This window comes from Dreissena polymorpha, chromosome 7 (assembly GCF_020536995.1).
Source record: "Dreissena polymorpha isolate Duluth1 chromosome 7, UMN_Dpol_1.0, whole genome shotgun sequence".
Lineage (NCBI taxonomy): Eukaryota > Metazoa > Mollusca > Bivalvia > Myida > Dreissenidae > Dreissena > Dreissena polymorpha.
This window is the reverse complement of record NC_068361.1, coordinates 109,184,613-109,252,878: the sequence shown is the minus strand read 5'-3', so window position 1 is coordinate 109,252,878 and position 68,266 is coordinate 109,184,613. Positions and strand designations below refer to the sequence as shown.

The 68,266-nt window shown below is 33.9% G+C and overlaps 2 protein-coding genes across 2 annotated transcripts; one reads left to right on the top strand and one right to left on the bottom strand.

The window, feature by feature from the left end:
* Window positions 1-13,179: 13,179 nt before the first annotated feature.
* Window positions 13,180-39,820, bottom strand: LOC127837445 (long-chain fatty acid transport protein 1-like). Its single transcript, XM_052364566.1, has 12 exons — window positions 39,475-39,820; window positions 29,078-29,225; window positions 27,338-27,578; window positions 26,677-26,829; window positions 25,515-25,584; window positions 25,104-25,305; window positions 24,134-24,326; window positions 22,651-22,791; window positions 21,885-22,022; window positions 20,489-20,653; window positions 17,053-17,202; window positions 13,180-16,618 (listed from the first exon to the last, which is right to left on the bottom strand). Exons 1-12 carry the CDS (start codon window positions 39,699-39,701, stop codon window positions 16,461-16,463), a joined length of 1,986 nt encoding a protein of 661 aa, XP_052220526.1. The 5' UTR covers window positions 39,702-39,820; the 3' UTR covers window positions 13,180-16,460.
* Window positions 39,821-43,398: 3,578 nt separating this feature from the next.
* Window positions 43,399-48,971, top strand: LOC127840023 (5-hydroxytryptamine receptor 1F-like). The gene is made up of 2 exons (XM_052368411.1): window positions 43,399-43,636; window positions 47,218-48,971. The coding sequence occupies exon 2, from the start codon at window positions 47,661-47,663 to the stop codon at window positions 48,969-48,971; it is 1,311 nt and encodes a 436-aa protein (XP_052224371.1). The 5' UTR covers window positions 43,399-43,636; window positions 47,218-47,660.
* The last annotated feature ends 19,295 nt before the right edge of the window (window positions 48,972-68,266 follow it).

Sequence of the window (68,266 nt, the reverse complement as noted above, 5' to 3'; positions counted from 1 at the left end):
AACTCTTTTTTTTACTTGCAAAAAATTGCGAGCAGCTTTAATACCAACTCGCAAAATCAAAAACATTCTCGCACATTTTGATGGAAACATAAAAAACCTTGGACATTAGTTTAGTACTATTTAAACAAAATAAAAGTACTTAACATGTATACACATTTTTATTTCTGCAACCATACAATTGAAAGATATCAGTTCCTTGGACCATAAGGACCCACATCAGGTTGATTGATCATCTTCATCTACAACAAGTTTTAGTCTTATTTTAAGTTATTTTTCCCACTAATTCACTGTTTTCTTAGAAGGATTTAAAATCCGTTTATTCTAACTAACTTTTCTTTATCTTTTGTATTATGTATATTTTGTGTTATTTCCATCTGTGGGAATAAAGTGACAAGTTATTTTTCGCTTCAATTAACATGTGTGAATAGTCGACTGTTTCACTTCCTTTGTACCAATACCATCCGCGTATCTGTATATACCAGTCTAAATACAAGGTGCGCGCTTACGCATAAGATTACTTGGGCGTTTTATAAATTGACCTAAGATTTAGCGATCATGACGTCGAGCAGCATTATACCTACTCATTTCTTTTCACTATTTATTTACTCGCAAAAAAATACTCGTGGCTTAAAACTTAACTTGCAATCGGTATTTTTTACTCGCATTTTGCGAGTGTGCGAATGTTAATTTCGAGCCCTGGTTTTGGTAGTTTCTATTCCGTATGATTTTAATCATACTATTTTTACAACTGTTCTTTTCACAAATAGAACCGTACATAAAATTGTCTTGTTCGTCCGTTTTATCGACAAACCTTAGCCACGAGTACATGGTGAGCCATTAAGGAAAAATTATTTCTCTATGACGTGTGGTTTTATATGTTATAAGGTATAAACTCACGGTTTTCTCTACTGTAGGTCACAAATCACAAAGGAGCATTTATACTTTAAAAGCCTATTTTTTGGCATAACGAACATATTTATTTATACATAAACAAGTTGACTAGAAATTCTGAATAAGTTTCAACTTTTTAACAATGTATAAACAAATATGATTTTGATGGCATTGTTTTGATCTCCCGAAAAGAAACCAAGAACTGCTTCTACCCAAGAAACAGACTCAAGAGCATTTCAATAAGCCTTAAACTTTCAACGCAATTTAGCTAAAATAAACTGGATTAAACTAAATACTCATTACCTGGCGCCATCTCCTCTGAGAAGACCACACATTGCGCCTGGGCGGCCTGTACACAGTGCAGCAGAGATTCCTACCTCCGGTTGAAGTTCGGACAAATACCACTTTTTTTTTAATGCGTCCTTTAGGACGCTCGTACTTCGGACCGAAGCGTTTTTACGATTTTAATGCGTCGAAGACGCAGGACGCGCACCTAGATTTAATACCACAAATTCCCCATTTGATGATTTAGCCATATTAATTCAATATTCGCGGAGTTCTCTAAAATGTGGAACATTGACTACTATACACAAAATGGTACGGATAAACTTCTGCTTGGTAACGTTAGAGGGATCGTAGTCTCGGACATTTGTGCAAACATCCTTTAAATCATTTTGAAGATAATGGTAGACAACATCTTTGAACCTCAGCAAAACTAAATGCAGCGGGGATTCACGGCAAAAAGTTCTTCGATGAATGCGGCCTGTATAGTTTCTGAGGTTATTTAACACCACAATGAGACACACAAACCACTTATCTTAGCAACTCTAGACGCCAAAAAGGCCTATGATCGGGTGAACCATAGTATCCTTTTCAACAAGCTATACCATCTGGGGGTAAAAGGTCCACTGTGGATACTTCTACGTAACCTATACCGAGAATAAACGGTAAGAGTCAGTTGGGATGGTGATTTGTCAGATGCCTTCATTTTGAAACAAGGTACCAAACAAGGGGCACAACTGTCTACGACTCTCTACAAGGTGTACCACAATCATCTACTGAACACAAATGGAGATAGTGGCTTGTGAGCCTTCATAGGTGCTATACGCGTACCGACACCAACATGTGCTGACGATACGGCTACCCTTGCAAACACCCAGGAAGAACTCCAGGCCGTGCTAGATATTGTTGAGTACAACACCAAGCGAAAACCTGTTAAGATAAACCCTGATAAGTCAGAGCTTCTCACACTGGAATGCAAGCAACCAAAAGAAGTAACTCTAGCTTGTGCACCTATAGCTACAGTTACATCTGTCAAGCACCTCGGAATTGACCGCACTGCTAAGAACACAGTTGACTCGGATGTAAGACTTTAGATAGCACAGCGAACAGTATATGCTGCACTAGGGCCAGGACTACATGCCAGAAAAGGACTATCACCAGAGGTATCTTTTCACGTCTGGAAAATATACGTCATCCTGCGGTTCCTATATGGTATAGAAGTACAGGTGCTTTCATCCACAAATCTCCGTAAACTACAGGCCTTTCAAAGAAAGGTACTTCGACATCTACAGGGCTCGCCAGAGAGATCATCGAATGCAGCTGTCTATACCCTGGTAGGGACCGAACCCGTTGAGCTGGTCATTGAGACCAGGATCAGTTGAACAACAAGTCTTGCACTGCCAACTGGCAATGTCAAATCCAGATCGTAACTCATTTCCAACAAGCATTTGTGAGATCCTGCACAAATACAATCTCCCTCCACCAGAAGACTTACTAAAGAATCCCCCGTCAAACATTAATGGATGACCACGTTAAGAAATTCAACAACATACTACTGGGAGAGCACCTGGAATGAGGAACTATCAACACAATCTATTGCAAAGTACATACAAGTACAATCTGCACCTATTTGACAGCCACACAATCTTTGGGCATCGACCGATCCAAGACCACATGAGGTCCGTAGAGCTGAACTCAAAGCTCGTCTCCTTACATGAACCGGTTTAATCGGAACGAGGTATCTGCTACCTGCAAGCTGTGATTCATGTGTGACGAAACCAGGGAGCATCTTCTACTGACGTGCAAGGCTCATACATAGGTACGAAGCGAGGGAGTGATCATGCTGCAACAGATTATTGGGAGACAGGAGTTTGCTGCCATTTGTAGTGATGGGGACCTACTCATACAGACCATATTAGACTGCATTCATGTATCACTACAGCAACACATCCGCCTATCGAGAAAGCAGAAGACTGATGTCGAGAGATGGTCACAGATCTACTGCGAGCTAATCATTTTATTTCTAACAGGCCATTTTCTGTAGCAATATAGTGGGTATCTAAATTATGTATCTCCCCTCATAAATGGTTCTCATTATACTTTTGGGGGTATGACCAAGTAAGCCAAAAATTACATGAACTGACACTAAATTATGATAAAAGGGCAAACTAATCGATGTGCATAAAAACAGTATATAAGTTGTGTTCTGGAACAGTACATATGTGCATTGTGAATAATATTGATTAAAGCTATCCTCAAGAAGACTTCTACTTAGAGGATTGATCCGAAGCGAACGGATACAGCCCCCAGACAACATCAACATCCACGCGAATGTTTCGAATGTTTTTGGAGCTTATTTTTCCCAACTGGACCAGTACCAGTGCTTTTCCTTATACAGTTGTAGTTGCAACTGATAACGTTTTTTTTCGGCGTAGCTGTTTAATGTCACTTTTGACCTTAGGTGACCTTTAGGTTACATTCATAAAAATGCCCGCTGCTACCCACGAATTAATACACTTCATTTAGTCCATTGGCTGATTTGAGAATACCACCAGAACATTGGAAATATGGCCGCGTCTTTCTAACACTGTTTTACTTCGTGTTCAGCATGAAACAATTTTATCTTTTATGAAAAGGCATGATAGATAGAACAGTTTTACACTCAACACTTCACAACAATACAATTTGTGCGTAGATTCTACACCTTCGTCAGTTCGCGGTTAGTGTGTGTGAATGTCAGAATTTATATACAGGTCATCGCTGCGGCTTCACGACTACCTTATGTGCTGACCGGAGTTCGCGGCCAGTAAAATAATCGTTATAAAATAAAAACGCTATAGCGTGAACTAGGCGAACTGGAATGTTCTTTTGACCAGAAAGATGTTAAATGAAGATATCCAGCGATGAAAGTATGGTATGTCAATAATAGATTCTATAATGTGTTTTCAACAATACCATGATAAATATTTTTTTTAATTAATTTAACAAGAATTATTCCACCATATTGACTAATGTATTAAGCATGAGCGCGATGATTCTCGAAACTGTTAATACTTGAATCAAATAGCAATGCCCGACAAACCACTAAAACAGGTTTGTTCGAAGAACGCGCGTATAAATATTTAAAATATGTACAGATACTTCGCGTGTGGCCGGTTGACTCATGTGTTTTAATTTCACTTCCATAATTCTTTTGGTTTTCTGTTTTGTATCTATAGGTTTATGACCAGCAAAATAAGCCGCACAACTCCGCATAACATCCCGTACTGATTGTGATGCAGCTAAGAACTGCACAGAAAAGACAATCGCTATCCTTGATCTCATTCATTGAACTCTTTACCTTTCATAAACTCCATCCACAATCAACGCCGTATATATTTTTTTAAGGATATTTCTTGTTTCATGAAAACGTGTCCCTAGAATCTAGGTGACACTTTAATCATTAACATTAACAACTTAAACTATTTTCACGCATAAATAAACATAAACATATGAGATCGAAAATATATCAATATCACTGACGCAAATTAAAGCAACTGATGTGAAATGGTTTGCTCACTTATTTTAAAAATGATATTGGGTGGATTTAACTCGATTTTATAGACATAAGTGAGACATTTAATAACATAAAAAATTATCTGGAAGATTGTTGAGCTGTTCGTATGTACTCATAAAAGCTCAAAGCATTCAATTAGAATTACCGTAATTACTCTAAGTTTTCGGACACTCTTAATTTTGCAGACACCCTCCAAATACACTATCATCATTTGAACATTTGCGAATTGAAAAAGGTCTTTAATTAAAGGATATACATTTAATAATTATTTAACGGAGATGTAAAATTTTATTATAAAACATTGATCAACGGTAAAATGGTCATACATCAAATGTAAATCGGTTAATTGTTGACCATCGTCTTTTTTTTAAACATTCCCTGGTTTACAGTAATTTGCTAGAGATAAGACGCCTTTGGATTATGGATAGCTTTAAATACCCCACGAATTAAACAGTAGACACACGATATTAACCTTTATATTTGAGAAAGGCTGTTTAACTTTAAAGTAAGTGCTTATTATATAAGTATCGAAGTTAAAAATTGTACAGTATCCATCCAGAGCCATATACTTGTATTTGCTAGAGTAAGATGGAATATAGCACATTTAAGCCTATAACTCCACAGACAGTCGAAGATCCGAAACGTTCATCATATTGTGTGACGATCGTGAGTGATCAGACGATGGTAAGGCACCTGCCTAACACATATAGATCTAAGTCGATTTGTACTCCGTTTTTAAAATGGATATCAAAAGGTATACGATAATTTTTAAGTGGTACAGAAAGTTTTATTATTAAACATCGAATTAAGCGTAATAAATAGATACTGTGATGAGTTTGTCAGCATTTATAATCAGTCATATCATTCATTTTATTAATTATATACTTCATCTGGAAATATATTGATAGCATACCTATTATTATAAATTGTATTAAGTGACACAAACGCGTTTTGGAAATCAGTCATATCCGGGTTATGCAACTTTCATGTTTACATACAATCCTAATGTGCAGTATAACATAAACATTAACTAAATACACATTTTGGTATTTTCGGTCGAGATCTACAGAACGCTCTCACGGTACTGGTAGTGATCGGACCCGTAACCTTTCCTTATATCCACTAACCGCAGCCATTTTTCTTCATTTTCCCATGGCGCAGAGATGCCATAGCAAAACTCATCCAAGGCTCTCACTATGGACAAACACATATCAATATACATTGATAGGTCTTTGCTATGGACCCAAACGACTTTTTATTGCATCAACCACCCTTTACGTAGACTCCGGAGATGGACGAAGTGTTACGATTGCAAAGGCTCTGGAAGTACGTTTATATGGACTATAGTTATTGTTCTTCGGCACGAATACGTATGTCAAAATATGATAGGCTAGAAACCACCAAAACACATTAGTGACAAAAACAATCATTCTGCTTTTTACTTACATACAAAATTATAATGTTATACCAAAATATATATTTTTAAATTGTATTCAACCAAGAATGACCAGAATGCTCCCAACGTTCGCCGTTTATAATGAAACCTTTCTATCAAGACTTCCGGTTGGCGAATGCGTTACATTAGATCAAATAAAAACAAATAATTGTGCATTCTCACGGATTACAGTTACTAATTTAAAAACATTAACAATATTTGTGATATTAAAAGAGTTGATTAGAGTTAATTATGCTTTGTCTTTTTATTCATATTGTTGAATTCTGAATCAATTAATGTAACCAGACACTGTTGATTCCACAGAAGATTATCATCATTATATTCGTTTGCTTACACGTATTTTTGACCCAGCATATGTTCACCACATTTAAGTTGACTATTTTATCTAGTGAATTGAGTAAGCTCTTGGAATATAACTATATGTGTAACTTTGAGCATCTGGTATTGTAAATTCATATGTATCGAATAATCTCAATCATTATTGTATGTTAAGATTTCTCGGGAATGTTGGAAACCACTTCAATTTGAACGTCGTTATACAAGTATTTTCGCATCATGTATCATGTTGGAAATGAATTTTTATTGATAACATTTGCGTTCGATTATCAAAGCCAAAGTCTATACAAAACCTTCTCACCACGTGAATAATTTCACCATTGTTTTATCACATCGTTTTGTGTCTGCTATAAGAATTTTGCAAGCATTTAATGATTTCCGGTATAAGTTAAATGGAGCAGATTTAAAACCTGTGCTATTTGTTAATTTGTAGTTTTGTTTTATTATTACCAAAATACAATAACATCATGTTTGTTTCCTGTGCAATATTAGGAGAATGCAATGTTTTGTAGTATACGGTTACCAAACACTTTTCACTGTGTCTGTGTATAAATTATTATTCTGCTTGCTTTTTTTCATTCTGTGTAGTATCACCGTGTTTATTTGCACTATTTGTGGCATGCAATTTTCTGTAATATTTCCTTAACACTCTCGACAGTGATTTTGCATATGTCTTTCTCTTGGCTCATTATGAGTTGTTAACCAATAACATTAACACCTGATTGGTTTGATTATTGGTCTATAAGGAAATCACTCATAACACTCAATATGATTGTTTTCCAGTGCATGACTCTACTCTGTTACAGCATATTTATTTTATATGTCACATTAAAAACATTATTATTTGTTATGTAAAATGACTTAACTCTTCAAACTGAGTTTTTCCGTATGTGTTTGCTATGACACTTATTGCGTGTTAACCAATAACACAACACGTTGTTTGTTTGATCATTTTGGTTACTTAGCATTTGTTTACAACACAGAGGCTGTGCATATTAGTTGCAAGCAAGAACCCCCATCCAACAGGAAGCTTTTAAGAGTCGTCATCCACACTTACAAGCCGTGGGTCCGAAAGTGCAAACAAACGCTTACAAATGTATGCATCTTTCGTTTATCAAGTTTGCATTAATTGATCAATATTCGATGGCTACATACATTTCAGTTATTATAGACACTTGTTTACCACACTGACAGTTTAGAGCATCGGTTTGTGTTATCCACATTAAAAACTATTGCTGCTAGAGAGGTGAAAAAATATTATCAGCATGTGACCTTGTTCAACTCCATATTTCATTCACAAGATTTGAACGGAACTGGACTTATGGCTCTTTTTATATTTGAAAAAAAAAATTATGCGTGAAAATAACAAAGTACTGCTTATTGATGGTCGTAACTAAAGGAACATAATAAAGAGCTTGATAATTTGCTCATATATTTATTTTGCATAGTCGCATCTATTTTGATAACCGGAGTTTTGGCCCCATTGTGTAAACATACATTTATGTTATCGCCCGTAGCTCATTAAAGGTTGCTGTTAGAGAGCTGAACGTTACACACATATTAAGCAGTATATGAAGCTAGAGCTATGGCCCCTTTTGAAGAAATAATAACGCTTTCCAAAGCAGGGCAGTCACTTTAACACACACTGTGCATTTGCGCACCTTTACATGACAGTTCAATATTTTCCGACATAACTTAAAGTTTCAGAAAAAACTGAATGTGGTGTCGTCGTATGAACACATGCGTATTAGTGTTACCTTTATTATTTATGAATTACCAAAATTCAACAAGTCAATCGCAAGACTTACAAACACGTTCGCAAGAATGAGTTGTTAATTTCCGATTCAAAGATGGCTTGCTAGTAGGGACGAGCAAGTTAGTACGTCGGGGTAACGAGTAAGAAAGATATTGTAACGAAATAGTTACTCGTTGGGTAAGACACATCGAAATACTTATTTACTCGTGGAATACTTTTTACTCGTGAAAACAGACACTTATTTTAGTAAATATATAACCAACCAATTTAAAAAAAAAATTTAATGCGTGTTTAAAATGTATGATACAAATGATTCGGACGACATTAATCAGACATTGTTTTCAAAAATTGTTTGAATTGAATAGTTTATTATGATTAATCAATTTACTTTTTCCAAAGTTTCAAGCTTTTCCAAAAAGAAAGTAATGTCGTTTCTGCGAATTACTAAGTTATCTTTGTCTTTGTCGTTATCACGACATACTAAGTCGTTTCAAAGAGTGCGTTTTCTCGTTCTCATTATTTACCAATTCTTTTGAACGCGTTAACGATATAAATAATAGCAGGCACATTTATTATGAATGCTTCCGTCCAAACGTCTGTGCAGTAGATTTATAACGAGTGCACACGGATTATCACATAAGGCAATCGATCTACAAGACCTTTAAGTAAGATAACGAGGAATATTCCCGGATACCAGATACGCTCGGCTCCAGAGACGATAGGACCCTGTGTATTTTTAATTCCAGGCTTAAAACTTCTCAAATATTAAATCTCGGGTTAATGTCTCAGTGACCATTGAAGAACGAGTACATTGTTAATGTACGGCCTACGATTTCCATAGAATCCTAGATTTGGCCTTAATATATATATATATTGTAAGGACTAATAGTTTTCTCGAATTTATTATGTTACACTAAAGAGAACCCACAGAGTCACATGCACACAAAATAATAACATCAACATGAAATCACTTACTCATCTCAGGCAGCCTAAGTCATACATTAATTAAACACATCCAAGAACATGCTTATCACTAACTTAGTCTCCGTCAAAGCTTATATTTCAACGTAAGTGCCGTAAACTAATTCTAGTGTGCGTACTTCATTTCTACCTGCAGCACATACTTTAGAGATAACAGTTAAACGATTTGCATGAAGCATGAAGCGGCTTGTTAAGAAAATTGACGATAAAGCAAATTTAACATGCAAATTACAGCTTAAATGAGAAATATCTATTAACGAATCAACAATACTAAAACATATTTCATAACAATACTAAAACATATTTCATATCCAAATCAGCACTATATGAATATAAATAACAGTATATAACATGCTGAATAATGGAACAAACGCTGAAGCTTACACCGCCTTATACTTTTAATCTGATTATTATGCGTAATATGTCAGCTAACTCAAGTTTATATACCAGCTTGAGATATTGAATGACTTACTACACGAAGTACACATATCTGGCAACAATAAAACGGATTAAATGATTGGCTTTGAGAAAATAAATAAACATTTATTCAAACGTTCATATTACCTTGTTACTAGTGTTTGTTATTAATTATCATAAATACAATGACTATATGCTTGTGTAATACTTGCAGTTACATATCAAACATAAATAAGCACACAACTCGATACAAATACTAGTATGTTGATGGCCGTTTGTAGAATAGTTCATTACTTTAACAAAACATCTCGCAAACAATATGTACAGGCAAAGGATTGAAAATATCAAAATTACATTTTTTTAGCTAAAATTCATTAACCATTCACTAAGTCTACATAACAGAATTTCATACTAGTGCAAAACCTCGAAATTTAATATTATTCACATAAATCAAATCCATAAACTTATTCCAATACATTAAAATGCACATTCCAAAACACGTAAAAGTTATAAGCTACATGCGTTTTATGCGTTCGATCGTGGGTTCTGATTACCCTTTGCATTTACATTATTTGAATGTTTATTGTAGGTATAAGTAATAAAATTGATCAAGTAAATTTATAAACTCGCAGATATGGATTGAGAGATACATGTCCACCACTCACAGCAATTTTATCAAACGTGTTATTGAAACATATACCAAACGGAAGTTCTGTTTCTGTTCCTAAAGGGAGAGACCTGATATATTGTCCACTAGGACTGATTTGATGTATTCTTAGAAGACAGGTTGGCGCATACACATTACCACAAGGATCAAATGCAATTTTATGTACGCCAAGTAGATCTTGGTGCTTATATTCAAATACTTTCTCTCCATTTAAGTTCAATGCCATTAATGTTTTCTTTACAAAATTTGATATAATTATCACAAGATTATGCAAATTAAAATTACAAAAACTGAACGACGATAGTGCACACTCTTTTATTTCTGAGCTTAAACTGATTTCACGAAGCAACGTTCCGTTATTATTAAGAATGTCGATCTGCCTCTTGGTATTTGACATACATATGTACTGGTTTAGTGTGGCATTTCTAGTAACATCGTAATAAGGGATTCTTGTTCTCAGTTCTGTTATAACGTGCACATTTCCATAACGTAATTGTGCAAAAGAAATTTTGCTTGCAAGTGGTAAAGAAATCACCATGTCCGTCGGACCTGTCTTAGAAACTGACCAAGGCGTAACGTCACAATTGAATTTTGATAATACAAAATCACTATCTTCCTCAATCACTAGTAACGCATTTACTTTGTGTAAAGCTATCACGATGTACTTATCTATCCATATACATGAACCCGGGTCGGGACGTGTTTCCTTGTCAAAAAACAAGGGTATAGTACTTAAATCTTTAGTACATTGACGCTGTAAAATTCGCTCCGTATATGGCTTATATTGACTATTATCAGTATCGGAGCCTGTCTCGCTTACATCACAGGTTAAGTTTTCAATTCGCAAGGAATTCTTCACTTCTATTAATAAACTATCGAAAGAGGTATCCTCAACACATTTAAAGCAAGATTTGCTTCTACTTTTCTCCAATTCACATACGGCTGATTTCATACGGCATACCGAATCCTTTTCAAGGCGGCGCTGCAGAAGAACAACGTGTTCATTCATTCCAAATTTCTCAACCAGTTCAATATAAGTCGACTGCTGTTTAATGTCACTCAAAAATTGACATGCCTTTTCGTTGTTTGTTTTTATTTTGTCTCCTATCACTTTCTTCTTATCAGCAATAGCTGATAGCACTTCATTCTCAAGTTGCGCGTATATGTCTAAGAGTTTCTGCTTAATGGTTTGGAGTGAACACAACGCTTGATTTTCTATTTCAAAAACCAATTCTTCGTGATTGCGTTCATGTTCTAAAAGACGCTCACCTTGCTGTTGAAAGTCATGCAACACTGTCTTCAATCCGGAACAATCCACTTTTATATCATTCAAAATATCAGAAAGTACCTTTACTTCCTCGCACTTTCTGTGATCAGCCATAGCACACTTATTACAGCAGGTCATATCGTGGTCTTTACACAGATATACCACTTCTTCCTTTTCGTGATTCGGGCATGCAAGCAAGCTCTTCAGAAGTTCCTTTATCTCCTGGGGAGGTACATCCGCAATGTCACACAACGTGTGGTGCTTGGAAACCTTTATCTTTAAATGATCCTGTTTACACTGACCACAAAGTGGTTCATCACATTCTTTGCAATACACAACGCCCTCTATTTCGGCTTTCTCCTCCAAACAGGGGCCGCATAAGTATTGTTTGGAAGACATGTTTGTGCAAATTCAAACAAATTCACCTCCGTATATTTATATTGTAAATCGAAAGTAGGGGCAAAAACCTGGCATGTGCATACTCATCCGTATATTGATCGTCTGTGCCACTTACTGTGATACAGAACAAAGATAACAACCTTTTGAATCAAGTATAGCTTTTAGTTCATCTGATATAATAAGAACATACCATGTTATGCGCACGTTTGCACATCACAATCCACAGTCGATTACAGGTATATGTTGTGTTCTTATTATTCTTGAGCATAACACCAATCTTTTCACACAGTGGTTATTCACAGTCTCTGCAATACACATATCCCTATATTGCGGTTTTCTCCTCCAAAAATGAGCAATATAAATATTTTTTACAGACAAGTTCACACGCAGTTTGACAAAATCGCCTATGCGTATTTATATTCTAAATCGAAAGAAGGGAAAATACCAAGCGTGTACACACTTGCATGAGTACCACTTGGTATGCTTTGTCAAACAGTTGTGATCCACTTTAGTGTCAATACAGAGTGCAATCGATAAACCCGTTAAGAATACGAAGGTATTCAATGGCGCTAATCACTCTGTTGTGGAGTGCCTATTTACTTATTCCTGAACTTGGACGAACAATGTATTTAGCGTGGTGGCATATAACTTACTACAACATGTCACATGTAGTCTTTGCACATGTATAATACTTCTTCATTTTCATGATTCGTACAGGCTGTCAATATATTCAGAAGGTCTTGTATCTCCTAGGGAGGTACATCCGCAAACCCACATTAGGTGTGGGCCTTTAAAACCTTTGTCCGCACATGATCATGTTTACATTTATTACAAAGTGGTTCCTCACAATCACTGCAGTACACAACTCCATTTTTCTCTATGTTTTCAAAAAAAAAACATGGCCCACATAAATGTTTGGTGGCAGACATTTTCGCGATTTATCAACTACGTGTTTTGATACTCTAAATCGAAAGTAGGGAAAATACAACTACCAGGCATGTTTAAACCCGTTTCAGTATCGGAACAAAACTGATAACAAATTCGCACGTTCGCCAAAGCTTTAAACCTTGAATCTCCATGTAAAGTTGTCGTTCCATGTTGTAATGTAACTGTCGTGCAAGATTGATAAACTTGAACAATGTCAATAAAGAATAATACTAAACTCGATACATAAATGATTATTTTTTAATCAACAGCATAATCATACTGATAAGAATCTTAATTTACATCATTATTGTCATTATCATCATAATCTTAATCAGCTATATAAGATCATTTCTATCATTAACGTCGATTTAAGTGCATTATTAACTAAGTTTAATTATGTATATACCATTTACACAAAACAAAATACATGAATATCCAATAAATGTGTGATATGTAAACATAGCTTGCTATTGTTCACAATAAACACCAATCAAACAAGACGTGTTTGTGAAACACTATGTCCCCCCTTATATTTGAACTTTTACCTTGAAGGATGACCTTGACCTTTCACCACTTAAAATGTGCAGCTCCATGCATATGAGAAGTTGTTAGAAGTTATAGTGTATATTAAATGATCGATTTTGACCCATATATTTGACCTTTGACCTTGAAGGATGACCTTGACCTTTCACAACTCAAAATGTGTAGCTCCACGAGATACACATGCATGCCAAATATCAAGTTGCTATCTTCAATATTGCAAAACGAAGTTATAGTGTATATTAAATGAGCGATTTTGACCCACGTATTTGGCCTTTCACCACTCAAAATGTGCAGCTTTATGAGATACGCATGCATGCCAAATTGGAAGTTGCTATCTTAAATATTGCAAAAGTGATGGCAAATGTTAAAGTTTGACGCAAACCAACAAACAAAACAACAGACAGGGCAACAACAATATGTCCCCCAGTATATATTGAGGGACATAAAAAGCTACTCAACGTCTAAACAATTCTTTCACCAGGTGTATTGGTTGTGGAAAACAGCAATCATAGATACATAGTATGTTGTCTTATTCTTTATTTTTCAACACGATGTTAGCATTATCCAGCCCGAGCTTCAAAACAAATTAAATTCTAAACTCGAAATGAATAGAGGATGTTACATCAGTTTCATTTTAATGTAGACTCTTTTTTTGCGCTTAAATTATTCCTCTCAATTATTCGCATGTGTTCAATTTCGGAAGGAAATTCGGAGGTTAGTAATTATTGTAAACATTACCGTGACTGGTGGAAATCTTAATCGTAACCGGGTTTTGGTCACGTCTTATACGTATATTATGATTTAAATTGCAAAAAAGTCCAAAATTATGAACACCAAAATATAATTAACAAGTAATGTATGTGTATGAGAGGCCATACGGTGACCGTCTATTTTCTTTTACGATCATGTTTCTATGTTCAGTGTTTATTTTCAGTCATAAAAGGCCTTTACATCGTGGGAAATAGCTTGTGATTAGTAAACACAAACAATAGATATACCTCTCTTTCCTATTCGGTCGGCCTGTAAGCAGAAGCAAGCAACTTGGCCTACTTCTAATTAAATGTTAATCAAGAAAACGTGTTGTAGCTCGTCGCATTTCCCGTCAAAATTATATTTATCCAATTGCGTTCTTGTTCTAAGTGTTTAAAACAGTACTTGCAATTCGTGACAATCTTCCATTCAATAATTTAGCGTTATGAAATACAACGAATATCGGACAACGCTATTGTCGTGAGGGTTTTCAATTGTATCAATATATTGGTACTCTGACCTAACGTTAACAAATTAAATATTCGCATACCAATTAAAAATGGACTGTTGTCTCTAACACGGTAAAGTGAACGTGAGAGCTTCACTCGGATGTGAATTGTGCACAGTGGCATCATGTGACTTTAGTTGCGGTTACAGAGTTTTGAATAATGCCAACTATCTTTGTTACCGGCTATACTATTCTTGTCGATGCTTTTTCTAGGCAACTTGTTACTTGTTGTAGGGATTAGTGAATCTTTTTATTTATTGTATTTTTGAGACACTTTTCAACGCATATTTCGTCGCATAGTGCATCTGGTTCTACCAGTTTTTATTGACAACGTACCTAGGATATCAACCGTCAATGCATTTCATATCACATCTTTGTATGCATGGATGCAATTGTTTTTCTATCGAGTAAATTTACTAACGCTATTAATATGTTAGAATATTGAAAAGTATTTAGATATTTACAATAAAGAAAATGTAAAGACAATCTAATAAGTTTAAAATTTATTCTTTGATTCCTAACAAATACGATACCATTTTTAGTTCAAACATATTTAGTAAATATATATGCAATAATTTGGAAATTAAAATCAGCTACGATATATCATGTCAGGTAATCAATTTCATTGGACAAGTATTATTTAACAAAATACATATCACAATTATTTTATCATCGCAATAGGGAAAACTAATCATACCACGACTTATTCAAATATCAATTTTCAACAAAAATGATGTATTGTTTCCCAAAAGTAAGAAAACCATAAACTTATATTTAAGCTAGTTCCAGGTATTTGTAAATAAAATTTACTTTTGTAAATGCTGCAGGTTAACGCTAGTCTTAAGCAACAGTCAATGAATGACTAAATGCAAAAGTTGATGTTTTTAAACGGATAATTATCATGCAAAATATGTTTTAACATGTTGCAATATTCAATGGAAAGCTCACATGACAAAACAATGCAATACATTGGAACAGTGTTGCACCCATACATGTATCCAAACATCGATTAACTGTTCATTATAAATATTTAATGTGACTCACCTAATTTCAAACAAAACTCAGTAACATTACGATAATACAAATATAGTAATATAACGGTTTGCGTTTCGGTTGCATAAATAAATAAACAAACTCAATTAACAAATTAATAAATGCCTAAAAAGTACCCTATAGAATTAATCAAACAAAACAAATGTAATCATGAAAGAACGTGTGTGCTTCTTACACGTACAATGAAAAACCGATTATAACTAACTTGATTAAACCAGCATAAAGTATATGTATACGATTGTAAAAACCTCAAAATAACAATTTAAAAGTGAAAAAGTGTTGTGCAGGCAGAAACTGCCCATAAAACATACGTATTTAAACCATGAGCTTGTACGGCATGTTTAACATGATAAAACACTGTTCCATTTAATGAAGATAATTAGTTAACAGAGCGATGACTTTAATGTTTGCTTTGATTATTAAGTACAATGCATGACATGATTACGGTAACTGTAATTTTACAAAAATATTTTAAACATTTAAGCAAAAATACAAACAATTTTATTTGACCTCACACATAAAGAGCTCAATCATGAAGCCGCCTCTATGGCAAACATAAAATAAAATAATAAAGGTGATGACTCATGCAAAAGTTTAAATTTGTTTCATGTTATATCGTGATTTACCTATGTGTCCGCAAAATCCCTGTTAAAAGCTCACAACTTAATTTTTCAAAACCTGATCTTCTGCTTACATATATCACTGTAAATATCTCGAGTTAAAGGTTCGTATGTGCCTGTTTTGTTATTCATGTAAAACAGTCGATCTTCAGTTTTGTGTGGGTTAAAGCCTTCTGTTTGAAGGGTTGTCTTCTTAAGCTTGTGTGTACCTAAAACAAAAAAGGTTGAAATAATCATTTACCTTAATGGCTTACAAATGGATCAGATTGTGTGAATACAAAAGAAATATGTATGATCGAAACATCTAACATGTCTGACTACTATTTCCCAGGGCTCATTTTATGAAAGAAAAAAGTAAACAAAAAGACAATTAAAAGTCTTAATTTCTGTTACTCAAACTGGGAATTTCTGCAGCACTTGATTTAATTAAAAATACATTAAATTATAACATTTCAAATCCACCAAAATATTAAAACTTCAAAGTAGATAACAATAGAATGATTTTTATAAGCTAATGAAACAAAATTAATTAAAGTCAAATTTATATTCTGGTCTTAATGCTCAAATTTTAATACATTTTAAACATTTTAAACAATACATTTTAAACTCTTGACAGAACTATTAACACGCAAAAGAGACAAACCTGTTGTGTCTGCAGCCTTTTCCATAAGACGAATAAACAAGGGTCTTGAGTACGGGGGTAGTTTTTCCTGTAAGGCTTTGCACAGTTGTACGAGATTGATTTTGTGTTCTGGATCTACTATGGCCGCCATACCTGCACGACCTTCAGCACCTGTTGAAAACAAATCTAGGTCAAAAGTCACACTTGCAACTGTTATAATCTTTTTATAGCGAGCTCGCTGAGCCGCCATAGGCGGCTCGAGTTGCTCGCATTAAGTTAACACGTGTATTGGACTGTAGATTTTGAAAAGTTTGGTATCTGCGCGCGCAACGGAACCGGATATCCGGAATATCCGAAACCGGAACTGGAAATGTTCGAAGTAAACAACCAGCGTCTCCTGATTCATCATAATGATAAAATAGAACAAAAGATCAAATTTACGGCTTTTTAATATTTTAAAATTCCTCTCTGTATTTAATGTAACTATATTTCGAATAAAGCATCAGCATTCTTCGTGTAAAACATTTGTCTTCATTCAGGAACTTCCCCGTTCGATGACGCCATCACCAAATTTATCCAAGTAACGAATGACGTCACCATTTTGTGTGTACATAGCAAGTGACAACACCGACCGCTACTCGCATTTTTTATTAAAAATGACGACAAAACAAGTAAGTGCTATTATTTATTGGACGTTTGACATTGAGGAACAAACACACAATTGGTTCTGCATGTACTCAGGTACCAAATTTTTTCAAACAACAACCTGCACAATCAAATACTCGATTTCATAATCATTTCATACAGTGTTTTTCTTTTACTGTCTAAGTCATGCATTACATTTAAATTTAAAGGTGGTAAATCACATTTGAGTATCATTTCAACATGACCAAACTTTATTATCTCATCAAAAATTATATATCAGTTGTTATATTCTAGATATCTATTCTCTTATATTGAAAAAAATACAAGAATTTAGCTTAATTTTATGCCTCACAAAATGGCATGATTTAAACAAATATTGCTACCTTTTACAATATCTCATAGTGAGGGAGATAGTGCTTTAATTGAGCTAACCTTTCTGGTAAAGAACATTCTAAATTAATTAATTGATAATTACTACAAATAGTGCAATGTTTAAAGATACTATAAAATGTGATTGATTCAAGCAATCAAAAGATGTGATCAAATGTGATTAACCATATTTTAAACATAAATTCAAATAAGATATAAATAACTTTGAGGTGGGTGACGTGACAGTCACTACCTTTAGTAGGGTGGCTGACTTGACTGTCTCTACCTTGAGTACGGTGGGTAACGTGATAGTCGCTACCTTGAGTACGGTGGTGACGCGACAGTCGCTAACCAAAGTGACTTTTAAACAGTAGTTAGGAATATACAAATTAATATATAATCCTATTATTTTGGTACTTAAAAAATATATACTTACAAGTGTAAAATTATCAAAGTGTTATATCAATGGTATTAAATAACATGTTTTGGTGGGTGACATAATTATCGCTGACCTACCTTGCATTTATTCCTCAATTATGGTAATTTGAAATTACTTTGACTTTTAATGCTCAAAAAGGAAAATAAAACAAATATGCTGCCTGGCCCTTGTGAAGTACAATATGCAACGGGGAGAAATCATTGCTAATGTCAGTGAAAATTATAATTGAGAAGGTAGCAACAGTTGGCAGTTCTAAATTTTTACATTGTAGGTGCTAGTTGATTGTTTAGTGTTTTAAGGAGATAAAGCCAAGGACATACATACTAGATTAATATATATGTCCTTGGTATATACAAATCTTTGTTTTCTGCACAATTTGTTTATAGTTTCATGTGTAACGCAACTTTCACCTTCGATATATCTTCTCTTCAGGTATACATAATTATCGAAGAATAGGTAACTGTATGGTTTAGATGATAACTTATTAAAATATTACAGTTATTTAGTTACAACGACTGTTATGTTGCTCTTATCCACAATTGGTATTGGAACCATATATATTTTACCAGATTTGTGCAAAATAAGGTGATTTTATCTCAACTATACACAGTCGGCAAATTAATAAGCACCATTTTTACAAACAGAAGCTTTTGTGGGCTTTTCAAACATAAACTAATGTGAGCTTTTGAACTGGCAATATACTGTTCTAAATCATAACAGAATATCAATTAAATGTAATTCTTTGTAAACTTTTCCTAAGCAAGGTAATCATGCTATTATACAGCATTGCAGTTTACCTATATATTTTTCAAAAAGGTCAGATAGCTTAATTGGAAGAGCAACCCAGGCCAATATCATATGATCAATATCATCAGATGGCTCATGGGTGGATTTGGGTTCAAATACGGATCTGACCGTTGTAGGTAAACCTGTGGTTGCAAGGCTGGCAACTGGTAGTGTGACAATCTGTTTTGGGCGGGGTTTTGGGCTAAAAGTTCTGTTCATCAGGTCACATTAAACCCTTTAATATGGCCTGTTTGTTGTTTAATTTCTGAACATAATAATTAAAAGTTAATTTCCTTACTTTTTATACCAGTGCCTATATTATTACCAGCTTTACGAACTCCACGTTCCTCTGTTAGGAAGTGCCTATATATATTTAATAATTTTATTTAAAGTGATATTATGGGCATCTAACAGTATAAATGTGTCTATCGCAACCGTTGATTATTTTTGATGATTTCACTTCATATACACTTATATTTGTTAATGCAGCATCAACATAATAAAACAATATCCCAGAAAGAGAAAAATAATCCATTTGAATATCCACCGTATTTTCGTTTTGACAACTGACAACAGAAATGATTCGATGTACGATGTTGTACGATGTGAGTCTATATGTAGTTTTCTTGCAGTTTCGTTCATACGTCACAAAAACACAATTTTGTTTTACGGATCATTTCGGCTTAGAGGATTGGGTGAGTCATGTAAAATATCAAAAGAATATATATTTTTTATAAACAACTGGTAGCAAGATGAGTTGTAGATAATTGGTCAGTTACCACATTTTAACTTATTCTCTTGACCTGTTAATTCTTTTCAGCTCAAGTCAACAGTGAAAAATGCCCATAATATCACTTTAAATATCATCTTTATTAAAGTTTTTTGTTATTTTTTCTATTAAACATTAATCGAGCCCGCTTTGAGACTTTGTCTTATTTCATATTAACTCCCTTTTCTAGTGGGATATGTACCTATCAAGAGGCAGAAAATTTTCAATCAGGAAATATTTCAGTAGAGTTAATAAATAAATATGACTTGTATTTTTTATTTGTGTTATTATCCATAGCCATGCAATATATTTATGATTTACCATACATGATTATGGGAAAAGAAATTTCTTCCAGACCTTTTAATCTATGTAGATCTACATCCACATAGAAGCTTCCTTAAAGACTAGCTATGCTGAGTCAATGTAATCTCATTTATTGGTAACTGTACCTGTCACTTCCACTCCGTAGACGACAGCATCACTCAGCCCGATGATCTTGCTGATGGTGGTCTCCACCTCAAACGTAGAGACGTTCTCACCGCGCCACCGGAACGTGTCTCCTGTGCGGTCTCTGAATGTCATGTAACCATACTCATCCATGATCAAAACATCACCTGAAAATGGTTAATATGTGAAATATACTTAGACATTTTATATGAACCAAGAAATGCATAACCTGAAAATGGTTAATATTTGCAATACACAGGATATTGGAAAAAAATTATTATTGGCTTTATGTAGGAATCAGGAAATGTATCACCCTTAAATGATAAATATCTGAAATATACTAAGGAAATATACAGGAATCTGGAAAAGTATTTATTTTATTAAATGTATTATCTTAAACAACCAATTTGTACATATTTTTGTGTTATGCCAAAATGCACTAAAAAGCAGAAATTAATGTTCACAGGTTTCACCTAAAAAACGTATCAAATTATTTAAATTCGCACATATTTTGGTATTATCCAGACAAAAAATCTAAATCAGAAATTAATTTTCACAAGTTTCCTTCTACAAAACACATTAAAACATTTGATAAATTTTGAAGATTTAACACAAATATGTAACCTGTAAAAATTCAGCTTTATAGATGAAGTTTCGCCTTTACATATTACTAAATATCTGCCATACCAGTATGAAGAGTCTTAAAGGGGCCTTTTCACAGATTTTGGCATGTTTTGAAGTTTGTCATTAAATGCTTTATACTGATAAATTTAAACATTAAATTTATAAAGCTCCAGTAAAAAATCAAAGAAAAAAAATTTAAAAAGGAAAAAAAAGTAGCCCGTAGCAGGGCTCGAACCAGTGTCCCCCGGAATCCTGAAGTAAAAACGCATAAGCCAACTGAGCTATCTTGCAAAGCATACATAAGATGCGTATTTAATATGTTATATAAGCAATCTTCGTCGTTTAACAAATTTAAACGACAACAACAGAACTCTCCAAATTATTGAATCATTTCGCGTTGCAACGCTTTATAACTTTTAGGTTTTTAAATCGTCAAAAGATGCATATAATGGCTATATTAGACCACGGCAAATGTTCAGTAATACTGTTTCCTCACAAATAGCATAACTAAACCGAAAATTTGCGAATCTGAAACACCTTTTTTAATGTTGTCAATTTACCAAATCGTGAAAATGTCCCTTAAAATGTAAGATCAATAATAAATAAGTAAGTAGGTAAAATGGGGCTCTATGAGCATAATTTTATGTGCCCTATACTATATTGAAAACTGCCACAAGAAAGGAAGGTCATCATCTTAGGATTTGTAATAATTATGTCACCAGTGGACGTTTACGTGTGCACATGCCTCTACAATATCCCAAACTGCCAGCATACCAGTAAGGAAGGCCATGTCTCCCTTCTTAAACACATTCATGGCCACCTTTTTATCAGTGGCTTCCTTGCTCACATAGCCATCAAACTGTCTCAGGGGATCACCTGCAACTATCTTTCCCACCAACTCTCCGGGTTCACCTTCAAATTAAAGCTGTGTTATAGTGATATATAAAAGACATTTTTTGTCAACTAAACAAAATGTATTACCCAATAGCAAGAATATCGTTAAAATTTTACAAAAAGCACCTTTCAAGGGCACTAGTATGCTGTTCTCAGAGCTTGTATTAGTATTGTTCATTGTGTTAAGTATCTAATTTTGTAAGTACAATACATAATTATCATACCAAAACATAGCCCATCTTAATAAGCAATATATTGTAACGCAGAGTTATTAACTCACTTTTTTTTTAAATTCATGACGTTGTTTATACTTATTATAAATGTTAACAAACACAAAAAAAAGGTTTTAACCCTCAATGTAATTGTATTTTCTTTGCATGATTCAATTTAAGAAGCAAGAAGACTACATACTGCAAACATATGGTAAAAGATGGCCTATAAATAACAACAAAATATTGAATAAACTACACCACACGTATGGTAGTAGGAAACCAATTAGTACTACACCAAAATATGGTAGTATATAGTGTGATTTATAAACACATGTGCATCAAAATAAATAACACTTTATATGTACATTAAAAAAAAGAAAATTACAAATTAGCAAAATCAGTCTGAAATATTCAAACTGGTATCTTATTTTTACCTGGTTTTGCCCGCACACAGACTCCATTTCTGTCCCTCATGATGTTATTGTCCTCGTCGACTTTTATCAAGGTCACTGGGTACATGAACGGAGCAATCATGGAGGTGAAACCACAGGCCCCAATGGTGTTGTCAATATTGACTGGAAATCAAATCATATACAATGTCTCTTTGGTGTAAGAAATATAGAATGCAGAAGTATAACTATTTATGGTTTTCAATTTTACCAATATGAAAAGTATACAAAAGTTATAGTGAGTGAATATATAATTTGTTTTCATTTTTATAACTATTCATACTCCCTGAATTTACAATTTATACATACTTTGATCTATGCATACTGACTGTTTTGACAGTTTATACTCATTATTATTAAAACCTATATTCACCACTGTACTGATGTTACAATTTACACTCACTGATGTTGCGATTCTCACATCACTGATATTGCAATGTATACATCACTGATGTTAAATTCATACATCACTGATATAACAATTTATTCGGACTGATGTAACAGTGTGTACATCAATGATATTACAATGTATACTCACAGATGTTTCAATGTGTACTCACAATCCACACCTCACTGATGTTACAATCAAAACCTCCCTTGTGTTACAATCTTTACCTCACTGATGTTACAATCTATACCTAACTGATGTTACAATCTATACCTCACTGATGTTATAATCTAAGCCTCATTGATGTTACAATATCTAGCTCACTGATGTTACAATCTTAACCTCACTAATGTTACAATCTATACCTCACTGATGTTACAATCTAAACCTACCTGATGTTACAATCTAAACCTCACTGATGTTACAATCTATAGCTCACTGATGTTACAATCTATACCTAACTGATGCTACAATATATACCTCACTGATGTTACAATCTGAACCTCTCTATCTATAGCTCACTGATGTTACAGTCTATACCTAACTGATGCTACAATATATACCCCACTGATGTTACAATCTAAACATCATTGATGTTACAATCTATAGCTCACTGATGTAACAATCTATACCTATCTGATGCTACAATATGTACCTCACTGATGTAACAATCTAAACCTCAGTGATGTTACAATCTTTGCCATACTGATACTACAATCTATACTTTACTGATGTTACAATCTATACCTCACTGATATTACAATCAATACTTCACTGATTTTACAATCTACGCCTAACTGATGTTACTAGCTATACTTATTTGATGTCATAATCTATAGCTCACTGATGTTACAATCTATACCTAATGATGTTACAATCTATACCTCACTTATTTTACAATCTATGCCTAACTGATGTTACTATCTATATTTAACTGATGTTACAATCTATAGCTAACTTATGTTACAATCTATACCTCACTGATGTTACAATATATACCTCACTAATATTACAATGTGTACACTGATACCTTCCTGATGTTTCAATGCATACATCACTCATACTACCATTTATACTCACTGATATTACAATTTCCTTCAGTGGCACCATAAAACTCGCCAATCTTATTCACGCCAAATCTCGTCTGGAAATCATGCCACAATCCTGGCTGAAGCCCATTTCCAAACATGACTCGAACGCGATGCTGATTCTCGGTTGTTCGGAACGGCTGAGCCATCAAGTAACGACATATCTCACCAATGTATTGTGCTGCCTGTAATAAAGAAATAATTGACAAATGTTTAATGTGATAAAAAAAGTGGTGATTAAGAAATTCTCAAATGAATAACAGTTTTAAGACTTAAACAGATGTCTTCAGGCTTATTAGTTTATTTTATCCCGCTGCACAGACCTAGTGATTGATACCCAATGACCCAATTGCAAATGTATATATGTTCTTACAAAATGTGTATTTAACCTGTATATTTCAAACTGTTCATTTCTTTTTGGATGCATATTTTCTTACTAAAACTAACATAAGTTGTTGTTTGCTATGTTTTTATTCTGTCCTGCTTCTTATCCAAGTATCCGAAATTGCATAACACTTATACCCCAACCAGTTTTACAGTAAGAATTCAGTGCAATGTAAGTCATTATGTAAAAAAAAGAATTATCAATTATTTGATTCTCGACAAAATGTATGAATAATTATGATGGCAGGACACAAACGTAACTTTACACAAATAATAGTTCCAGTTATCAATGAAGTAATGGTTACACTCTTGAAAAACAAAGGACAGAAACATCTAGTTTCATCTAAACCTACTTATTTAAGCCTGATTCCATTGAAAGCCTATGGCTTATTAAGACTCACACAAGTCCTATGTAGAACCAGTATGTTGTGTCCTTGGAGCAGATTTAAAAAATGGTTCAACTGTAGGGTATAAAATCATGACCTCCCAGTCACTAGGTGGACATCATACCCACTACGACCTTTCTTAAAGAAAAAACCCACTGATTTCAAATTTTTTACAGAATAATCAACACTCACTGTACAGTTATATTTCAAACAGTCATCCCAGAATCCACTGGCTGAGAATTTCTTCTTGATGACCACAGTGGTCCCCCATAGAAATGCCTGTCCCATACCAATAATGCCCCCTGCTGTGTGATACAGGGGTAGAGGGTCGTATAGTATGTCTTGATCAGTTAGTCCCAGCATCATGTGCACAGCACTGGCCATGTAGTAGAACCTGAAATACAAGGTCCGGGTAACTACACCAATCAAACGCATCTTTGTAAGACACATAACATGTTGGGGAACTTAGCAGTTAAAATGTATTTTAATGTAATGTTTCCCTCTTGATGACCTTGATTAACATTTTATACAGACAGACAGAAAACTTTGAGGCTAAAAAAATTACTTTTAATAATATGATTTCTAAATAAGTTTGACTGATACCTGGAGTGAGAAATGATGGCAGCCTTAGGTAGTCCTGTTGTTCCAGATGTGTACACATAAAACACGCGGTCTGAAAAAAATTCAAATAATATTTTAACATCTTCAAGTATTGTTCACACAAAAACTGAGTTCTGATTAGATCTTGTGACCAATCATGAATATCCTTGTAAGCATTTGTAAATGCAAAACATTTTTTTTGTGGTAAACATGTTATTGTTCATCATACTTCTACTTTTATCAATGTATAACTGTACAAAATATGCCATAATTTTGCTTTAACATTAATATTTAGGGCCCTCTTCACTAAATCCTTTGTCGACTAAGGAACTAACAAATACTTTGACTCGCAAGATCAGGGAAAACATGAAAATTGTGGCCTTCATGGCCAATACATATCAAGTTCAAATGCGTAATTATCAGGCAAATAAATTAGAATTGGAATGGAAATAGTCACAAGTTTCCAAGGCTATTTTTTTGGGCTAATTTTATAGCCATAAGTAAGTCATGTTCCTAATGGCAAAGCATATTTCCCTTTTCCCAAGTCCAGTCCTAAAATTGCCAATTGATGGTGTTACTTTATTAAAGATGTTTAAAAAAAGAGCTTGGAACTGCAGAAATAAGGCATTTTGACATTGTAGTATAAATTTTACTGACATGTTTATGCTTAGAATTATCTTATTAAAATAACTTGAATCAATAAGTAGTCAAATGTTATAAATCAACCAAAGAAAACTTTTCCAAATAAAAGTAAATTCACTCTCAAAACTTCAGTATACATGTAGGTAATAAATCCCCACAAAATGAGCAGTGGTTTTGACCATGGGTTAAGGACTTTATGACTGGGACACCACATCATATTCATATAAGTACTTCAAGTCTTATTGAGCCTTACTTTTGGAAAACAGAGCTTAATGCGTGAGGGTTAGTGTCGTCCAAGATTAGGATGTGCTACTGCACAAGCTCATCCGGGACAATACTTTCCGCTTTTATGTAATTTGAAGGAAGTCCTTCTAAACAAAAATCCAGTTCAGTCAGAGAGTGTTGTCCCTGATAAGCCTCTGCGGACTGCACAGTTCAATCATGGATGACACTTTATGCTCCAGCATAAGGCCCAGATTTTCCATAACTAGGCTCATATGGCTACTGCAAATTTTATTAATACCTGTAAACTTGGTTATAGGTGCAGGTGGGGTGTAGGTTGGACTCTTTTCCAGCAGGGGATCTAGACTGACTGCACCGACCACTGGGCACTGCCCACTCCCCATGAAAAACAGGTTGCAGGACTTGGGAAGATCCCTGGATATGTCAGCAACGGCTGAAAGTAGCAAGAAATTAATTAAGAAATAACAAGGCTATTGTCAAGTAATATGGTCCCCTACTGGCTCAACCATTGTCAGAAATTCAACCATTGTCAGAATTTTTTTTTGGTTGGCATAGTAACCAGAATTTTTGACGTAAGAACACAAAAAAATAACGTGCATAATGTCTATCCATGATTCAAGTTTCATGAAAAAATATTAAGAACTTTTAAAGTTATCACAGGATCCAGAAAACCAACATTTTCAGCGGTATTTCTAGTCTACTTGTTGCCATAGCAACCAGAATTTTTGACGCAGGAACAAAATGAAATGAAGTGCATAATGTCCATATTGCCATCTATCCATGTTTCAAGTTTCATGAAAAAATATTGAGAACTTTAAGTTATCGCAGGATCCAGAAATGTGTGAATGACTGACTGACAGACTGACAGACAGACAGAGCGCAAACCATAAGTCCCCTCTGGTGAAACCGGTAGGGGACTCATTAAACTAAATACTTATTACCTGACGCCATCTCCTCAGAGAAGACCACACATTGCGCCTGAGCAGCCTGTACACAGTGCAGCAGGGACTTCTCCCTCAGGTTGAAGTTGATCAGGGCCCCTATGGCCCCTATCTTTGCCAGCCCCATCCAGTAGAACACCAGGTCAGGGCGGTTCTCCATCACCAGGGCGACCACATGACCTTGCCGTATGCCAGACTCGTTAAAGAAGTTGGCAATTGCATTGGTAAGAAGATCGACTTCCTAAAAATAATTAAGATTTAATTTGTTTGTGTACAAAAACAAAAATGGGAAAGGTTGCTCAAACCTGTAACAGGTACATAAGCTAAAAGCCTTTAATTTTTTGGGTCAAATTATTTATGTTAGTTTATTATTAACCCTTTTATATATGTGTTAATTATAAACAAATGTGTTTGCTTGAATAGAATAGTTTGAAAATGTTTGATAATAACGGAAAAATCATTAATGCTTGAGGGCTGAAACTTTACAAACATATTTAAACTATTTTAAGTTGTGCATCTCCATATCTTGGGTCAGGTGTTTTCTACCCAATTGGAGATAAATATAATTGCAATTGTCTGTCTGCCCTTATTTTGTTAACTTCAGCTATTACTATTAGGTGTAGCTTTATTAAAATGTCACAGCTAAATTTTCATCGGTCTGTAAAAGGTTTTGCTCATAAAAGTGCAAACATTGTTTTATTTGTGTAATTTGTTCATTTGTAATATATGTGTGAACTCTGAATCTTGGGAATTCTTGTCAGCAAACAATCATATTATAGCCTGAATATTTGTTTTATAGTCTAAAATCAAATATCATTTCTTTCAATAAATGTCTATGTTAAGCACAGAACATGGTGTACTGGTCGCCATCTCATATTTTTAAATTATATCTTTCATGCCCTTCAATAAAACAAAAGAGTCTCAACCCTTTCCTGCTTAGAAGCAAAGTGAAAATGGCTATGTGCAAACAGCATAAAACCAGAACAACCTGCAAGTAACTCATCAGTATCTTAGGGTTGGAAATGAAGCCTTTAAAACTTGAATAAGAAAGGTCTTTGATTCTATTTAACTTTCTAAGGGACTATAAAAGAGTAAAAATATGAATCTAGTGGTAAAGGGTTAAAGAAAATATGCAGAATCAAACAACAAGCTGTATATTATTCAGTACCTCTTTAATACATAATGTTACAATCTATTTAAAAAGTACTGAAATTTCCCAGTTTTCAAACACTCACAATAACACAAGTGACAAAAGTTGAATAGCCGCACTTTACATCTCCATCAATTATCTCTTTACAACTCCATCAATTCTCTAAAGATCCATTTTATGCTTTTATGGCATTTGTAAACAAGAACTGCTAGTACCGGTAAATCATTAATCTGCATACAAATCTCAGCTTTTAGAGATACCTTGCTGACATGTCATCTGCAAGAATTGTCTAGTATTGATTGTTTGAAACAGTGCCCAGCAGACTTTAGTAGCCTGTGTTGTTGGAATAAGAAGGATTTTGAAAATTAATGATCATTATTGTTATTTTAAAGCCAATAACACAATGAACAGGACTTAAATTTAAAGACTGAGTGGAATTTTTAAAGACTTTGGTTCAGACTAAACCTTTATGTTTTTTTCTCAGATGTGTGAAAAAGTCCGAGCAAAAAAAATGCTGGTACATTTTATTCTGATTAAGTTATGTACCTTCAGGGCTTACAATTCAAAATCATCATTCAAGATACACCTACCTGAAAAGTCCATTTCTTGTCCTCAAAAATGAAACAGATCTTTTTGGGGTATTTCTTCACCGTTTCTTGGAAGAGTTTGGGGATACTGTGTCCAATGCGGTTGTATTTCTTCACACTCCATTTCAGGGTCAGCAGTACTCGCAGTGCTCTGTTAAATAGAGGGATGAATGTTCTGTATCTTCATTAATGACCAAAAGAAATACATGAGCTGAGCTCTGGTAAAACAGGTCAGTTTAGCTAATCAGGGCCGACAATTTCAGCTTAAACAGTATCCTTTTGTTTACAGGAAGTCTCTTTAAGCAAAAATCCAGGTCAGGCAGAAAGTTTGGACTGCACAGGCTAATCTGAGACGACACTTTAAACAAATGCATTGAGCCCTGTTTTACCAGAGTGCATTTCAAATGTAAGTGTAAATCATAACGATATCTGCAAACCCTAAAAGCACTTTTAATGTTAAAATCAAATTTGATTAAGTTTACAAAATAACTCAGTTAGTCATAGCCTTGAATCAGGGCCCTCAATCTATCAAATCTGCCGCCAAATTTCGGCGGCAGTCCCCCACCTGAAAAGTATACTTTTAACCCCTTTCGGGGGGAAATATTCCCCCTAAAAAAATAAAAAAAATAAAAATTTTTTTTTTTTTTTTTTTAATAGAAAGATGTGTCTCATGATTATTATATCTCAATTATATTTCAATTTAATCTTTTCAAACATACTAAATTATGAAAAATGCAATGAATATAGTGCAAACATGTAATGTAATAATGAGAGAGTAAGTAAAAAAATCCCCCAAAAAGGATAACGCCGTGAAAATTCCCCCTCCTTAGGGCTGCGGACCCCTTCCCCCAAAGTAGTGTGAGGGGGCTGTGAATTATTCGATAAGCTTATTAAAACAATTGTAAGTTAAGGCTATGAAGCTTGGGGATTAAACAATAGCATCCAGATTCAAAAATACAACTATGTTTTACATGTAAACAGGGCTTGACACTTAACTTTTTTTACCAGTCCTTCTAGTTCCAAGTGGTCCGACAATTTCTATGTTATTTTACCTAAATTTCAACTTTCCCGGACTATCCACAATGTATTGTACATTTGTAAAAAGAAAACTATACTATCTAATAAACTTTCTCTTATCCTTTTCATATTTTTGCTGTACTTCAAGCTTCTCTTTCTAAGTTTTTGGTTTTTAGGCGGAGGTTCAATTACCACCCCCAGAATGAAAATCCACATAGCAAACTTGTAATCTTGAAAATACGCACGCTTACTCTCCTGCAATATCAAAATATTATTAGGCGCCCTCCAGTGTAAATTTGCATGATAAACGAAGTAAATTCGGATGGTACTAAGATCGATACAAGAGCACCGCCTTGCGGGTGCAGACCGCTCATCTATTTTCTTTTTAAAGGTGAAGGGACTCTCATTTTCAATCACAAAGGAGTGAGGGGTGAAGTGAAGAAAAAAAAAATTCAGGGGCGGGGCGGGGGGGATTCTTGGGTGCGATGGTTGGACGGTATTTCAAACATAAAATAATAAAAATAAATATTTGTATTTTTTAACCGTAGGTTTCAAAAAAAACAAGGGCTGTTTGTAAAACATGCATGCCCCCCATATGGGCTGTCCGTTGTAGTGGCAGCCATTGTGTGAATACGTTTTTTGTCACTGTGACCTTGACCTTTGACCTAGTGACCTGAAAATCAATAGGGGTCATCATTGAGTCACGATCAATGTACCTATGAAGTGTCATGATCCTAGGCCCAAGCGTTCTTGAGTTATCGTCTGACAACCACCTGTTGGACGGACCGACCGACAGACATGAGCTTAGCAATATACCCCCTATTCTTTGAAGGGGGGCATAAAAAATTGGGGGGTGGGGTGGGGGGGTATAGTATAGTGTGAGGGTGTGGTGGTCATTTGTGAGATGATTTTTAAAAAATAAAAAAATAAAAAAATTAGGGGAGGGGAATTCGGGGGGGAGGGAGGGGGGATGGGGGGTATTCTTGGGTGGGATGGTATGACGGTATTTCAAACATAAAATAATATAAAAAAATATTTGTGTTTTTTAACCGTTTAAAAAAAAAATTGGGGTGGGGGGTGGGTGGGGGGGTATAGTATAGTGTGAGGGTGTGGTGGTCATTTGTGAGATGATCTTAAAAAAAAAAAAAAAAAAAAAAAAAATTAGGGGGGGGGGATTCGGGTGGGGGGAATTTGAGGGGGGATATAGTATAGTGAGGGTGTGGTGGTCATTTGTGAGATGATCTTAAAAAAAAATAAAAATTAGGGGGGGGGATTCGGGGGGATTCGGGGGGGAGGGGGGAGGGCACGGGGGATGGTTTGGGTGGAGACAACTGTGGTATGTCAGGTGAGAGTAGTTTTGTCAAAGTATCAATCAAATCTAATCATAAATAAAGAAGTTATGGCATTTTTAGCAAAATTTAATAATTTGACCTTGAGAGTCAAGGTCATTCAAAGATCAAGGTAAAATTCAACTTGCCAGGTACAGTAACCTCATGATAGCATGAAAGTATTTGAAGTTTGAAAGCAATGGCCTTGATACTTTAGAAGTAAAGTGGATCGAAACACAAAATTTAAACATATATTCAAAGTTACTAAGTCAAAAAAGGGCCATAATTCCGTAAAAATGACAACCAGAGTTATGCAACTTGTCCTTTTACTGTACCCTTATGATAGTTGCCGAGTGTTCCAAGTATGAAAGCAATATCTGTTACTTTAGGGGTAAAGTGGACCAAAACACAAAACTTAAACAAATTTTGAATTTTCTAAGTATAAAGGGCCCATAATTCCGTCCAAATGCCAGTCAGAGTTACATTACTTTGCCTGCACAGTCCCCTTATGATAGTTAGTAAGTGTTGCAAGTATGAAAGCAATAGCTTTGATACTTACGGAATAAAATGGACCTAAACACAAAACTTAACCAAAATTTTCAATTTTCTAAGTATAAAAAAGGCACATGATTCTGTCAAAATGCACGCCAGAGTTATCTAACTTTGCCTGCCCAGTCCCCTCATGATAGTAAGTAAGTGTACCAAGTTTGAATGCAATAGCATTGATACTTTCTGAGAAAAGTGGACCTAAACGCAAAACTTAACCAAAATTTTCAATTTTCTAAGTATAAAAAGGGCACATAATTCTGTCAAAATGCACGCCAGAGTTATCTAACTTTGCCTGCCCAGTCCTCTCATGATAGTAAGTAAGTGTACCAAGTTTGAATGCAATAGCATTGATACTTTCTGAGAAAAGTGGACCTAAACGCAAAACTTAACCGGACGCCGACGCCGACTCTACGCCCAGGTGATGACAATAGCTCATAATTTTTTTTCAAAAAATAGATGAGCTAAAAATGCTGATTATTGCTGCTTTTTATATATAATAAAACAAGGGCTGTTTGTAAAACATGCATGCCCCCCCTATGGGCTCTCCGTTGTAGTGACAGCCATTGTGTGAATATGTTTTTTGTCACTGTGACCTTGACCTTTGACCTAGTGACCTGAAAATCAATAGGGGTCATCTGCCAGTCATGATCAATGTACCTATGAAGTTTCATGATCCTAGTCATAAGCGTTTTTGAGTTATCATCCGGAAACCATTTTACTATTTCTGGTCACCGTGACCTTGACCTTTGACCTAGTGACCTGAAAATCCATAGGGGTCATCTGCAAGTCATGATCAATCTACCTATCAAGTTTCATGATCCTAGGAATAAGCGTTCTTCAGTTATCATAAAAAAACCATTTTACTATTTCAGGTCATCATGAACTTGACCTTTGACATAGTGACCTCAAAATCGATAGGGGTCATTGGCGAGTCGTGATCAATGTACCTATGAAGTTTTATGATCCTAGGCATAAGCCTTCTTGAGTTATCATCCGGAAACCATTTACTATTTTTGGTTACCATGACCTTGACCTTTGACCGAGTAACCTCAAAATCAATAGGGGTCATCTGCAAGTCATGATCATTGTACCTATGAAGTTTCATGATCGTAGCCATTAGCATTCTTGAGTTATCATCTGGAAACCATTTTACTATTTTTGGGTCACCGTGACCTTGACCTTTGACCTAGTGACCTGAAAATCAATAGGGGTCATCTGCGAGTCATGATCAATATACCTATGAAGTTTCATGATCCTAGGCATAATTGTTCTTGAGTTATCATCCGGAAACCATTTTACTATTTCGGGTCACCGTGACCTTGACCTTTGACCTAGTGACCTGAAAATCAATAGGGGTCATCTGCAAGTCATGATCAATCTACCTACGAAGTTTCATGATCCTAGGCATAAGTGTTCTTGAGTTATCATTCGGAAACAATTTTACTAGTTCGGGTCACCGTGACCTTGACCTTTGACCTAGTGACCAGAAAATCAATAGGGGTCATCTGCCAGCCATTATCAATCTACCTATCAAGTTTCATGATCCTAGGCCTAAGCGTTCTTGAGTTATCATCCGGAAACCATTTTACTATTTCAGGTCACTGTGACCTTGACCTAGTGACCTAAAAATCAATAGAAAGACAGACAGGCCAAAAACAATATTCCCACCGATCATTCGATCCGGGGGCAAAAAAACGGTTTTCCATGACCAGTATTTCACAATAAGCTGGCCAGGACTTTTAACTGGTCCAACGGATCAACTAAATTTCTAGTTTCACTGGTCCTCCCTATTTTTTACTGACCCCGGGTCAACGGACCACCGTTAGTGTCAAGCCCTGCTGTTTATCTCAACAGGTGTTTGGTGTCAGATCTCAAACACAAACTAAAATCATTTACGGAAAACTTGGTGGTGGTTTACCTAATAAATAAACGGATTGCTAATGTTATAAAATATTGGTTAAAACTATTACAATCTGATGATGTTAAATATATTAAAATTGTTTATAATTTCAATTTTGTTATTACATGATCTTGAACTTTATCCCAAAAACAATTCTTGGGTAAAATCTGTTAAACATATATTAAATACTCTAGGTGTCGGCGAGGCATGGTATTTTCAGGGAGTAAGGGACGTTAATTGTTTTATATCCATAATTTTTTATCTGATCAAACGTTCAGAATTGGATAACCGAGTTTAAACAAACGACAAGGGGTGAAAACTACTGCATTTACAGAAATTTTAGATTTCAGCCTTATCTCAATGTTGTAAATATTACAAAATTTAGATTCGAGTTTATGCGTTAAAGAGTATCTGCACACAGACATGAAGTCAAAGAAGGGCGATGGCAAAAGCTTGAAAAGACACTGTATGAAAAAGAAAATGTAAACACTGTAATGTTCTCGAAGATGAGTTCCATTTCTTACTCGAATGTTCAGTTTTTAATAATCTCAGGAAACAATATACATGTATAAATAGGTTTTATTGGAATCACACATATATGTTAAAATTTATCGAACTCTTACACACTGACAATGCAAAAACAATAAACAATATTGCAACATTTATTTTTAAGATTGTCTATTTCTGAAAAGCAACAGCTTGTCATTATGTTTAAATGTTGATTTTTGTATTTATTGAATGCACAAACGTAATACTTATCTGCTGTGACAAAGGCTTAAGGTATGTTTTTAATTTTGCATTTGAAAAACATGTTTTCTGTAGGTTTAATGTTTATTTTTGTCTATTTCCATACAATTGTTAATTAGCAGCTGATTTCTGTCATATTCATTTGTTTTGACCCCCCCCCCCCATTCCAATATCATGTGATTCTATACTGGAGAAAATGGTCCGCTAATGGGAAAATCCTGGCCAATGTACAACATGAAACTTTATTTTGCACGCAGATTTTATAATTCTCATTGTAAATAATATTTGTTTTTGAAATAGCATTCTTTTGTGAATAAAAATATATTAATATTATCTTTTAGACGTTAGGCTTTTTCCTTCTGTGTACTGGAAGTGATCCATTACTGGCGACCAAACTGTTTTGGGCAGTGGCTAGTCATACGGCCCCGTACGACTAGCCAATAGGCTTGCCGTACGGCCCCATATGGCTAGCCTATTGGCTAGTCGTACGGCTCTGTACGTATAGCCTTTCCTATAGGGACTGTCTAGCTGTACGGCTGTTATAACAAGGGCTGTTTGTAAAACATGCATGCCCCCCATATGGGCTGTCAGTTGTAGTGGCAGCCATTGTGTGAGTACATTTTTTGTCACTGTGACCTTGACCTTTGACCTAGTGACCTGAAAATCAATAGGGGTCATCTGCGAGTCATGATCAATATACCTATCAAGTTTCATGATCCTAGGTGTAAGCATTCTTGAGTTATCATCCAGAAACCATTTTTCTGTGTCGAGTCATGGTGACCTTGACCTTTGACCTAGTGACCTGAAAATCAATAGGGGTCATCTGCCAGTCATGATCAATGTACCTATGAAGTTTCATGATCCTAGGCCTAAGCATTCTTGAGTTATCATCCGGAATCCATTTTACTCCTTCTAGTCACCGTGACCTTGACCTTTGACCTAGTGACCTGAAAATCAATAGGGGTGATCTGCGAGTCATGATCAACGAACCTATGAAGTTTCATGATTCTAGGCGTAAGCGTTCTTGAGTTATCATCTGGAAACCATTCGGTGGACGGACCGACGTGCAAAACAATATACCCCCTCTTCTTCGAAGGGAGCCATAACAAATAAATATATTGATTATTTATTGATCTACGTGCAGATTTCTTTGCCATGCGTCATGAGAAAACTTGTTAATACATGTACTTAAAATTGTGTGCGACAACGCAGGCTGATTTAATGATAATTGTTTTTTGCTACATGAATGTCCCGCAAGATAATAAGTGCATTTGTTTTAGCTACTACAGGGCTCGAAATTAACACTCGCACACTCGCAAAATGCGAGTAAAAAATACCGAATGCGAGTCAAGTTTTAAGCCACTAGTATTTTTTTGCAAGTAAATAGTGAAAAGAAATGAGTAGGTATAATGCTGCTCGACACATGATCACTAAATCTTAGGTCAATTTATAGAACGCCCAAGAACCCTTATGCGTAAGCGCGCACCTTGTATGTAGACTGGTATATACAGACACGCGGATGGTATTGGTACAAAGGAAGTGAAACAGTCGACTATTCACACATGTTCATTGAAGCGAAAAATAACTTGTCACTTTATTCCCACAGACGGAAATAACACAAAATATACATAATACAAAAGATAAAGCAAAGTTAACCGTTTAGTTAGAAAAAACAGATTTTAAATCCTTCTATGAAAACAGTGAATCAGTGGAAAAAATAACTTAAAATAAGACTAAAACTTGTTATAGATGAAGATGGTCAATCAACCTAATGTGGGCCCTTGTGGTACAAGGAACTGATATCTTTGTATGGTTGCAGAAATAAAATGTGTATACATGTTAAGTACTTTTATTTTGTTTCAATAGAACTAAACTAAAAACCATGGGTTTTTTATGTTTCCATCAAAATTTGCGAGAATGTTTTTGATTTTGCGAGTTGGTATTAAAGCTGCTCGCAATTTTTTGCAAGTAGAAAAAAAAGTTAAATTCGAGCCCTGCGTAGGTCAATTTATAGAACGTCTGAATACCTGTATGCGGAAGCGCACACCTTGTATGTAGACTGGTATACTTATAGTACAGATACGAGGATAGTATTGGAACAAAGAACGTGAAACAGTTGACTATTCACATTTGTTCATTGAACTTGAACAGACATGGCGTCGAAGCCAAACATTATTAGTTTCTTTTTGCCTACAGACGGAAAAAAAATACGAAAGATGAAGTAAAGTTAACCGTTGATTTGTATTTTGGTGACGTCGCACTCAACACACGATATCATAGCTGATTTTTTTCAATATTTGAAAAGTTTTAAACCCATTAAAAATATCCCAAACTGACACTTAAACTTTGTTTTCTGAGTGAACACGACACACTTATATTCGAAAACAATGCCCTTATGGTCCAAGGAACTGATATATATGTATGATTGCAGAAATAAAATGTGTATGTTAAGAACTTTTGATTTTGTTTTAATAGTACTAAATTAATGTCCGAACTTTTTTATGTTTCCTGCAAAATTTGCGAGACTGTTTTTGATTTTGCGAGTTGGTATTAAAGCAGCTCGCAATGTTTTGCAAGTAGAAAAAAAAGTTAATTTCGAGCCCTGTACTAAGATAGTGAAATTCAAAAATGTCTACCCTTTAGACTAGCTCGTGTAGTCGTCGTAATCCGATTTGTGCATAGTATATAAAGGTTGAAAAAAGGGATATATGAAAATGTAAATTTATTTTCCAAAACAACAATTGCAGCCATCAATATAAATCACAGTTATTGAGTATAAAAATAAGCATTGTACATGTACTAGTGATTAATTTGTACATGTAAATGTATGTATTAAATATATGGTAAATAATCTTAACTAAGTAAATCAAAATTGCGACATCGCATTGAGAAAAGTTTATAACTAAAACAAATAAATGTAAAAGGAAACTTAACGTGATAAGGATAAAACGATAAAACCATCTATTTTTCAATTGTCTATAAGATAATTAAATTATTTGTGTAACTCAATTTCTAAGACCTATCTTTAACTGCTGCCGTCATTGAATTTCATAATATCGAGGCCGCAACTCATTAAAAACAGTTCTTCACACCTTACTTAGGAATGTCCACTAATTAAAGTATCAAATTATATGTAGATACCGAATTATATTATTTGCGTAACTCAATTTCTAAGACCTACATGTACCTTTGACGGCTGTCGTCATTGAATTTCATAATATCGAAAAGCAACTGTTTAAAACAGTCTTTCACGCCTTACTTAGGAACGTCGACTAATTATAGAATCAAATAAGAAACCGTGTTACATGAAAGGAAGCCGAAACAGATGAAGAATTTGTGTAGTTTTATGAGCTTAAACAAACTTATTACTGATTAACAGCACTTAATGAAAATTCTATACATTATTAAGCCGTACGGCAAGACAATCCCCATAGGAAAGGCCATAAAATTCTACACTTTATCTAGCCATTCAGCTAGCCACTGCCTTTTCCCAAATGGGAGATGAATTCCAAATGGATGGTTTCCACACACACAAAACATCTGTTTTTATCTCAGCATTTTGTTAATGTTCCATCCAGCTATATGAGTTCAACCTTAATAAAACTAATACTGAAAATATTGTTATTCTCAATGTTGAAGTAATTTTTAACAAAACAACAATTTCCTTATTTTAGTCAAAATGATGCCAATTTTCCCCATTCCCAAGATGGTTAAGAAAACTGCAAACATGTATACAAAGTTAAAGCATTATTAAATCTTAAGTAGTTAGAGAAATAAGGTCAAGTGAAACAGCCTTGTTGTTTGACTATGTCTTTAGTGAAATGATTTTCGTGTCTGTCTATCATCCAGCAGGATCGAGGCTCAATCCCTCATGAATTTTTTCACTGTTGACCTAAGGTGTAACATAATTATATGCAGTCTGCAAAATTAACCCATTGCCTGATCTTCAATGCAATGAAATCATGGCTTTGGTGATAGAAAAATTGAATATAGATCGCCTGAATTGCGATGAAAAAAAAAGAAGAGAAAATCCAATAAATATTTCAATTGACGCATTTCAATTGTAAATTCTTACAGTGACACGGCTTGGTTACTTTCCTTTTTATCATTGATCTCCATTCAGGGCCCTCAATCCATTTTAGGGGAAGTAGGTCGCTACCCTCATGAGGGGGAATTATCGCGGCATTTCCCTTTTTGGGGTATTTTTTACTTACTCTCTCATTATTTCATTTGTACATGTTTGCACTATATTCATTTCTTTTTTCATAATTAAGTATGTTTGACAAGATTAAATTGAAATAGAATTGAGATATAATAATCATAAGAAACATCTTTAAAAAAAAATTAAATCGGGAATTTTTCCTCCTGAAAGGGGAAAAAGTATACTTTACAGGTGGGGAACTGCGGTAGAAATTAGGCCGCAGATTTGATAGATTGAGGGCCCTGCCCTTAGATGTTATAGAGAGTGGAAAGTCCAGTTCGCGTATTTAAAATGTCGTAATACTTTTGGAATTAAACTTAACTTGCATTCTACGCTGATAAATAAAATAATAGTGTGATGTATTTTATAAATTAAATAAAACAGTTGAATGTGTGTTATTAATTGCATTGAAATTACGAAATAACTGGAATAAAAGTTTGAAACCAGGAATACCAATTTGTTTACAATATTACCCCCCAATTGCAATCTATAATGATATAACGAATGTTGTCATCCTTTCATGATAATGTCACTGTAACTTAATTCAATTTTTTTCTGGCTATGAAGAATTTCCTCTGGCTACGAGATTTTCAAAGTGTCATAGCCACAATATTGTAGACTGATACAACTATAAGGAAATCACAATTCGTACAATTACCGTAGATCCCTCGGAGCAGTTTTGATGACGACCCTAATAAACCTCCAGCCACCAGTGGCAGCGTACACAAGGAAAACTGCGACTGTTGTAAGTGTGCATGGCCACCCTAGTCCGTAACTTAGGAAAACGCCGAGGAACAAGTAAGACACCAACTTCAACACAACCATGTTGCAAACTACATCAATGATAGCCCGTAGTATCCGAGCGATGCTGAATACGTCGGTCATATGTACAAGACCTTTTATCAATCCTTGTCAAAGTTGAAGTTCAAAGTGCGTCGATCGCTATGTTTACACATTCAGCATTGATTGCAAACTTCACTCGGTCCCACGAGCGCTTAATCCGTTTGTAACAAGCGCCCCAGTGAGTCGATATAGCAACAAGGTTAAACAACACTAACACACGAGGAACAAATCATAGATGATAGATACCAAGTTAACATAACCTAGTTCTGTTGTGCGTAGAAAGGCGTACTAAATGAAAAAAGAAACATGTTAATGTATGCAACACAAACAATATAGTAAAATTGTTTGGTAGTATTTCTTGTCTGTTCTTTTAGGAATAATGTTCCGTTTCTTATTGCGTCCCCGAATAAATATAATGACACTTAATACTAGTAAAATAGGCAGCTGGTTTCTTATAAATGCCACAAATCATTGATTTATTATATCTTGTTATATTTGATTATTTATGTTGTTTTTCGTTAATATCCTTCTTTAAACTATGAAAATTAATGCGTACAGGTACTTTATTTTGTTTATTTTCTGTTGGTTTTGCTGTATTGTACATGTCTAGTATTTCACATAGGACCAACACGTAAAACAATTGTGTTGTCATAAATGGTAAACATATGTATAATACGCGTTTTGTATATTATAAAGTAAGCATATTTTATCGTTAAGGTATGTTTTGATGAACATTTAATACGATTATATTTTCTTAATGTTCGACTCTTTGGATTTCGTATTGTATTTATACATCCAGACAAGTTCTTTACGAAGTATATTAAAGTCACTATGCTTTTTGTTTTGTCGGTCGATCAGTCAGCATAAAGACTGTAACAAATTTGTAGAGCGAATTATCCGTTGTACCTCCACATTTCTCGAATGATTAAAGTAAAACATATAAAATCCGATATAAGCCGCGTCATGCGAACATAGGAGTTAAGCACAATAAGTCCAGCGTAGCCTCTGACAGCCTGCGCATCCGAGAAGTGTGACCAGGAGCTGCCCTGCCCGCTATACAATCGCGCAAGGTTTCGTTTTTTTGTAGGCAGCTAATTAACTCTTTCAGTGCTGGAACCGAATTTTGAAGGTCTTTGCAAACAGTTTGGATCCAGATGAGACGCCACAGAACGTTGCGTCTCATCAGGATCCAAACTGTTTGCTATTCTGATAGTATTATTTGAAAAATAAATCGAAGAAAATGCTAATTTTAGAAATTCTGCAGACGATTTTTTAGCAGACGACACATTTCCCAGCATGGAAAGGGTTAACATCCTCTACATCCTGACATGCCAGTGCGAATACGCAGGATGGTATGAAGGTGCGCAGGCCGCATATTGCATAAGACTCATTTTCTCACGTGTTATCACAAACAAAAATGCGCATATGAAAACAATTTCCCCTCTCCAGTGATGAACATATTTTTGATTTCCATTTTAAAAATATAATATGTGTAAATTTTATTTATTTGTAAAATGGAAATAAAATCAACATTGCAGTATGATGCCATCACATGTATATGTTACTCTTGTTGTGGTTGGATACAATTGTAGTAATTGTTATGTGCAAGCAATGTCATTCGTGCAAATGTTTGTGTACGCATAAAATGAAACGAACAGGTGAGCAGTTTTTATTAATTAATCTTCCTCCTTATTTTCGAAGACCAAACACAACTTCAAAATAAACAATTGACGCAGTGGCTGCATTTTTAACTTAACTATATTTATCTTAAGAAATATTGCGTGTGAAACAATAGATTACATGCATGCATACAAATAGGTGACGCCCTGCGAGTATTCGATTGTATGCCTAATGAACTAAATACATTTGTGTGTCCTGGCTTTGTGTTCGTATTAAAGAGCACAATCTAATTGCTTACACTCAAGTTACTATATATCAAATTGTGATCTGTTGTTTTTTTTAAATTCTACTTTGTTATTACGTTGTTATTTCTGAAAACATAAATTTTAAATTCATACGAACAATCATACACATTCCACAATTTTCTTTCCAACAAAATAACTGAGAGAAATATTCAGTCCAGTTCTTATCAGCAAATGCTGCAAATTATTTTACAGAAGTATATTTTGAAAGGTTTTAATCAAAAACTCTAATCTCTCGTACAAATGCTGGAGTTTAAAACCGTACGGTTATCACAACACGCAAGAAAGTATGGCGATACGAAATGTATATACATGAAGTATATAATTAGGACATCACGAACTGATACCTTGACTTAGAACAGTTGTAGAGATTTTGTTCAAAACGCTATGTGCATGTTTAGCTGAACCGGCGGCATAGAAATGTTATGTTTGCAATAGGTCCTTTATTATGGAAAGAGACACAAAACAGAACTTCGAAAAGAAAAGAAATATACTCGGTCCACCATCAAAGTAAAGCATTCATAAATCATCATAATCATAATCATCATCATCATCATCATCATCATCATCATCATCATCATCATCATCATCATCATCATCATCATCATCATCATCATCATCATCATCATCATCATCATCATCATCATCATCATTATCAGTATCATCAGCAGCAGCAGCATCAACAACAGCAGCAGCAGCAACATCATCATCATCATCATCATCATCATCATCCTCTTCTTCTTCTTCTGCATCTATCTTGGTCGTCGTCAACATCATCATTTTAATCATATCATTATCACTCCCTCGACCGGTCTGACCGTTGGGAGGGGATAAGGGACGACGACACAGAGACTTTTTGCACGTAATGTCTGTTGCTGACTGGGATGCGTAGCTCATCCATTGGGAATACTATTTTAGCGTGCCCTGAAGCAAAGCAAATTTTGGTCAACCTTTGTCCGGCGTCCGAATTAATGTGTCGTTAGTCTTATTTTGGCTCGTTACTACTCCGAGGACAATATTTGAAAATTTCCATCAAATCTTAGTGCTGTGTTGTCAGAATATAAAAATAATACATTCTGTTCCGAGCTAAAATCGGATTTATATGCGTCCTATATCTAAGTCACCAGGTCAAATAATCGAAAAACTTTGATACCACACTTAAAGCCACATTTGGGACCCAACCTTTATGAAACTTAGTCAGAATGTTGTATTTTGATAATTGTTAAGCCGCGTTAAATTAACATGGTAATTGAATTAAATGTATGTAATGAATCTATGTGTTCTTATGCGAATTATCGAACCGAACTACATGTACTCACACACAACTTGCTCATATTGCAATACTGAAGACATCTATGCTTTCCAGATATTCCGTTACAGCCATACTCTATTTCACTGACCAACTATGGACATAAACAAAATACCATTTGCATTTCTTCTAAACAAATAAGCTTAAGTTAAATAAACATAATAATGTTTATTTAGGTTAATGGCGTTGAAAACCTGGATGGTTTAATTTTTGATGAATAGAAGTTTTAATTCAGCGGTGGCGATGTGCATACCGGTTTAACTCTTTTAGTGCTGGAACCGAATTCTGAAGGACTTTGCAAACAGTTTGGATCCAGATGAAACGCCACAGAACGTGGCGTCTCATCAGGATCCAAACTGTGTGCTATTCTGATTGTATTCTTTGAAAAAAATCAAAGAAAATGCTAATTTTAGAAATTCAGCAGACGAAATTTTAGCACGACAAATTTCCCAGCATGCAAAGGTTTAAATACTTTTCCATTACAGTGTTATGGGCACAATGAGGGAAGTGAACGAAGACATCTAAACATGTCTTATAACTCGCATTTTGACGTGGCTAGAATGAAGAATGCCCGATCAGCCCATATTTAACACACTTTTCTGACAAGCGGTACACCAACGGAACAATTAATCGTTCCAGTTTATAATACACACGTCGCATTTACAGTTGGTATCACGATCGTCACGACAAGGGACGGTTCAAACATTGTGAGTTTTTGCCCTGGGCAGGATATGTTCATGTAAAATGTAAGTAAGTATGGCACGTTATTGTTTATTAACTCTCTCAAAGCCATTTACTTATGTAAAATATTGTTGAGGAATACATTTTAAGTTTGAATTAAGTTTAAATGTAGAGATCTGTATTTTAACGCATTTAAACAAAATGTTTAAGTACTCATATCTTATAATTGCTTTAAATGTTTTTCGTTTTAAATGTATTTCATAGGAAAGTGTTAAAATGTATGACAATTAATGCTATTCGTTTACACGTAAAAAATTTAAAATAATATATAATAGCATTTAACGGGTAATACAATTCTTGTTAAAAAGGCAACCTGCTCATGTTTTAAACTGTTACTTTGTATCTTGTTAAGGGAACAATTCAAACTTAACAGATATTGCTAACAACATATATAGATAATCACTAACTTGGGAAATAAAAAAAAACAACATAATTTAGCACAAAACTGGTAGAGATAGAAATGCCATAATTATTCCATCAATAAAATAACAAAATATAGATTAAAAACCATAAAATGTTGAATGTGGTAAATTCTTTACTTAAATTGTAAGCTTATTATTAAAACTTGTGTCTTCATTTACTTGTTTGATTCATACGTTGTTTTTTCATGAAACAATGTGTGGATTAAGACTTTAAAATATTCAGATATTTTTGTAAGTTAACTTGCCCGTGAATATTGATAAAAAGTGGGTATGGTTTAAAACTGTATGATTACGTAAAATGTTTTTCGATAATTTTGTCAAAAACAATGCAGTTAATTAACTTAACTCAATTCTTCTGGCCATGTAAAATGTATTAGACATCATTACACGATGTTTATTTGCCAATGAAAAGTACAAAATGTCCATTTTGTTTTAATTTGAAACTCCGGCATGGTATTCAACGTAGGGGGATGTAAATCAAGTGTAACACTTGTACAGTTAACCCATTCATGCATAGTAAACTCTCCCATCCTTCTAAATTGGATCAATTTATTTCCAAAATTAGGGATGTCTACCATATTTATTTCTATATTTAGAATATTTCATATAGAAATTCCTTTAAGCAAACAGCGCAGACCCAGATGAGACGCCGCATTATGCGGCGTCTCATCTGGGTCTACGCTGTTTTCAATGTCCTTTTTTTCAGGACGCTAGGCATAAATGGGTTAACCCATTTATTTAAACATGCATTAATTCTAATGAAAATAGCAGCCCAGTCTCCCAGTAGCCGAAATCAAGCACTATATCCCTTAACGAAAGTTAATTTAAATCTGGATTTGATATTTTTTTAATGTTTGACGTAAGGCCGAAAATAATGTCGCTTGGTAGATTTTAATAAAAAATCTTGTGATCTATATGGATGCGAAATTTATTACCGAATTTTCATAACACTTCGCGGGAAAATGGTTCCAAATAGTTTTTCGGCCATGTTCAAAACGGGGTCATGCGATATTATAAATTCGGTCACCGGGACCAATGAATGATCAAGCCTGTTGCCTCCTTAGATTGCACATTCATGAGTCGAAACATTTGTCTCAATGCTATCTTGGTCGAGTTCAAACATGGGACATTTGCGGTAAAAAAATAGGCCATAGGGTCAAACTTAATACTAAGTAAATAGATTTAAATGCTCTACAGGCCACATTTATTGACCGATCCTCATAAAATGTGTGTAAACATTGTTCACAAACACGGGGGCGAGTTATTAAGTCATTATAACTAAACAGCTTAAGAATACTCTGGTTGCAACATTTACTACCCAATCCTGATTAAACTGTGTTCGAACATTCGTCCCAACGATATCTCAGCCAAGTTCGAAGCTGTGTAACTAGGGTTTAGAAACTTATTCACTCCGCCGTATTTAAGGAAAACACCTGCGGGCACTTTCGAGTTCGCATTTATTGTCAATCTTCATTAATCTTGTTGCGAATACGTGTCATATTGGCATCTTTGCCGAGTTCAAAATTTGCCACGTGGGGTCAAACACTAAGTCATTCGGTCAAATACAAGAAAACACACTACAAGTCACATTTGATATCGCGCTTTAAATTAAATTACTCATGACGTTTTCCTATTGGTTTATCCGCAGGTCAGATATAAACCCGGTCAACGTTAAAGCATTTCCGCAATGAGGGCAGTTTTCCGTTTGTAGTTATTTTAAAATAAGCATTTAAACTCAAGAAGTCACACTTTTGACCCACTAATTATAAATCTTACTCAGAATATTAAAACTTTTATTTAACGATGTCTGGGCCGAATTTAAAATGGTTTTGGTTCGTTCAAATTCAAAACCATGACAACCAGTGTTGGGACCTTTAACCTATTTAGTGAATTGAGAAATCTTGTGAACACTTTTTGTCCAGAACCATCGAGAAACTTAGAGTTTCAGATGAGCACTTGAGAGGCTTAGCTCCTCTTGTGTAACATTTAGAAATAAATGTAACGTAGAAATATGATCTTTGTATTTTTTGTAGATTTTTGCGAATTACGATGACTAACTAACAAATTGCATTTAGCTAAACCACAAATAGATATTATCATTAAAACATAAATAACAATCTTACCTGAAGGAAATCCAAGATGCTGTAACAAGATTATTTTAATGTTTATATAAATTATATAGTGTTTTTTTACCATTTTTATTTCTTGACGTATATGAACAGTTTTAATGGAAACTCTGGACCATATCAAACCTCAAACAGATAATTGAGTTAACACGAGGCAGTTATGTTCTGCGACATCGGTTGTATGACTGGTGTTCTTTTCGTATATATCATATACTTGACTATTTACTTGTGTGAATATACATATTCATGCATATTTGACCCAAATTGACTGTGAGCAATCGAGCTAAAATAAATAGGTTTAAACTAAATTGACTGTGTCCGTAAACGTGGGTCAACAATGAATGTAAATGTATTTTTACTCAGGTAAATAGCTAGGCTAGCAAGATGAACGACATCAATCTAAATGTACAAAGCCTTTAGGCGAAGCACGCACATACTGGACAGTCTGGGGCATTATCATTATACACTTAGTAGTTTTATCAGTCGCCATGGCTTGAGTTGAGAAGATATCAATTTCTTAAGTGTTTTATGTATCAAAATAGTTACTCAGTTTAAAACTCGGCATTATTACCTAATATAAAATACCAATGAGCATTAAATAATGTTACAGGAATATTGAACATGAAATAAATACCAAGAATGTTGCATTCACATACATCCATGTACTGCATGTTTGATTATTTAAAATATATACACAATTACTTAGGCATGGGCTTGGCGGAATCGCAGATTATGATTGTGATGAACAGCCGGTAGACTTTGGGATTTTTCTTGATTAAAAGCTATCAAAGGACGCATTTAAACCGTAGTCACCATATCAAGAGGAAAATATGTGAAGATCGATTTACAAATAACTATAACCCAATACACGTACATTTTCTGTGTTAACACGACATGACTTAAATGGATTTTCCGCTTGAACTAGCTAATGTACAACGACTTTTCATTTGCAATTAATAACTTTACTATTGATTTGTTTATACTAAAATTATGCATTCTTTATGTTTTATGTTTTGTTATTTCATTGCATATTTTCAGATGCATAACGCCACACGTCTGCCATCGGTGTTTCAAAAGACAGATATAAATAGCATCGAAAAAACATCATTATTAATTGGAATCAATTATGCAGCAGAAACAGTTTTCACGGAAAAGTATTAGATAGAAAACTTGCCAATGATGTAAAACAACTGATAAGGTTATATTTGTGCAAAACAATATAGATCTATGCAAATAAGGTTTATCATTAAGTAAACAATCGTGGAACGGATAAAAAACGGAGTGATATAATCTTTGCTTATATTACATTTCTATGGATCGCGCATCACTATCAACAGATATTCCTTATATTCGGGGATATCGGTAAAAGACAAACGGGTGTGCATTTCAAAGAGTGTGAGGCATGTTGAATCGTCTTTCTATAATATAACATAATTATAAAACATTCTATCAAATTGGTCATAAGTGACATAGATTAAACGATGGAGTTTAAAGAAAACGATAACTATTATGGCATTATCCCATGGACGTCGTCAACAGCTATGCTCTCAGAAGGACTCGTCGATTTGAACGACCGATATGCCAGAGCCTTACTTCCTCTCACAATTACCTTCGGGTTCTTCATGGTGTTTGGTGTCCTCGGCAACCTTTTGATAATTTTCATTTTCATAAAGAGTCCCGATTACAAGCGAAATAATTTCAAAGTATTTGTTCTGACACTGGCTGTAATTGACCTTATCACCTGCATTACCCTTCTACCTGCGGAGATGGCTAAGCATCGGTATTACTTCATGTTTAACAATGCTTTATATTGTAAAATAAAATGCTTCTTAAATGTCTTTGGTGCATCTTCGTCTTGTTTGGCGCTGCTGGTGATTTCTGTGGACAGATACCGGAAGGTTGTGCATCCCTTTAAGAAGCAATTGAGTCCCAAGATTGCGGTGAAAATCTTGATTGGCGTAGCCGTCCTGTTTCCACTATGTTTGGCGATCCCTGGAGCGCTGATGTGCGGAATCAATACAACACAATTAATAAACAAACATGGCTCCAACACGACTGTATATTTGTGCGAGACTGAGGAAAGATATAAGACATCTGTGCTGAGAATTGTATACAAATGTATATTTATTGGTTTGCACTGTGGAATTTCATTCATATATCTGGTACTGTACGCAATAATAATGAGAGTTGTTGTAAAGCAATTAAAAAAATGTGCAAAACAGCAACAAAGTAAAATGACTCCAGATGCATACGCTAATTATACTAGTAAAAACACAACGATGCTTGGACATTACAAGAAGGTATGTGATGCTATTGTGGCGGAGCGTATTACGCTATCGGGGACAGAAACTGTCATAGAAGTAGACAATAAAATAATAAGACAGCCACATTCGACAAGTCAAGAAAACGAATCGTTAACACATTCCGACACAAATCAAGACACCATCACATCTCGATCAAAATCAAAGCGCAAACATACCAGTTTCAAACGCTTTTCGCGCCACAGCTCACGGTTTAATAGGAACAAATTTCCGACAAAGACGTTAATCTGGTTCACATTGACGATATTGTTTGTTGTAACGTACTTACTACATGTAGTGTTGGCCTTGACTGTTGGAAAAGTTGCAAAAATGAATATTGATGACTTTGTTCCTTTTTGTTTCTTTTTTCGAATGTACTTTGCTAACCATATCGTTAATCCGATGGTGTATGCGTTGTTTGTGAAAAGTTTTAGAGATTCAAGTAAACGTGTATTCAATAAAATGCTGGGAAATACAGTCCGATGCCTTTAAAACTAAGAATTGATTTCACATTTATGCTTTTTAGAAGCATGCTGGTTAATGTTGTGTGAAGTTGTTCAATCTAAGTATAAATTATGTATACCAATGCAAGTGTTCTGGAATAAATAGCTATCTATTATCTACAGTGAGTATTTTAACATTTTTAAAAAATATCTAAATATGTATGACTAATGTGTATAAACTTATTTACAAAACTACGTGTGCGTTTGTGATTATATGATGTTTAGTAACTCATTTACACATTATTTGTGTGGTCGTTATTATATAAAAAACACGACAACAATGAAACAGTGAACGGTAGACCGGTTACTTGTGTTGAACCTTCGGGTTCAGTAGTACTTAAAGATATGTTGTACATGTACATGTGCCTTGATTTTGAACACGCTAGAATACTGTTACGGTCATTTACACATTCCCCAAAACGTTTAGGTGGAACATTCGTACCGCGGAAGTCATTATTATGAAAGATGCTTATACCACAATATCTTGACCATGAACACAATATGAGAAAACAAAAATAACTTGGGCAGGTTGAATGTGTTGATTATGGATGACATATTATGCAAACTATGTATTCCATTGTTTTATCAGCTTCTTGTTAGAATTTAGCTGTCTTTACTTTTTCCAAATTGCCTTGAAGTACATTCAAACTTATATAAGTGTTTTCTGTAAACTGTTATCTTCTATATCGCTTTACCACTTATTGCATGAACATCATTGCATCAGTCAAGTTACAAGTGATATCTTTGTAACGACTTGTTTTATAAGGTACTATGGAAATTGATACTTTGCGATTTTTAGAAAAAAACTATGCAAATGTACCATTTAAAAGAATACGGGCAGTAAGATAACATTTGAAATGTAAGTTAGCTGACGGAGCTGCCAAATATTTCATAGATTTCGCTATCGATTTGTGTAGAAGTCAGTACACAGTGCCATTCCGTAGTTGGAGTGTGTGCACAAATATCCGGTCTAAACAAGCGGAATGCCACGGTATCTGAGCAATTAAAATAATTGTTATGTATTTATAATTGATAGATGATGTCTGTATAATATTTGATTTCGTTGGTCGGAAGCTGTGCGTGCCTCGCGCCGCTTGCAGAATGTACAATCCTCCGAGATGAACTCGCCGCCGGACGCCGCCGCGTTTTAAGCTATGCATATCTAACCGTCAATATGTCGGTCTTTGCAAAGGCAGTTATTCACAAACGGTTTTCCTGGATTAAATTGCTCACAAATAATATTTAACATACCTTTGAAAAATATGGTCTTATTTGCGAGAAACACGTGTGAATAATATTATAAGTCAAAACTAAATTATCTATGAGAATCATTTTTTTCATAAATTCTTATATTGGGTTAATGAACAGACAAAAAAAAAATGCAGCTATTGTTGAAAATTACTAGTTGCACTCATGATGTCTATTTTCAACACTTCCATCATGTTTTTACTCATCATCATCACCACGACCCTCAAAAACACAATAATGATCATAATTGCATTTATCGACTTCATTATGTATATCATAACTAAGCTGCAGCTTCTGCAGTAGAATCATCAACAGTGGAAGACCTCGTATCAACTGCATTGTCATCATCAGCAGCATCTTCCCTTCTTTATCCGCATCACTATCATCATCATTATCATCGTAATGATTGAAATCTACATCATTGTCCACATGACACAACCAAACAAATGACCTTCATAATGAATAATACATCCACCAAAATAGTAAGAGTCCATGTGGTAACCATAACAAAAACGTGATTTCATTTAATTCGAACTGGCAATACATGGAATTGATAGGTGTAAATCATAAAATATATGTATTCTTATTCTAAAATATTTAATTTTTTATAAGCGTTCGCCAAATGTAATAAAAGACGTTTAAAAGATGGAATTTATCATTTGAAATACAAAACGACGATGCAAATAATTTGGAAAGCAATATAGAAGATAGCAGTTTGCAGTCGCACTCAAATATTAATGTAGCGTACACAATAAAGGTGTATAAGTATAAATATGTAAATCTTAATTAAACGAAACCTCTAGTGTGTATGTTAACACATGATATATAATGAAGCATGTTGTATTTGTTTCAGGATTTGTCCTAAATGGGTTTTTCGTGAAGAAACACGGGTACAGCTTACATTTCGAGACAATTGAAGCACATAATTTAATACATATGTATTAGTGCCCAATTCTATTGCGTTGAAATGCTTGCAGACGGTATGGGCGCAATGATTTCAATAGTTTGTTATCTGCTGCTTATATCCACCGCTTTAGATATCCTTTAGAATAATACTTGGGGTTGCATCCCTTGGATTAAATATAGCGACTTAAGCTCGATCGCACTACAATTTATATACTTTATGATTATATGCTAAAGCCTCCGATCGTTTCGGCTGAATTATTTTATCGTGAGCATGCACATAATGTAGTCAAATGCATTTTTTTTTATCAAACTCTTAACTTATACATTAAAAATTTAACTATGAAAAGTGTTACTTTAGAAAAGTCTTCAAGTGTATATTGTGTTAAACAGTTGCATGCTAACGCTCATTAAACGGCACGAGCTGTACACATTAATGAGTGCCAATTATTAAGACAGTTTTTACATATTGGTTCGCATACCCTTTATGAATTCAGTTATTAGGGTTGCAACAGATATCCGAAATATCCGAGATTCGCGGATCCAAACGAGGATTCGCGGATCTAACCGTGATTGATAAAATCGGTTTCGAATCCGGATCTTATTTGAGTTTAACCATTCCTTTGCGGTAATTGTTTTTTTTTTTCGCCCTAATACTTTTCGTTAAATGGTTTCTTTCTGTTTGAAAGGCTGACTGCTACGTAGTTTGTTTCGATTATCGCTACTTTTTTTGGCAAAAACATGGTACACACACAGTCTACTTTCGTTTTCGATGGTGCACAATAGCGCAGAAGAAAATTCACGATGCACCTAAAAAATTACAATCCTCGGTGTGGAAGCATTTCTGGTTTTATCAGCATACTAATTCAACAGAACTTGACAAAGCAAACGCCATTTGCAAAGTATGAAAGTTCAGTTTGAATTTTGATGCAAGAATTGGTTGTTTATTGAAAAATCCTGAAGATACAGGAACGTTGTATAATGTTTTATATTAAGTATTATGTTATGATAAGAAATAAGTGTTTTTGAAATTCAAAAACTTGTTGTTGTTTTTTGAGATTTTTTGAGATACAGGAACTTATTTTTTTCAGTATTTTTGAGGTAATTTTAGACACATGTCACTTGACAAGACTTTTGATTTGTGAAGCATCTTTAATCTAGTCATATTGCAGATTTTTTGTTTATTTAAAAGGTTTTTGAGGCTTCTTAAACTGTAACTTGATTATTATCTGTTTGGAGAAGTAAAGTTTATAATAATAATAAAAGTTAATTACTTTTTTCCATAAGAAATATATAAGTTATGGTGTTTCAAAACATAATTTTGGTTATAGCAATATAAATTATAAATTATTTTGCGTATTTTTACTTTCAAATTAGGATTCGAACCGATATTCGATATCCGGGCCTTTGGATTCGAATTCGGATCCGATTGAAATTTTGGATTCGCTGCAGCTCTAGTAGTTATCATCTCCTATCATTCTTATGTTATACATATCGTTTTTAATAATTTTATTTTAATAAATATATGTAACATGGAATTTGGTGTTGATTCTTTCTTTTAATAAATTTACAATATTTTTTATCCACGCACGAGCATTTATAGTACACATAGTACGCATATATTGTCTACAGATTAATCGAGCAGACTTCTCAAATGTATCGCCCACTTTATATTTAACACTGAACACCATACACAAATTGCTACAATAGTAGGTCACATATTTCTTCTAGATATTATGCCAATCATATTTCGGTAGGAACATGGCGTGCGAAGAAAATGAAGTACTTGCAAAGAGACCAAAATATGGTGCCCTTCGACTATCGAAGTTAGCGTGTCAAATGCAGTTAAGATCTTTTGTTTGTCTTGACTGGCTGTACGTTTTCAACAGTAAATCCTAAGTGTTCATAAGCTAACCTCATTAAAAAGGATATCACATTGTCATTTACTATTAAAAACACCACGCAAGGACGATTCCAAATTTAATGTTTAGCGCATTTATTGGTAAAATCACCTATTATAATACGCTCAATTTAACGCAGTATTTTACAAAGGCGCTGTTTCCAAAAAGAATTAGCATCGGTATTGTTAAATAACAGTTTTAGACAGAATATAAGAAAGGATGAGTATAAGACATACATATCCATGAATGATATCATTTCGATATCGTGCACCACTAGCTGAGTCCTTAACAATACGTATTTTCATTTCAGTTAAACATGTCATACATTTTTGTCAGAGATAAAGTAGAAATTATATGTAAATTCCATTTACATGAATAATATTTACATCCTGATAAAATCTGGAATTTTGTGTATTTAGGTGCAACGTGTTCGGAATTTCTTCTGTTGCAACAGTGTCAAGATACTTTGTTAATAACACGAAGCAAATCGTTGCTTGCCTTCGGTTGTTTCACTTTTGGTACGTTAAAGCATATTATTCCCAATTTTTATTACTTCAAGTCGAAATCACATGTGCACCTGTTACATCAGCTATTGAGAATATATGAAAGAAACTATCTGATGAGCGTAATGTATATATTTAGGGTTATTGAAATGTGTTTGCATTAAATGTTTCACTGAACATTTAGTCTACCGAATAATATAAGAGGCCTCAAAATTGACATTCAAAATAAATGTAAGTACTCTAAAATTTTGTAACTGAAACAGTTTATATTTCTTTTTTCTGCTAAAAGACCCCGTAGCATTTTAGGGGTTATCTCCGGTTGATAAAACTCTGTCTAGTTGGAAAGAAGCCGGATATTCTGGAAGTTCGTTTCAATCAAATGTTTGACCAGGTCGTATATACTTGTTTGCTAATGGGAAACTTTAGTCAGTGACTTTCCTGAATTCAAACTAAAACACATTCTCGCGAGTCAGACTATTTAACCCTCTCCGAATCTCATTAAGACTGCTGTTTCCGAATGTGTGGAACAAACACCCTTTCATATGATTGATAGCAAGAATGTAATGTTTAACTTGAAAAAAAATCGTCTTATATGTAATTAATTTAACAAACAATACATAACAAATGAGATACAAATGTATATCCAAAATAATATTATTTATAATATTTACATACTTAATTAAAATATTATAGAACCAACAATTTCATTTTTATATACACAGTTTTAGATGGTATACTCGGTATTTATCGTTTTTTGATAGTAAACTGCATGGTGCATATTTATTCTTATATTTGATCAATAAATGAAACCATACAAATCAGGTGTTTGGATTTATGCTTTTGAAATATGTCTTAATTAAAATCTTGAAGTATTACATGCTTTGATCTACCTGTTTCTGGATAATTAATAAAGCATTTATGGCTGTTTTCCTTTGATAGCAAGTGATATCAGACGAGTCTGAAACGTCGTAGGAATAGGCGAGACTTTTCAATGCTTTTCACACGACTCATCGGACAAGAGATAAGTATTATTATTGGTCATGGGTATGATAAAAATTAAATATATTGGACCAGCGTCTGAAATGTAATTCTGCCCTATGGCATAATCAAATAAAATACCACATTCAGATGCAACTAAACAATTGTGATTAACGTCGAATTCGGTCTACCCTGGTATGTACCTATCAAGTAATGAAAGTAGAAGAGACACTTATGTCCCGACTTTAGAATTATCACTAAGGAAGGAAAAACGCCTTTCGTTCACCGGTTTTGTAATACCTTAAGATTTCAATTCGAGATACCCTTGATATGTCCATGTATCAAAATGTATAACGTTTTGACATTTCATCGTACCCCAACTTTGAAAATCAAACTATATTTCTCAGAGGAAGAAAACATCTTATCAGATAATGAATGTAAAATGAGCTAAACGTGAAGCTTGATCTGATCTAGCGTACATGCCAATGTTTGGAGAACTGCGAAGTATTTATAGCACTTAATGCAAAATCCAAAACGCACTGCTGCTGAAAAATAACGGGTCATTGATTCCAGCTTCTAGACAGGAAATTTTATGTGGAAATATGAACATAACAAATGTTCACCAGAGGCAAATGCGAGTGTATCGGTGTTTTCTATCTTGGAATATAGCGGTGATTAAATAACAAACATGTAAGACTACTTTTTTGTTTATTATGTAATTTTAATAATATATGTTCTTCATATTCATTTTGTCAATTTAACATGTTGATGTCTGGTTCATTGAATAGGGCATATGTAGCTTATTCAAATTCATTACAAACTTCATACAATAATACATAATTCGATCGAATCATGAGGTTAATCGCATTTTTATTTAAACATTTAATACCATTTCACACCAACATTAATCTTGATTAAATTATCGTAACCGGACTTACACGTATGGAGTATTTTATTTGTATAATAACACATACGACTGTTCATTAATTCCCAGAAAGAAAAGTATTATTCATGATATATTTATGATAACAAACATTGTTGCCACATACTAACAGACCAGCTTAAAATGTTTACGATAGCTGTTTTGAAATCTGCGTATAGAATATTTTCGTTAAGGCTATTGAAACGAGTTTTCCAAATAACAAAAAGATGCGTATTTTATAGATATCAATAAATCTTTAAAAATCCTTTAAAGAATACAAACTCGTATACTCGTAATAGTATTTGCGAATCTATATGTGTTTTACTTACGCAGTTTTTAAATATATTACGCTGCACGATGGATAGAATATATAATTGGAAAATTATTTAAACCAATTTTATTAAAATCTTTAATTGAATGAATTCCATAAAACTGTAATATATGCTTCATGTTTAGACACGTGTGTTACCTGTTTAAATCTGAAACATCTAAGATAAGATGCAATGTTGTATGTATGCTAAATTATCTTGAACAGATCGCTTACGATTAATTGAGAAAAAATGTCCAATTATGTTCTACAACGTCACGTCTATACCTGGTGTGCTGTAAAAAAGAGACACAATACTCAACAAGAAATAAACTATTTATCAAATGAAAATAGTTATATTAAAATAAAAGTAATTCTCTGAACAATGTATCACTTAAAAGGATACTTATATTATTGAGTATACAAGTAACCAAAAAACAAACGCCATTTTGTTAATAACTAAAAAGAATTAAACATAATTATATAGATTGCGTTAAGAGATGTGTTTAATTTTGAAACATATATTTCAGGTGCAAAATGATACAAGTCTGCCAATGGTTTCAATTAGCGAGTCACAATCGAAAACCAGAATAACAACATACTCGGTATTGTGATACATAAAACAGATTATGAAGTGTAATCGAAAACCAGAATAACAACATACTCGGTATTGTGATACATAAAACAGATTATGAAGTGTAATCGAAAATGCAGCGAATATAAATACAATTTTGAAGTCGAAGTTAATCACATGGGTGTTCCAATGATGAAATTTGCGCGCTATTATAAAATTTTATGTGACAAATAATAAATAGACATATGATTCACTGCTCTTCTGATATGGAGAACGAAAAACTGTGGTTAAATACTACTTATGTTGAACTGGCGTCTTTTTACGATGGATCATTCATAATATTGACAGATCGATTGGTTGTGGACTAAATTAAAACAATATTATTCTTTGTATGTTTTTTTTTATTGTTAGATACAATAGTGTTTATGATGACGCTATAGGAGGAAAAGGATTGGATTTTACGTGAGGCGTTGATGTTTGTCTTTCTTGAACAATACCAAGTTATCAATTATCCCTAATACATTTCTAAGTGTTCCTAATGGACATAGGCTTCACGATGGCGTATGAAGACGCCAATAATTTTTCTGGAATCATCCCATGGACGTCGTTAACTGCTATACCCACGGAAAGACTTCTCGATTTAAACGACAGATATGCCAGAGCTCTGCTTCCTCTCACAATAACATTCGGATTCTTCATGGTGTTTGGTTTCTTCGGCAACCTGTTGATAATTGTCATTTTCATAAAGAGTCCAGAATACAAGGGAAATAATTTCAAAGTATTTGTTCTCACCCTTGCTGTAATTGACTTAATCACAAGCATTACCCTTATTCCTGCAGAGATGGTAAAACACAGGTATTTCTTCATGTTTAACAATCCTTTATACTGCAAATTTAAATGCTTCTTAAATGTTTTCGGCGCCTCTTCTTCTTGTCTTGCCCTACTGGTGATATCTGTGGACAGATACCGAAAGGTTGTGCAGCCCTTTAAGATGCAGATGAGTCCAGCGATTGCAGTAAAAATCTTGATGGGCGTAGCCGTCATGTTCCCGATATGTCTGGCAATTCCTGGAACTCTGATGTGCGGAATAAATTCTACGACAATAGTGAACATATACGGCTCTAACACGACAGTATATCTATGCGAGAGTGAAAAAAGATTTAAGACATCTATATTGAGGAATGTGTACAAATGTATATTTATTATATTACACTGTGGAATTTCATTCATATACCTGGTACTCTACGGGAGAGTTATGATAGTTGTTGTAAAGCAAATACACGCAATTGCGAAGCAACAACGAAGTACCATCATTTCAAGTAACTGCCCGGTGGATACGTGCTACTGAGAAACGCCGGTTAGACGTAATACTATGGAAATCAATGATACTGTTATGAGATGCAACCAGCTAAAAGAAACAGAAAATATGAAGGAAATCGAGGGTAAAGACAGTCAAGTATTGAGCTCGACGATTCCATTAACAGTATCTGCAACGCATTTCGGTACTGAGCGCCAAGTGACCAACTCTATTAAACCTACAAGAATTAGCAAAAGTTCAAGTTTCAAACGTTTATCGCGCCATAGCTCACGTTTTAGGAAAGAATTTCCGACAAAAACATTCATCTGGTTCACCTTAACAGTATTTTTCATTGTAACGTACCTTACACACATTGTTTTGGCATTAACTGTAGGAAACGTGGTGAAGATGACGACGGAAGAATTTGTTTCTTTTTCATTCTTTTTTCGAATGTACTTTGCTAATCATATTGTCAATCCTATGATATATGCATTGTTTGTGAAAGGTTTCAGAGATTCTAGTAAACAATTATTGACGAAAATGCTGAGAAATGTATTTCCATGTTGTATAAATTAAGAATCAACCATGTGACAGTGTTTTGAAGTGTTAATTAAAGCGGTACAATAGTGTGTGTAAACTGATTTACACTGCGTTATAATAAGTATGTTATTGTGTTATATTAGTTTGTCATTATATATATATATTATATGATTGCATTATTATTTTATACGCCATACATTATAAAATGATTGATCCAAATGTAACTTTTGTTACAAATATGTTTATGAAATAAATTGGTCCAACATTTCATTATAATCCCAGATAAAAAAACATTATTTACTGACTATAAACAAAACACAAAACAATCTAAAAGATAAATAACATAGATCTACAGTCTTAATTTGATAATTTAATAGATTTCAGCGACAAAAATGCACAGGTTATAGAACACAAGTATCACGTGTTGACACAAACGGTCTTGACCGACACTATTTTTTGACTTTCGTTTTCCAAAACGTTTCTTACCCCTTTTGACAGACATGGGTCAATTCTATATAGTTTGCTTTATAAGCTGTTGTTTTATTTTTGTATCATTCGTATTATTAAGTTTGCGCCCCTTAGATTAAGCGTGTTAACACAAACGATCTCGACCGACACTTTTCTTTGACTTTCGTTATCCAAAACGTTTCTTATCCCTTTTGACAGACATGGGTCAATTCTATATAATTTGCTTTAAAATCTGTTCTTTTATTTTTGTATCATTCGTATTTTTAAGTTTTCCCCAATCCCCCTCTAGATTAAGCTAGTGTACTGTTTTAAGTTCGATTATTGATTATTTGAATGTCGAAAACTACTGCACTAAATTTTGCAATGAAAGCTCCAAATATTATTAATAATAAACTATTTAAAATCATAATCTAACCGAGGCTTCAATATTTCTGCGTAAGGGATTTCTTTTTAGTCGTTTTATGGTCTATAAAATCCATGAGTGGTTGTCATAAGTTTCTCTCTTTGCGACTGAAATATGCTTCTGGAATAACAATTACAGAACATGCCTTCTGTATGTCTAGCTATCAGAGATCAATTTATGTTTGATGAGTGTTATTTTAATCATTTATAAGGTTCCTTGCTGTGCATTATTGAACAATGATATATATGTATATTATGTAGTTTTGCGGTAATAGGAATATACTGATGGAGATAATCATCTTAATGTTTTTTTTCTGGCTGTTCTTCATAACTAAGATGTATATTGGTACATTCTTCTCAAAATGCTGACAATAATATTAGGTGATGTATTCATTGCTTTTTAATCCTTGTCGCTGCTTACTATGAATGCTCCTTTTGTGTTATCGCAATATTATTATATACTTAGCATTAACATCACGTAATATGTATTCCTTACACGAATTTGCGATTTCAGCGCATGCATAGAACATATTTATAAACACCCTAAAGGATGAAACTATTCTACTAATATGCGGGATACGAAGTAACAACATGCAACGATGACTTACAATTACGAATAAGATTATCGCACGTAGTCCTTGAGTTTTGATTGCTTTATTGGCTCATAAGACACACAAGTAGTTTTTTGTTTCCACTAAAACGACCGAATCAAATTTAACAAATTACAAAATTACTAAAATGAATCTTCGCTGAATCGCACTACATTGCCAGTTTTGTTTTTAAATAATGCGAGATTTGCTGAAAGAAACACATAAAAACTAATCACCCTGTACAATTATCCATGAAATTTCAAAACATCCGGGTCTGAGCGCCATGTCAATATATCTACAATGAAGCACATGTATGATTGCCATTTCAATACAAGCTCATTCATTTGGAAAGCATATACATCGGTTTTCAAATGGAATGTATGTTTATACATGTTATTGGCAATTAACTTAATATTAAAAAAATGCTTACAAGAAAATGTAGCAATGGCGATCTTATTACTGTCCGGAATAATAAAAAGTGTTCACGACTTATTCAAACATATTGTCATTTAGAAATACTAGTACTTTCACACTATCACACCTCGTATTAATGAAACATCTGTGTAAAATTTATGATAAAACATTTAGATTGTGACCAATGGTAACTAATAATATATATGTATTTAAATATAATTATCTACAATATTTTGATGGTATATAGAAAATCGAAATGTACGTACGTTGCTCTTATCACATAAATACGAACCTGATGATCCCTAGTTTGTGCACAATATTAAAAGATACATTATTTAACTAATTATACAATAACGAAATAATTTTAAAAAATATCAACGTAAAGATGTAATTTAAGTATGTATCTTATGATACGACACATTATACAAATGTATCTCTGTATGAATAAGATATTAAATAGATTTTGACAATGATGAATACTATAAATAAACACACATGAGGATTCTACAAGACAATTATGCAGAGTTTACCGTTTTATGCGATTTCTGGCGCCCCGAACCAAGCCATTATGCATAGTTGGCATATGAGTGCACGCATGCAACTTTACTGTCTAACTATCAGGCTTGTAATCTCTTTTTGCAGATGAAACTTATAACTGAAAGTTCAACAATAAAGACGGTGTATTTTATATGGGCTATGATAATATATGGCAAAATGTTGCAATTGATTGAATATTTATTCACCACACTTTAACAAAAGCATACAATCACATCACATTTATAAACATGAGTACTTGCATAGGTTGTAAAATGAATTGTTTCGCATCAAAACAACTTAACGTGCAATTATAGCTGTTATGCCATTTACAAGATTTTATTTATATATAGACATTATACTATATACGCTCAAAGGTAACACAACATTCGTAAATGGTTAATTAACTATATTTATATCAATTTTAACATAAAGTTGAGCCAAAGTGAAAAAAGTTGGCATTAAGAACATGAGGTGGCGGTAAATGCTATGGTAAGTTATGGCAGTCGTATCACAATAAGATAGCTGCATGGCTTTCATTTAGTGGATGATGGAACTTTTTGAATGTGCTTGATATTTTGCTTTCATTCGTAATCATTCAAGGTACAAAACACAATAATGAATTTATTTAAAAACTTAGATGTAAATAATATTAGAAATTACTCGGTTTAAACAAGTAATCAATTTGCAAAATCTACCTGCATTGTGTAAGATCAAATGCATCCAATCATTGAATACACTTATTCGCAAAAAAGTTCAAATACAATTTATTATTGTTGTACAGGGAAACTTTAGTCAGTGACTTTCCTGAATTCTAACTAAAACACATTCTCGCGAGTTAGACTATTCAACCCTCTCCGAATCTCATTAAGACTGCTGTTTCCGAATGTGTGGAACAAACACCCTTTCATATGATTGATAGCAAGAATGTAATGATTAACTTGAAAAAAAATTCGTCTTATATGTAATTAATTTAACAAGCAATACATAACAAATGAGATACAAAAATATATCATAAATAATATTCTTTATAATATTTACATACTTAATTAAAATATTATAGAACCAACAATTTCATTTTTATATACACAGTTTTAGATGGTATACTCGGTATTTATCGTTTTTGATAGTAAACTGCATGATGCATATTTATTCTTATATTTGATCAATAAATGAAACCGTACAAATCAGGTGTTTGGATTTATGCTTTTGAAATATGTCTTAATTAAAATCTTGAAGTATTACTTGCTTTGATCTACCTGATTCTGGATAATTAATAAAGCATTTATGGCTGTTTTCCTTTGATAGCAAGTGTTATCAGACGAGTCTGATACGTCGTAGGAATAGGCGAGACTTGTTAATTTTTTTCACACGACTCATCGGACGAGAGATAAGTATTATTATTGGTCATGGGTATGATAAAAATTAAATATATTGGACCAGCGTCTGAAATGTAATTCTGCACTTATTGCATAATCAAATAAAATACCACATTCAGATGCAACTAAACAATTGTGATTAACGTCGAATTCTGTCTACCCTGGTATGTACCTATCAAGTAATGAAAGTGGAAGAGACACTTATGTCCCGACTTTATAATTATCACTAAGGAATGCTTATGATTCATGCTTTCATTCATTAATGATTCATGCTTTTGAAATATGTCTTAATTAAAATCTTGAAGTATTACTTGCTTTGATCTACCTGATTCTGGATAATTAATATAGCATCTATGGCTGTTTTCCTTTGATAGCAAGTGTTATCAGACGAGTCTGATACGTCGTAGGAATAGGCGAGACTTGTCAATGCTTTTCACACGACTCATCGGACAAGAGATAAGTATTATTATTGGTCATGGGTATGATAAAAAATTAAATATATTGGACCAGCGTCTGAAATGTAATTCTGCACTAATGGCATAATCAAATAAAATACCACATTCAGATGCAACTAAACAATTGTGATTAACGTCGAATTCGGTCTACCCTGGTATGTACCTATCAAGTAATGAAAGTAGAAGAGACACTTATGTCTCGACTTTAGAATTATCACTAAGGAAGGAAAAACGCCTTTCGTTCAACGGTTTTGTAATACCTTAAGATTTCAATTCGAGATACCCTTGATATGTTCATGTATCAAAGTGAATAACGTTTTGACATTTCATCGTACCCCAACTTTGAAAATCAAACTATATTTCTCAGAGGAAGAAAACATCTTATCAGATAATGAATGTAAAATGCGCAAAACGTGATGCTTGATCTGATCTAGCGTACATGCCAATGTTTGGAGAACTGCGAAGTATTTATAGCACTTAATGCAATATCCAAAACGCACTGCTGCTGAAAAATAACGGGTCATTGATTCCAGCTTCTAGACAGGAAACTTTATGTGGAAATATTAACATAACAAATGTTCACCAGAGGCAAATGCGAGTGTATCGGTGTTTTCTATCTTGGAATATAGCGGTGATTAAATAACAAACATGTAAGACTACTTTTTTGTTAATTATGTAATTTTAATAATATATGTTCTTCATATTCATTTTGTCAATTTAACATGTTGATGTCTGGTTCATTGAATAGGGCATATGTAGTTTATTCAAATTCATTACCAACTTCATACAATAATACATAATTCGATCGAATCATGAGGTTAATCGCATTTTTATTTAAACATTTAATACCATTTCACACCAACATTAATCTTGATTAAGTTATCGTAACCGGACTTACACGTATGGAGTATTTTATTTGTATAATAACACATACGACTGTTCATTAATTCCCAGAAAGAAAAGTATTATTCCTGATATATTTATGATAACAAACATTGTTGCCACATACTAACAGACCAGCTTAAAATGTTTACGATAGCTGTTTTGAAATCTGCGTATAGAATATTTTCGTTAAGGCTATTGAAACGAGTTTTCCAAATAACAAAAAGATGCGTATTTTATAGATATCAATAAATCTTTAAAAATCCTTTAAAGAATACAAACGCGTATACTCGTAATAGTATTTGCGAATCTATATGTGTTTTACTTACGCAGTTTTTAAATACATTACGCTGCACGATGGATAGAATATATAATTGGAAAATTATTTAAACCAATTTTATTAAAATCTTTAATTGAATGAATTCCATAAAACTGTAATATATGCTTCATGTTTAGACACGTGTGTTCCCTGTTTAAATCTGAAACATCCAAGATAAGATGCAATGTTGTATGTATGCTAAATTATCTTGAACAGATCGCTTACGATTAATTGAGAAAAAATGTCCAATTATGTTCTACAACGTCACGTCTATACCTGGTGTGCTGTAAAAAAGAGACACAATACTCAACAAGAAATAAACTATTTATCAAATGAAAATAGTTATATTAAAATAAAAGTAATTCTCTGAACAATGTATCACTTAAAAGGATACTTATATTATTGAGTATACAAGTAACCAAAAAACAAACGCCATTTTGTTAATAATTAAAAAGAATTAAACAGAATTATATAGATAACGTTAAGAGAATTGTTTAATCTTTCAACATATATTTCAGGTGCAAAATGATACAAGTCTGCCAATGGTTTCAATTAGCGAGTCACAATCGAATACCAGAATAACAACATACTCGGTATTGTGATACATAAAACAGATTATCAAGTGTAATCGAAAATGCAGCGAATATAAATACAATTTTGTCGACGTTTATCACATGGGTGTTCCAATGATGAAATTTGCGCGCTATTATAAAATTTTATGTGACAAATAATAAATAGACATATGATTCACTGCTCTTCTGATATGGAGAACGAAAAACTGTGGTTAAATACTACTTATGTTGAACTGGCGTCTTTTTACGATGGATCATTCATAATATTGACAGATCGATTGGTTGTGGACTAAATTAAAACAATATTATTCTTTGTATGTTTTTTTATTGTTAGATACAATAGTGTTTATGATGACGCTATAGGAGGAAAAGGATTGGATTTTACGTGAGGCGTTGATGTTTGTCTTTCTTGAACAATACCAAGTTATCAATTATCCCTAATACATTTCTAAGTGTTCCTAATGGACATAGGCTTCACGATGGCGTATGAAGACGCCAATAATTTTTCTGGAATCATCCCATGGACGTCGTTAACTGCTATACCCACGGAAAGACTTCTCGATTTAAACGACAGATATGCCAGAGCTCTGCTTCCTCTCACAATAACATTCGGATTCTTCATGGTGTTTGGTTTCTTCGGCAACCTGTTGATAATTGTCATTTTCATAAAGAGTCCAGAATACAAGGGAAATAATTTCAAAGTATTTGTTCTCACCCTTGCTGTAATTGACTTAATCACAAGCATTACCCTTATTCCTGCAGAGATGGTAAAACACAGGTATTTCTTCATGTTTAACAATCCTTTATACTGCAAATTTAAATGCTTCTTAAATGTTTTCGGCGCCTCTTCTTCTTGTCTTGCCCTACTGGTGATATCTGTGGACAGATACCGAAAGGTTGTGCAGCCCTTTAAGATGCAGATGAGTCCAGCGATTGCAGTAAAAATCTTGATGGGCGTAGCCGTCATGTTCCCGATATGTCTGGCAATTCCTGGAACTCTGATGTGCGGAATAAATTCTACGACAATAGTGAACATATACGGCTCTAACACGACAGTATATCTATGCGAGAGTGAAAAAAGATTTAAGACATCTGTATTGCGGAATGTGTACAAATGGATATTTATTATATTACACTGTGGAATTTCATTCATATACCTGGTACTCTACGGGAGAGTTATGATAGTTGTTGTAAAGCAAACACACGCAATTGCGAAGCAACAACGAAGAACCATCATTTCAAGTAACTGCCCGGTGGATACGTGCTACTTAGAAACGTCGGTTAGACGTAATACTATGGAAATCAATGATACTGTTATGAGATGCAACCAGCTAAAAGAAACAGAAAATGTGAAGGAAATCGAGGGTAAAGATAGTCAAGTATTGAGCTCGACGATTCCATTAACAGTATCTGCAACGCATTTCGGTACTGAGCGCCAAGTGACCAACTTTATTAAACCTACAAGAATTAGCAAAAGTTCAAGTTTCAAACGTTTATCGCGCCATAGCTCACGTTTTAGGAAAGAATTTCCGACAAAAACATTCATCTGGTTCACCTTAACAGTATTTTTCATTGTAACGTACCTTACACACATTGTTTTGGCATTAACTGTAGGAAACGTGGTGAAGATGACGACGGAAGAATTTGTTTCTTTTTCATTCTTTTTTCGAATGTACTTTGCTAATCATATTGTCAATCCTATGATATATGCATTGTTTGTGAAAGGTTTCAGAGATTCTAGTAAACAATTATTGAAGAAAATGCTGAAAAATGTATTTCAATGTTGTATAAATTAAGAATCAACCATGTGACGGTGTTTTGAAGTATTAATTAAAGCGGTACAATAGTGTGTGCAAACTGATTTACACTGCGTTATAATAAGTATGGTATTGTGTTATATAAGTTAAGTTTGTCATTATATATATATATATATTATATGATTGTATCATTATTTTATACGCCATACATTATAAAAATGATTGATCAAAATGCAACTTTTGTTACAAATAAGTTTATGAAATAAATTGGTCCAACATTTTATTATAATTACAGATAAAAAAACATTATTTACTGACTATTAACAAAACACAAAACAATCTAAAAGATAAATAACATAGATCTATAGTCTTAATTTGATAATTTTATAGATTTCAGCGACAAAAATGCACAGGTCATAGTGCACAAGTATCACGTGTTGACACAATATACGGTCTTTACCGACACTATTCTTTGACTTTCGTTATCCAAAACGTTTCTTACCCCTTTTGACAGACATGGGTCAATTCTATATAGCTTGCTTTATAAGCTGTTCTTTTATTTTTGTATCATTCGTATTATTAAGTTTGCGCCCCTTAGATTAAGCGTGTTGACACAAACGATCTTGACCGACACTTTTCTTTAACTTTCGTTATCCAAAATGTTTCTTACCCATTTTGACAGACATGGGTCAATTCTATATAGCTTGCTTTATAATCTGTTCTTTTATTTTTGTATAATTCGTATTATTAAGTTTGCCCCCATCCCCCTCTATATTAAGCTAGTGTACTGTTTTTAAGTTCGATTATTGATTACAGCTTTCGAGCGAACCGCATTATGACCAATTGAATGTCGAAAACTACTACACTAAATTTTGCAATGTAAGCGGCAAATATTATTAATAATAAAATCATTAAAATCATAATCTAACCGAGGCTTAAATATTTTTGCGTAAGGGATTTCTTTTAAGTCGTTTTATGGTCTATAAAATCCATGAGTGGTTGTCATAAGTTTCCCTCCTTGCGACTGAAATATGCTTCTGGAATAACAATTACAGAACATGCCTACTGTATGTCTAGCTATCAGAGATCAATTTATGTTTGATGAGTGTTATTTTAATCATTTATAAGGTTCCTTGCTGTGCATTATTGAACAATGATATTTATGTATATTATGTAGTTTTGCGGTAATAGGAATATACTGATGGAGATAATCATCTTAATGTTTTTTTTCTGGCTGTTCTTCATAACTAAGATGTATATTGGTACATTCTTCTCAAAATGCTGACAATAATATTAGGTGATGTATTCATTGCTTTTTAATCCTTGTCGCTGCTTTCTATGAATGCTCCTTTTTGTGTTATCGCAATATTATTATATACTTAGCATTACCACCACGTAATATGTATTTCTTACACGAATTTGCGATTTCAGCGCATGCATAGAACATATTTATAAACACCCTAAAGGATTAAACTATTCTTCTAATATGCGGGATACGAAGTAACAACATGCAACGATGACTTAAAATTACGAATAAGATAATCGCACGTAGTCCTTGAGTTTTTATTGCTTTATTGGCTCATAAAACACACAGGTAGTTTTTTGTTTCCACTAAAACGACCGAATCAAATTTAACAAATTACAAATTACTAAAATGAATCTTCGCTGAATCGCTCTACATTGCCAGTTTTGTTTTTAAATAATGCGATATTTGCTAAAAGAAACACATAAAAACTAATCACCCTGTACAATTATCCATGAAATTTCAAAACATCCGGGCCTGAGCGCCATATCAATATTTCTACAATGAAGCACATGTATGATTGCAATTTCAATACAAGCTCTTTCATTTGGAAAGCATATACATCGGTTTTCAAATGGAATGTATGTATATACATGTTATTGTCAATTAACTAATTAAAAAAATGCTTACAAGAAAATGTAGCAATGGCGATCTTATTACTGTCCGGAATAATAAAAATTGTTTACGACTTATACAAACATATTGTCATTTAGAAATACTAGTACTTTCACACGATCACACCTCGAATTAATGAAACATCTGTGTAAAAATTATGATAAAACATTTAGATTGTGACCGATGGTAACTAATAATATATATGAATTTAAATATAATTATCTACCATATTTTGATGGTATATAGAAAATCGAAATGAGCGTACGTTGCTCTTATTACATTAATACGAACCTGATGATCCCTAGTTTGTGCACAATATTAAAAGATACATTATTTAACTAATAATACAATAACGAAATAATTAAAAAAATATATAAACGTAAAGGTGTTATTTAAGTATGTATCTTATGATACGACACAT

Bases quoted from the DNA above. Each gene is read 5' to 3' on its own strand.
- LOC127837445 (XM_052364566.1), bottom strand. From the start codon at position 39,701: ATGACCGACGTATTCAGCATCGCTCGGATACTACGGGCTATCATTGAT. The intron at 27,579-29,077 runs GTAGGTGTATCT...AATTATTTTTAG, and splicing joins ACAAGAAATGGACTTTTCAG to GAAGTCGATCTTCTTACCAA. The intron at 20,654-21,884 runs GTATGCTGGCAG...AACCATTTTCAG, and splicing joins AGACATGGCCTTCCTTACTG to GTGATGTTTTGATCATGGAT.
- LOC127840023 (XM_052368411.1), top strand. From the start codon at position 47,661: ATGGAGTTTAAAGAAAACGATAACTATTATGGCATTATCCCATGGACG.